The 72,089-nt window shown below is 39.5% G+C and overlaps 2 protein-coding genes across 2 annotated transcripts; one reads left to right on the top strand and one right to left on the bottom strand.

The window, feature by feature from the left end:
* Nucleotides 1–42,267: 42,267 nt before the first annotated feature.
* On the bottom strand, nt 42,268–46,678 carry Dydc2 (DPY30 domain containing 2). Its single transcript, XM_076834335.1, has 3 exons — nt 46,532–46,678; nt 46,098–46,220; nt 42,268–42,441 (listed from the first exon to the last, which is right to left on the bottom strand). The coding sequence occupies exons 1-3, from the start codon at nt 46,676–46,678 to the stop codon at nt 42,268–42,270; spliced, it is 444 nt and encodes a 147-aa protein (XP_076690450.1).
* A 5,038-nt stretch (nt 46,679–51,716) lies between these two features.
* Nucleotides 51,717–69,515, top strand: Dydc1 (DPY30 domain containing 1). The gene is made up of 7 exons (XM_076834334.1): nt 51,717–51,770; nt 54,896–55,063; nt 55,800–55,901; nt 62,433–62,525; nt 66,098–66,154; nt 66,591–66,695; nt 69,477–69,515. Exons 2-7 carry the CDS (start codon nt 54,917–54,919, stop codon nt 69,513–69,515), a joined length of 543 nt encoding a protein of 180 aa, XP_076690449.1. The 5' UTR covers nt 51,717–51,770; nt 54,896–54,916.
* The last annotated feature ends 2,574 nt before the right edge of the window (nt 69,516–72,089 follow it).

Genomic DNA, 72,089 nt, shown 5'->3' with positions numbered 1-72,089 from the left:
GCTCCGCTTCCTTTGCGCAGCTCTCCTCTAGCGGACCGTCTTGAATTTCCGCGCTTCTCCGGTTGCGTTCCCGGCTGTCCTTGGTTCGCACAGCGCTAGTTTGTTCACAACTCCGGAAGTCAGTGAACGCCGGCTCCTGAAGCGTTTTGTGTTGGTTGTTGTTTGGTACTAGGGTTTAAGGTGCTTTATCGCTGAGCTACATCCCAAGCCCTTTTTTATTGTTTAAAGCAGGGTCTCGCTAAATATCCCAGGGCGGCCTCCAAAGTGCGATCCTCCTGCTTCAGCCTCCCCAATGGTTGGGAGGAAAATTCATTACAACAACAACAACAAAAAAGCGTTCAGCTCCTGAAGCGTTTTTTTTAGCGCACTACCCCAATCGGATGTAGAAGCACCTGTCGTGTAGCTAAGGGTGGTCACCTTCCAGTTTTAGGCACTTTCGGGAATAGTCCCGCCCTCTCCCCACACACACACTGCGGTTGGAACCCAGGGGTTCTCATCCACTGAGCTACATCCTCACCCTTTTGTTTTTGAGACAGGGTCTCAGTAAATTGTGGAGGCTGGGCTCGAATTTGTGATCTTCCTGTCGGAGCCTCCCAGGATCCTGGCGTTATAGGCGTGTGCCTCAGCGCTCCGAGATCGAATAGTGTTTTTGTTGTTGTTGTTGTTTTGTTTTAAACTACTACTTTCTCACCCTACTTTTTCTGGTATGGCGATGGAAATATTCAGGACTCATACTAATGAGCATCCCGTCAAGCATTGGGAACAAATTCAGAATTGCCAGCCTCCAACTTATCCTTGAAATGCTGTTTGCAAGGCCGAGTTATCTGTGGCAGCCAAGAACACTGACTCTTGGGATGTTTTTTGCCTGTTTCTCTCAGCCTGAGGAAGATGGGTTAGTTTGGCCCACAGTCTTTAATCCGTTCATTCTTTTACTCATGTATTAAGGACCCACACTGAGTAAGTGGTTTGGGGAACATCCTTTCAGAGATAGGATTAGCTGACTCACAGCAGAAGTCTTAAAAGATCAGAGGAACAATGAGGCCAGTCATTGGGCAGCTCACAAAGAAAAAGCAAAACAGCCTGACACCCCTCTGGTGAGAGGAGGTCTCTGCCTGCAGTGCTCTCCCCCCTTCACCTGGGAAGTACTTACTGTTGTGGTGGTCCAAAAGCTCCCCCATTTACCTCCCTGACTTCCAACTCAGACTCCGTGTTTCAGATGAATTTATGGCAGCTCTTGGACCCATAGAATCTACTCAAGCATTCTTCTTAATCAAATTCTGAGTTTCTTTGCTCCACTTCTGGGACTCCAGAGCCTGGCCTAGGACCAGCATCCAGATGTACTTGGGCAGTGTTGTGAAAGAGGGGTGGGCCTAAGTTGGGGAGTGAGAGGGGTCAATCAACCAGAGGGATCATGCAATTTTCTTGCTAGATGGTGTGTTAGTCAGCTTTTCATTGCTGTGACCAAAATACTTGACAAGAACAATTTAAAGAAGGAAAAGTTTATTTGGGACTTAAAGTTTCAGAGGTTCAGTTCATGGTCAGCTGATTACATTTGCTCTGGGTTTGAGGTGTGGCAGAAAACCCTGGCAGAAATGTGGGATTGGGAGGAAAGCAGAGAGAGAAAGAGAGAGGAACCAGGGACAAAATATAATCCTCAAGAGCACACCCGCAGTGATCTACTTCCTCCATTCATGCCCCCACCTGCCTACAGTTACCACCCAGTAGTCCATTAATCATCAAATGGATTAATCTGCTAATGAAGTTATACCTCTTATCATTGTCTAAAAGTCCTACCTCTGAACCTTGCTGTATTGGGGACTATGCTTCTAAAACATGAGCTTTGTGGGGAGGGGTGGCATTTATAGATCCAAACCATAACAAGTAGCCAACAGATTTGAAGGTCATAAAATATTTGGTATAATTTGCTACAATGTGGATGTACTCATAAAACGGTAATTTTCTACACCTCACCTCCGACCTGCCTGCCTAATTTCTCCCTACTCTGTGAAGAGGGGGGAGAAAAGGCTTACTTTCTTCATTCTGACATAGAAGGTATGGTCAGAGATAAGGAAAGTTTGCAGGGAGGTCTACTTAAGACAAAAGAAGAAGCCATTTCCTTGGGACATGGGCACCCAGAAATTGACCATTAATGACAACTGCATTCAGGAATTAGAGCAGAAGAAAGTGCTCTTAGGCTTCAGCTAGAATATATTTACTAATCAAATGGAAAAAAGCCATGACTCCACTTCTGCAACACCCTCAAGCTCTGGACTTCAGAAACCAGGCCAGATCTGGTAGTGAATTAATATGCTCCTAATGCTCCCAAGTTTCTCTTTGTACAAGAAAGCACAGGCTGAACTCTTTAAACTGCCATCAGACAGAAGAAGAAGTTATGGGCAAGCAGGCACAGGAAAGCTTATTTATAAAACATAAGGATAAAAATTTAAAATAAAAACAAAAACCCTGAAAACCAAACCAAAAAACCTCAACAACATACCAAGTTTTAAAGAGAAAAGTAATTCTGATGTTGTAAAGACTATAGACTAGCTTTAGATTTTGAAGTTAACGTTGATTAGAATCTTCGTGACAACTTAGATAACTTAGATATGTTACCACCCGGCAGGGACTGGGAAACTTACCTGTCCCTCTCAAATCCAATGGGCAGTCAGAAAACATGGCCAGCAGCAGACAGATCTGAGTAGACACTTGTGATTCTTTCAGTGTCCATCACCTTTACATTCAGCTGGATTCATCTGCTTACTCAGCGGTGACCCAAGCCAGCAGCATGGCATGATTTTTTAAGCTGATGACCCTGCAATATCTGGGCTCACTGGGAACAGTTCAGCTAGCATCGAAGTGAAAATGAAGCAAAAATTGGTGCTCAGCTTCATTGTGTTAGGCCCAGATTTCCAGTCTGTGGCTGATAAAAGTCAAATCCAGATCAAGAATTGTTTCTGAATTGCAAAAATATTCTGTGGCTGATAAAAGTCAAGAATTGTTTCTGAACTACAAAAATAGATGTGCATAGATCAGCTTCAAATGCCTTCCCTACTTACCAATTTCTCTTAATTCCACTTTTTCTTATTTTATTTATTTATTTATTAGACATAAAGATGTTCTACTTCCACAGTGTTCCCCATAGCAAAATCTGTAGGACTCTTTCTAGGACCCTCCATAGATGAGACCAGTAGTTTATCATGAGGGCCCAGTCGTGGGATCATTCCTAGGTTAGGGAAGCAGGGCTACTCCAGTGTCCTCACTCACTATTATTTGCACTATCAACTAACATTTACTAAGTATTTATTCAATTAAGGTTTGGTTTGCAAGTAACAGATTGCTTTAAGGTGAACATGCAGTTCCATGATGTCATCAGCAGTCCAGGAACTTTTGCTTCTATAATGTTATTCATGTGTTGGTTTAATGTTAAGGCTGGTTCTCCTTGTGATCATAGCATGGCTTCTCCGATCCAGCACAGGGAGGGGAATGATTAGACAAAGGAATGAACAAAGCTTAGAATCTGACTCTGATTGGCTACTCCTTATAGCCAGGGTACTGCTGACCTTTAATCTAAATCTGGGGTTGTTCCCATCTCATCTATCACTGTGTGTATACTTAAAATTTAAAATAGAAACAAACCAAACATTTGGGAATTCCTTAGATAGCTTCACATTGGAAGTCCCAACTCTACCATTTGTAGACTCAGAGTCACTGATTTCTGGATTTGCACACGATACGCTCATTTGGCCATCAGTTGTACTGGTGATGCGGCATTTTTTTAAAGGGTGCTTTCTCTATAATAGTTTTCTGTTCAAAGTTAGCAAAAATTTTTGATAGTTTTGCTATCTTAATGATGGTCCTTCAAAACACATGAATTGATGACATTGCTTTGGAATTTCTCTTACCCATTTCAAAACATTTGGCAACTTTTCTAGAGCACTGCAACTCTTTTGTGTGTAACTCAATAGGAAAATGTGTATGTGGGTTACTTAGTTCTACATGTCTCTCAAGTGTTGCTTTGTGAGAAAGTGGGAAAACTAAGTCATTTCTGATGACAAAATTTGTTTTATGATTATCCAAGTTATGTTCCTACTCTGATTCCATGAATTTCTGTATGTTTAATAACTTGCTCATTTTGGTGACAAACCATAATGTAATATTTTAGATTTTATACAGCAACTAAACTTAACTCCTCGAGTAAAACCCAATGTACATAACTCAAAGGGTCAATTATCTAACATCTGTGAGCACTTGACATGTGTGCAGGCCCTGGCAACTGTGTCATACCTGCTGTCTAGTCAACAACAAGTGTAGGGTGCCACTGACTGAAATGTATGACCCAATTTCCGAGATGATAAAATGTAAAACTTAGAAATTATGATCTATGCTAACTTACAGCCAAGTTGAGTTTAGTGTAGGAATACAAATGGGTGTCAACATTAGTAAGTCTACTGATCTATATGAGCAAATTAAATGCAACAATACTGCCTGTTATATTTGAAGAGAATGAAAAGGGATTTGGTAAAAATTTCACAGCCCTTCCCAGTAACAATCCTAAGTGAAGTAGAAATAAAAGCACTAGCTACCACTTGCATATAATATTCTTTACTAAGACCTGAAAGAAAATTCCTTAAATGGTAAAATGCTAAATATTTTTTGGTACTGGGGATTGAGCCCAGGGGTGCTTTACCACTGAGCAACATCCCCAGCCACTTAAAAATTTTGTTTTTAAAGTTTTGAAACAGAGTCTCAGTTGCTGAGGTTTTGAACTTGTGATCCTCCTTCCTAAGTCTTCCAGGTAGCTGGGATTAAAGGTATGTACCACCATGCCTGACTCAACCACTAATTTTAATTAAATAAGGAACTATTTATTTACCTCCATAGTAGTAGAGTATTAGAAAGTTCAATAAAAATTCAATACTTAGTACAAACATTGGGAAAGGAGACTATTTGTTTTTGCTAATGATGTGATTCTATCCTTAAGTAACCCAAGATATTTTATTAAAATTATTGAAATTGCCTGGCAGAGTGAGTCAGGGGGTTGAAGCAGATGGATCGTGAGTTGGAGGCCAGCCTTAGCAACATAGTGAAACTCTTAGCAACTTAGAGAGATGCTAGCTCAAGAGAGGGAGAGGGAGAGGGAGAGGGAGAGGGAGAGAGAGAGAGAGAGAGAGAGAGAGAGAGAGAGAGAGAGAATTGGGAATACTGGGGGTGTAACTCAGTGGTAAAGCATCTCAAATTAAAAAAATGGAATTAATAAAATTATATTTTAATATTGAAAATTCTAATACAATTTACTATGTACCAGGGACTATTCTAAATTTTAAATTTTCCTATGTGTTGCTATTACCCATTTTACACATGAAGAAAGTGAGCAGAGAGAGGAAGTTCCCCAGGTCACGCAGGTATAAAGTGGTAGGGTTGAAATAAAGTGTCTGATAATTTGACTTCTTATTATTAAGTGCATGTGATGATATATTACATCTCATGGGATAATTTAGAAGATGGCAAGATTCAAGGGATATGTGCAAATACCTATACATATCTGTAAATAGACATAGCAAAATATTACAGTCACAATAGTGACAAATACTGTAAAATATTTATGTGGGCCTATATTGAAGCAGAGAGCTTCAGGACTTTTATTAAGGGAACTGAAAATATTATTAAATTTCTTAAAATAAGAACAAAATAAATGGAATAGTATAATAGTTCTTGATGAAAAAACTTGAAAACCATGAAATATTAAGTCTAAGTTAATATATAAGCTAAATGTAATTCAACATAAGAGTTTCAAAGTATTCATTAAAAAAATATGGATTATTCTTAAATGTAAAGGTGTGGCAGACACAATTGCCTACCCAACAGTTATTCCCCACTAGTTTCTTTCAAACAGAATTGCAGTTATAAGAAATGGGTAGAGAGGCCTTATTCTCAGAGAATTGGTTCCTACCTCAGACCAGTGAGTTATGATTGATCTCAATCAGTAATTATTTCCTATTCTCTTTGACCAATGATTTGTCCAAGAAAGGATGTATGATTCAGATCTGGCTAATATAGGTACAAGTAGTCTACTGAGGCCTCCTAATAGTTTTTATTCTTAGCAAAAAGACTGTGTCACAAGTAGAAGATTCCTACTTTTTTAAAAAAATATTTTCAGTTATAGATGGACATAATACCTTTATTTATATGTGGTGCTGAGAATCAAACCCAGTACCTCACAGGTGCTAGGCAAGTGTTTTACCACTGAGCTACAAGCCCAGCCCCAATTCTTACTTCTTGCCTTTGGATGTGGTTATAGTGACCAGATCTGTGCAGCCATGGAACGGCCATGAGGCAACAATTATATATATTGTCAGCAAGCTCAGGGTGGTAAAGCAGCTGTAGGCACAAAGTCTACATCACTGATGACATTGTTGGACTATTGGTCTCATTCAGAACAGTCTAAGCATCTTGTTGGTTGAATAGAAAAGGTTTATATTACTTAAACCAACAGAAAATTAGTCAATTTTCTATCACTTGAAGCCAAATGTAACTTTAAACTAACAAAGAATTTAAGTTTTATAAAGAAACATACACATCCAAGAATAGTTATGAATATTATACGAAAGAATGGTCATGTGACATTTACCTAACCACATATCAAAATACTAGAAAGTCACTGTAATTCAAATCCACATGGCATTGTTATAGTCATATAGTAATAATGTGATTTATTGTAAGGGCTTGGAGCTATTCCAACAGAGTGATTTAGGGTAGAGACCAAGCAGTATTAGCTTGACCTCCAGAGAGGTTGGAGACGGTGGGGGACCACATGGTCAGCCAACTAGGTGCCCAGGTTAGCTTCTCTGGTTGCCAGTGCCCTTGTGTGTGTTGTCACACATTGATGTCAGAGAAATAAGACTGTCCATGACTTCATAGGAACAGGACAATTGGAGGCGCTATGTTTGGAACCATCCTAGACTCTGCTGTGCACCTTTTCCCTTGCTTGATTTTAATCTGTCTCCTTTCCCTGTGACAGCTTTCAGTGAGTTCTGGGAATCTCTCTCGTGAAATATCAAAACTAAAAGTGGTCTCAGGGATCCAAAATTCCTCACTGGTCTCAGAAGTGAGGGTTGTTTATGGACCATACTTCCTCTAACTCTTCCTCTAACTCTGTCCTTAATCAGTGTGGTGCCTTTGGGATGCTAGCAAAATAATGCACATTAAGAATTTTCATTCATCCATTCATTCACTTTTTGTGTGTGTGTGGTGCTAGGGATTGAATCCAGGGCCTTGCACGTTCTAGGCAAGTGCTCTATCACTGAGGTACAACACAAACTCTTTTTTACTTCTATTTTGAAGCAGAGTCTTGCTAACTTGCAGAGACTAGCAATGAACTTGCAATTCTCCTGCCTCAGCCTCATGATTTACTGAGATTTTAGGTGTTTATCACCATGCCTGGCCAAGAACTTTGATGTAGGTTCACTTTATTAAATTATGTATTTTTAAACAGTGTTCTTTATAAGTGAAATATCTTATTAAAGTTGTTCACCATAGATTTTTTTAAAAAACTCTATAATTATATTTCATTTTTATTACTGAGAATATTCCATTGTATAGATATGCAAACATTTATCTATCTATCAGTTAATAGATGTAACTGAATTGGTACTAGTTTAGGGCAGTTATGAATAAATTTACTAGGAGCATTTGGGTAGAACTTTCATCTGAACCTATGTTGTCATTTCTCTTGGTTCAATATCTATGAGTGGTCATATGGTAAATGTATGTTTAACTTTGCAAGATACTGTCAAACTGTTTGCAAAAGTAATATATCAACAACTGAGGTTGTTGAAGCAGAAGGAGGCACAAAGTCTATTTCATGGATGACATTCTTGAAATATTGGTCTAATCTTGGACTGTCTACCTCTAAGCATTTTGGTGGGTGAATAGTAAAAGTTTTTATCTCTTAAACCAGCATTAATCAATTTTCTATTACTTACAGCTAAATGTGACTTAAAAGAGAATATAAGTTTCATAGAGAAATACAAATTCCTAAGAGTATCATTTTCATTCCCTTCAGCAATGCATAAGAGATCCAGCAGCCCCGTGTCCTTGCCAGTGCTCAGTGTTGTCCATCTTCCCTGTGTATTCTCCACTGATAGCTACTTGCCCCTAGACCCTCCAAGCCAGTTAATGCTTTACTTCGTGTACTCCTATCTTTACAAAATCCTGCAGTTATACAAGGACAGACAGAATTCAGACTCTCCATCATGTCAGATTCACTCATCCATCTCTTCTGTCAATCTTAGAAATTTCAACATTCCCATAAGCCTCTCCTTGCTTTCAATCACGGTTTCTCTTTCCCTTTGGGGAGGCTCCCATATTACTGCTCTCAGCTGGCTGTAAACAGAAAACTGTACTCCTGTCAGCTCTTTGGATTCTTTGTTTCTGCTGAACAGGAAGGGACAGCTGACATCAGCCATCTCTCCCCCCACTTTCTCTATCCTAGTTCTGTCCTGCCTCTGATGAAGTTTGCATCTAAGTAAGTCCCTACCTATACACTGTGCATGGCATGAGATGTAGAAGAATATGGTGTGCATTGGTAACAGTGGTTTTGGGAGACGGATGTGCAGGGGTAAAAACCCCAAATTTTCATCACAGGGAAAGGCTCTTTTTGTAGTTTACAGACTTGTATGTTGTCGACATTTAAAAGCAAAGTAATTAAAAATAAAATAGATACAATATTTAAAATTAACAATGTCCTCACCCTTCATATCTTGGGTTCCCTTGCTGTAGGAAGAATTCTGTAGCTTTTCTTAGCTCTGTCTCTCATTTAATTATTAACTATTGCTTTAAAAATCATCTACAATTTCATTGAGGCTGGGGAGGCACTCAGAGCTCCCAGACAAAGAGAAACCTGTCCAGCAAAGCCAGCTGCTCCATTCACTAGAGAATCTCCCAAGAGACTCTCAGTTTCCTTCTAAAGATAGTTAGAGGAAAGAGCACCCCAGGGAGAGTCTAGGTTTGCTTAATACAGTCCAATTTTTTGTCTTTTTCCAGTGTCCTGTTCAGTATAGCATGATTCCAGACAGAGGAGTCTTAGTTGTAACAATAAAAAGCATTGTCCCCCAAACCGTGGGTAACCTGCTTTGGACAATACCATGCAACCAGCTGAGAACAGATGGAAGGCTCCTACCTCCCTTCAGACTCCTTGCTGGATATTCTCTCTCCCGTCAATTACCAGCAACAGCCCCTGTTGGCACATTGTGAAGATATCTAAGGAGATCACTGGATCCAGTAGATGGTGTTTTTGCACCTCAGGGATGCTAGTGAACTTCGAGTTAGTAGCGATTGCAGGTATTTCAGCACATGTGCTATTCCTCCCAGCATAGACTGCTCTTTCTTATGTTTCTTTGCCTGTAAAACTCCTTCTCCTTCAATGTCCCCATGAAATGTCAGCTGCGTGATGCTTTCCCTAACACTCTGCCTGAGTTAGCTGCTTTCTGAGATTCCATGGTTAGTGCCTCTCCCTGCCTTCTCCACTGCACTCAGGGGTAGACACTTTGATCATCCTGTTCACATTCCCAGACAAGGACTTGGTGACTCTTATGGAAAGGAATTGTTGGGCTCTCCTCATTCTGAATGGGATAGGTATTCAGATTTTAGAAGTGAACCTAGAAAGTTTCGGTGGATCAAATCGGGTTTTTGTTATAGTTTCCTTTAAAAAGGACTCTACATTGAATGATTAGTTACTTCTGCACCCCTACCAGTAGTCACACCTTTGCTCAAATATTAATCATCTAACAATCATCCAACGCTCCACTGAGTCACCTCGCTGGAGGGGCAGGTTCCAGTGTTTAGGAACATACCTTCAAGCCTGAACCTCTGCCAGATATTTCAACCATGCTACCTAGGAGAGAACATTAGCCTTTATTTTAAAGGAATACATGTTGGATCCTAAATGTTTTTCCCTGGGGGGGACAATATGCATGGCTGAGTTTGGCAGATGTTTTTCTGCATACCTGGCATGTGTTCTCCAACAAGTTAATGCATGGCTTATTCAGCAAGTAATTTATATTAACAGACTCCCATAATCTCCATGGAAAGGGTATCCTAGATACTGTTGAGACCGAAGTCATAACTATACTGCACAATGACAGCACTTCCTCTGCAAGGCCCTGTTCTAGTTCCTTTTGGTGATACAGCTTTAGGAGTTTTTGAGTGCAAAAATCTTAGCTTTGAGTGTCCAAATTTCCTAAAATGAGTGTCTCCTTGTGACATTGGAAGTATTCAATTCGATGACTCCTTGAGAGGCTCTTGGTGGTTTTTATTTTTAACAAAGGAGTAATAAAGCACAAAACTAAACACACTGCATGCACCTTAAACCTGAAGGGCCATGCCAGGTCTTGAAGAGATAGCAGCACACTCATGTTCATAGCAACCAAGAGGTGGAAAGGACCCAAATGTCCATCAGCAAATGAAGAAACAAAATGTGAGGAATCTCTCTAATTAGATAGGACAATATAAGTATGAGGTATCTAGTCTATCTATCTCTCATTCAGTTGTGGAAGTGAATCCAGAAAGTTCTGGTGAATCAGTCCAAGTTTTTGCTACAGTTTTCTCTAAAGTGATTAGTAATTAATTATTTAGCAGGCACACCTATGCTCGAACATTAATTATCTAGCAGTCCCCCTCGCCCTACTGAGTCACTATGCTAGATGGACAAAGTCCAATGTGTGAAATTCCAAGGTGTGTGTGTGCATGTTTGTGCGTGCATGCACGTGTGTGTGTGTGTTTGTGTGTGTAATATTCATCCAGTAGAATATTCCTAAAAAGGAAGGGAATTCTGACATATGCTACAATATCTATGAACCATGTGGACATTACGCCAAGTAAAAAAGCTAGCTACACAAAGACAACACTATATATTCCACTTATGTAAGGTCCTTATAATAGTCAAAGTCTCAGACACAAAAAGTCAAGTGGTGGTTTCCACAGATTGGGGCATGGGACATGGGGAGTTGTTTAACAAGGAATGAGTTCCAACTTTGTAATATGAACAACTTCTGGATGTCTGTTGTAAATCAATGTAAACATACTGAATGTTACTAAACTATACACTTAAATATGAAGATGGTACATTTTACGTTTTATTTTTTAACCACAATAAAAACTTAAACAAACAAACAAAACTCTGAAGGGTCTTCAGGATCATCTGGTACCTCCTGTCATTTTATTGATAGCAAAGAGACTTGTCCCATGCCTCATTTATTTATTCAAGGTGACTTGACTGACACCTAGATACTCATTAAGCTCTAGCAGATGCCCCCTCCAGCAGGTCTGATGGGCTTTCCTTCCTTCTCCATGGGGCACAAGAGAAGTCCTTGGCCTTGTGGTGCTTCTAAGCAAACCAGGGTAGTGGGGAGAAGATCTGTGAAGCTCTAGCATCTCACCAACCTTGCTTTCATCTTCCTTATGCTCTCATCAGCCTCTAAGTTGCTGGATAGAAATCTGTGTAAGCACCACCTTGGGTCCTGCCAGCAAGAGAAGCCTAGAGTGTTGTCAAAGAATGGCAGACTGAGCAGACCAGCACCTGGGGGGAGCTTCAGACCCTGGATCTGGAGTCTTACTCCCAGTATAAATCTATTATCTCAGGTCAGAGTTTTTCTGGCCTCTCAGTTGGGTCATTAGTTGGCCTAGATCTCTTTGCATGCAACTTTCTGCTCAGGGTAAAGGAGTCTCTTCTATAAACTTGGAGGCCTCTAAAATGCTCTTACAGCTGAGCTTTAGTGTCACTGAATGCAGGACTCCGTGAAGCATTCAAGTCCTTTGTGCCCTGACCCTAATCTACTTTTCTGATCATATCTCACTAAAAGCTAACATTGCATGTGTTATGGACCAGGCTATATGGGCAATGACCAAAGAGATTCCATTTTATCCTGAGACTCCATATCATGTAAAAAATGCTTTTCCCATGGGAAAACCCTGCTTCTGTACCCATTAATAGTTACTCAGCATAACATATTTGGCAACACAAAATAGCAATCCTTATATAACATAAAATTGTTCTCTTTGGTTTCCATTTTTCTTGGCCAATGAACCTTGTCAGAGATTGATTGCCTAGACATTTGCAACCATTCTCTAACTTGTACTGAACTAGGGTCATTTTGACCTACTTCCTTTCTGCTTACTTGCTGCTATGCCAACCTGGAAAGTCCTGTGGGAAATACCAATGTACCCTCTGCATTGTCTCACTAACTGCCCAATTCGGCTTCTGTACCTGTTCGCTTGCAGCTCTGTCAACCCGGATGTGGTTTTTGTGGGTTTTGCCTTTAAATATCCTAAAATGCTCAGGCATGGGGCTGTTCCTTGCAGAGACACTTATGGGTCCTGCTGGGAGCAGTCACTGGCCGGCCAGCTAAATAAAGACTCTTCAATTCAGTCAAAACTGGGACTTGGTGTGTTTTCTGAGCTATCTGCCCAATAACACATGGAAGTTAAATTTTGGACTTGGAGTCAGGGTTGAATTCCACATTTAACAGGCTTTATCTCTGTAACCATAGATAGTCATTTATCTCACTTAGCCTCAGCTTTCTCCTAAGAAAAACAAGATAACAGTATCCATTGTTGGAGGGTTTGATGAAACAATGCATTCCAGATCTTAGCCCCAGAAACTGGTGCATTATAAGCACTCTTTAAAGTACTTGGAAATCAGAGCCATTGTCATGGGCAGAGGTGCCCTCTGCTCCACCATGGTGGTCTAATTTACCCAATCTGGACATGATCTGCCATTCCAACCTCTGCCTCTGCCCTGCTCTGCCCCTTCCCCTTCCTAGAACATCTTTCCTAAATCCCACCAAGGCCCAGATCAATGCCACTCTGTTCCTGAAAGCTTAGTTGACCTCCCTGCAGGAGGTATCTGTGTGAGCAGAGGTTTACAGCCTCTAGTGGGTGATTATATCTCTGGGCTATAACATAGCCTTAGGGAGACTGCTACAGTTGGGTTGTGTTGAACGGGCCCTCAGGGCTGGTCATGGAATGCAGGAGGCTTCAGGATCTCAGTAAGTGCTTAGGCTCCCTCTGGGCCTGTTGGAAAGTACTCTGAGCAGGTTCCACAGTTTTTATCTGCATATTAAGACTGTGAGACCCAGTGGTCTTATGGGCCCCTGCAAGCCTTGGGGAAGAAGGGCATGCTATTTATAGAAGGTTCTTGAAGATATTGCAAGGGTCCCCCTGGTGGGCTAAGCTCCCATGTCTATAGTAAATGGAACTCTGGGTGTTGGGGCTGGCTTCCTTCTGCACCATTCTGTCCATCTTATGCCTGTGTTAGATCCCAAAGTCTAAGCCAGTTCTACCATCAATGCTCCTACCATAAAGTTTTAGAAATTGTGGTTCCTCTCTTGAGACATAACACCAGCACACCTTGTGTGATGATTATTTAGTGCATGCTCTGTTCCTCTATCAGATTAGAAACTCTTTTAGGATAGGAATTATATTGGGCCATTTTCTCTTTTGTGTGCAGAACCAGTATGGGACTTGGTTCATGCTTGGTACTCAATAGTTCTGTGTCAACCTACCACCAATTAACATGCTCGTGATCTGACTGGCACAGTACTAAATGCTTTGCATATACTATCTCAGTTAATCCTCACATCAGCTCTGTAAGGAAAACATCAGTGTCTTCTTAAAGGTGAGGACTGGAGGAGGCTTTGAGAAGTTAAGTGAATTGGTTAAGTTCACAGAAAAAGGAAAAGGTAAAGCTGGGGTTTTACCATCTCCACATAAATGGCCAAGAGAAACACAAAGGTAGAGTAGCACTGCACTTGAAAATTTTTCATCTCATATCTGAACTCCCCCAGACAACCTGGTCTGGCATCATTATGGCTTCCTGACTTGTTCTAAACTCTTCATCAGCACTTGAACCAGAGCTGAGTTTCACATAATGATCTCTTCCTTGGATCAGGATGAGATCTCTTCGTACTCTAGACAGCTCAGGGGGGTTGACATTCAATAGAAAATATTTTCATGCTACTCAGAAATTTCTGTGATGGGTTTATGATTTTTCATTTTATGTATGAGAAAGTGAGATTCAGGGAGAACAAGTGATTTCCCCAATGTCACCAATAAGTTCCTGCTAGAACCAGGCTATTGCTCAAGTCTTCTGGCTTCATGATCAGAACTCTAACCACGACCACTGCAGTTGCTTAGTTTTAAATCTGCTATAGTCTTGCTTGCTTAGGGCAAGACTGTTTAAAGGAAGACACAATCTCAAATCTCTGAAAAATATAGAGCATTTCAAAGAAAAAATAACTTCTCCAGTCTCATCTTTGTTGTGCATTTGAGGCTGTTTGGTGGAGTTAAGAGAGGGTGACTTTGTAACTAGATGGGCCCTGGTTTAAAGCCTGGGGCCCTGACCCTTTCTTACCCTGGGAGTGTCACCTGTACAATGGCAATATAATCTACTTGGCAGGGCCATGATGTCCCTCGTACTTTTAAATCTCACTGTGCTGTTACTTTCATCATTCCTATCCCACTATTCAAAGCAGCCTCCCTGGAGGATATCGGTTTCAGTTCTGACATACAAACAACTTAGAAGCCTTCATTCCCACTCTAACAGCAAGAAAAGTACGGAAAAATCGAAGATCCATATTTCTGTAGAACCACAGCAAACTGAGTTGTGGGGCAAGTTCCACCTAAAGAGAAAAGCTCATCCAGAGAGGACCAGCTAAGATCTGCTTATTTGGACACTTCAGTGGTAATTTTGAAGGACTGCTGCAGGCAGAGTGTGGACTAGTGCAAGAGGAATAAACTCCAAGGGCTGTGCCACACTGGGTTCTCCTGGTGAAGATATGGGAAAACTCCCCTCTTGGCTTAGGGGCTCTGTTGGGAAGGAAAAGATTAATCCGCATGAAATATGTTCAGAGAACTTTCAGCCTGCAGTGTAGGGACAAAGACTTTGCTAGAAGCTTATCTCAGCTGGGAAGATGTACATTCCTCTCCAGTTTTCTCTAGCCTTCCTGTCTTGCTAATAAAGGTGTGGGATGGGGGAAAATGGACTAGGAGTACGGCAGCCAGGGAAGGGAGTACAGATGAGGAGGCAAGCATCCACATCACTGGAGAAACACTTGCGAAGCTGATAGCCCCAGGACACAAGCCCACTAAAAGCTGAGGTTTAGTGGAAAGACTTAAGTACTCCCCTCCACTACTTTACCACTGCATCAGCAGGTCTCCAGATAATAACAGTGGATGACAGCTGAAAGGCAAAGGCTGTCTCTGAGGAGGAGCAGGTAGGGAAACCCAGATTCAAAAGGAGAGATGTAAACAAGGGGAACCCAAAGCCTGAACCTGTAGCTGCAGCAAATATTACATGTACCCCAACTTCTACTAAAATTACCTTAAATTCCTACTTTAAATGTCTACTCATTTCAGTTTCTATTGACCTGATGTAACATGTCTGGCTTTCTAAAAAAAAAAAAAAGAAAGAAAGAAAAAAAGATCAATTATGCCAAAAGGCAAGAAAAAGCATGGTCTGAAAAGATGAAGCAATGATCAGACTCAGTTGTGACACAGATATCAGAATTGTAAGAAAGGAATGCAATATAACTACGGTGGATATGTTAATGGAAAAGTGGACAACATATAAGAACTGATGGGTAATGTAAACAGAAAGATGGAAATTCCATAAAGAATTCAAATAAAAATGTACCACCACAGAAAGTCCTATTTAGGACAATACCTGGTAAAGACAGGGGAGTGGGCAACCCCCAAAACTCCAGGACCATAGGGCCATTAGGGTAGAACTGCAGCCTTGGAGAACTGAAGGCTTGAATCTCTAGATTGCGTGAACTTCTGGGTAGACTGAGCCTAGCAAGGATATAAGTGCAAGGTGGCATGAGGCCCTGGGGCCCAAACCCTGGCCCTAGCATGCTTAAATTGCTGCACTTGGACTCAGAAGAGATTATTTTCCTGTTTAGTTTTAAACTTTCTTGGGAACTGTTACCCATTTCTTTTTGCCTGTTTCCTCTTTTTGGAATGGGAATGTCTGTTATATGCCTGTCTTGCCATTTTATCTTTTGGAAGCTTATTAATTTCATAGGCTCAGCCAGGCACAGTGGCAACTTGGGAAGCTGAGACAGGAGGATGGCGAGTTCATAGCCAGAGTGGGTAACCTAGTGAGACCTTGCCTCAAAATAAAAATTAAAAAGGGTTGGAGATACAGCTCAGTGGTAGAGCACCTTTGGGTTCGGTCCCTTGTAACACACACACACACACACACACACACACACACACACAAATAAAAAAATCACAAGCTCTGAGCTAGAGCAGAATTGGATCTTGTCTACATCCAATTCTGGACTTTGAACTTTTGAGTTGGTGCTGGAAGAAGTTAAGACTTTGGGACTATTGGGGTGGAATAAATGTGTTTTGCATGTAAGAAAGACATGAATTTTGGGAGCCAGATGTAGAATGCCATGGCTTGAATACGTACCCCAAAGATAATGTGTTAGAAATTAAGTCCTATGCAACAGTGTCCTGAGGTGGGACCTTTAAGGGATAATGAGATCATGAGGGCAGAGCCCTCATGGATTAATGCTGTTATCATGGGTGGGCTAGATTATTAGAGAAGGTTCCAAATTTAAGCACAGACACATGAAAGTTCTCTTGCCCTTCTGTTTTCCACCAGGGGATAATACAGCAAGAAGGCCCCCATCAGATATAGGCCCCTTGACCTTGAACTCCTTAGCCTCTAGAACCATCAGAAATAAATATCTGCTTTTGTAAGTTACAAAAACTTGTCATGTATTTTGTTACAACACCACAAAAATGAAATAATACACCAACAGATAGACTTGAAAAGAGAAATAGCCAAATCTATTTGGGGTGGAGATTCAGTCTCTCTCTCTCTGTTAGTAATGTATAGTTTAGGTAGGCAAAAACCTAAGCAGCACCTTCAATCAATTGGATTTTATTGAGTTTGTAGAATATTCCACTCAATAATGGCAAAATACATGTCCTTTTCAAATTGTTAAATTAAATTTAACCTAAAGCTGTCTTCATTCATAGTGAACTGTAGACCTACCTATAAGCAATAAACTGCCTGTTCTTATTGCTGGGTAGGGCTATCTGAACTTTCGCTTGTTCAGGGTGCTTCCCAAATCACACATCCTTTTTTTTTTTTTTTCCTCAAAGAAACTCTACTAAATTTAACTTGTCTAAAGTTTTTATTTTAACAAAGCTTGCATGGAAAATTCACTAAGATAGACCATGTTTTGGGCCATAAAACACAGCTTACCAAGCTGAAAACAATAGAAATCATTCCAAATGTGTTCTCAGAAAAAAAAAAAAAAAAACAGAATTAAACAAGAAGTCAATTAAACAGAAAGAGAACTGGCCATCTCCAAATTTTGGAAAGTTACCACACATTTCTAAAGAACCCATAAGCCAAAGAACTAAAATATTTTGAATTAAAGAAATATGAAACTATGATTTACCAAAATTTGTGAGAGCCAGTCAAATTAGGATTTAGAGGACAATTTACAGTATTAAAATGCATATGTTCATAAAGAAGACAATAATCTAAGTTTCTACCTTTGGAAGCCAGAAAAAGAAGAGCAATTTAAGCCTAAAAAGAAGCAGGAGAAAAGAAATGAATAAAAGTAGAGAAAAAAAATCAATGAAACTTATGACAGAAATACCGTAGAAAAATATTTATCTATCAGCTTTCTTCTTTGAAAAGAACAAGGCAATCATAAATCTAGAGCCAGGCTAAGAAAAAAGAAGACACAAATTACTCATATTGGAAATGAAAGAGGGCACCACAAATGAACCATCAGTGGATATTCAAAGGAAAATAAAGAAATACTATGATCAACTCTATGATCCAAAATGCAATACATGAAATGGACCGATAACTTGAAAGATAAAACTACCAAAATTTACACAAGACACAATAGATAACCCAAATAACCCTATATTGATAGAAAATGAATCAATAATTAACAAACTTTAAAAAAAATGACTGTAGGACCAGATGATTTCACGGTGAATTTTTCCAGACATTTGAGGAAGAAAATAGTACCAATTGTCTACAATTTCTTTTCAGGAGTAGAAGCCGAGGGAAGATTTCCTAAATCATTCTATATGGCCAGCATTATCTTAACAACAAAACCAAATAAAGACATTATAAGAAAGGAAAACTGCAGACTAGTATGTATCAAGAACATTACATGACACAAAAGTGCTCAACAACAACAACAAAATAGCAGATAAAATGAATGCTTTTCACCTAAGGTCTGGAACAAGGAAAGGATGGGTCTCTTACCATTGCTTTTCAACAATACACTGAAAGTCTTAGCTCATGTAATTATAAAAGAAACAAAATACAAAAAGTGTCTTTTTTCATAGATAGTATAATTGTTTATGAAAAAACTCAAAGCATTCTCAAAAAAATCCTATAATGCCGGGTGCATTGGTGCATGCCTGTAATCCTAGCTGCTCGGGAGGCTGAGGCAGGAGGATTGTGAGTTCAAAGCCAGCCTCAGCAATTTAGCGAGGCACTGAGCAATTCAGTGAAATCCTGTCTCTAAATAAAACAAAAAGGACTGGGGATGTGGCTCAGTGGTTAAGGGCCCCTGAGTTCAATCCCTGGTACCCACCTCCCACACACACCCCGCCCCTGCCAAATCCTGTAATAAATAAATGAGTACAGCAAGATGAATATACAAAACTCAAGTGCTTTTCTATATATCAGCCATTTAAAAATGGAATTTGAAATTTTAAAATTGCCTTTTATAATAACAGCAAAAGAAAAGTACTTTAAATAAAATATAACAACAAATGTGTAGAATCTATATGTGGAAAACTAACAACAACAGAAACCTGATGAACTAAGTCAAAGACCACTTAAATAAACGGAGTGCTATTCCATGCTCATGGAATGAAAGACTCAATATTGTTCAAATGTCAATTCTTTCCAATTTGAGCTATTTCCAATGTAATCTCTATAAAAATCCCAGCAAGTTATTTTGTAAATATCAACAAATTGATTCTAATGTTTATTTGAAAAGGCAAAAGATTTAGAATAATATAATAATACAATACCAAAGAAGAATAAGATTGACGCACCCTTACTTCCCAATATCAAAACTTACTATAAAGCTATAGCAATTACAACAGCATGATATTGGCACACAGATCTATAGACTAACGGAACAGAAGAGAGAATACAGAAATAGACCCACACAAACACAGTCAAATGATGGTTGACAAATGCAAAGAACTGGAGAAATAACAATCTTTTCAACAAATGGTGCTGGAACAATTGGATGAATGTATGTTAAAAAATGAATCCAGATACACATCTTAACACCTTTCATAAAAATTAACTCAAAATGAATCAGAGACCTTGCTGTGGTTCTGGATACGGTGTGCCTCCCAAAGTTCATGTGCTTTTAGACGTGGTCCTTAGTTTAACAATATTGAGAGGTGGTGGGATTTTAAGAGGTAGGGCCTGGTGGGTGGTGATTAGGTGATGGGGGCACCACCCTCCTAAGGGATTAAGGTCTACCTTGAAGGAATGAGTCAGCTGTCGTAACTGGGTTAGTTACTGGCTGTTCCAAAGTGAGTCAGTATCCTTTGTCCAATCTCTCTAGTGCCTGTTTGCCCTGTTCACATTCTTCTTTCCCTTCTGCTTCTCTGTCATGTTGTGCTGTGGTCTGAAGCCCTCACCAGAAGCCAAGCAGATGCTGACACCGTGCTCTTGAACTTCCTCATCTGATTCCCAAATCATAAATCAAAATAAACCACTTTTCTTTATAAATTACCCAGTCTTCATGTTTTATCATAGGAAAAGAGACTGGACAAGACAGGATTGGCATAAAATAATGGGGCTTTTCCACGTGGCCCTCTATTTTCCTTATTATAGGGCTGGGGACTTCTGGGAAACTGAGGCAGCACAAAGACTCCCCTTCAAACCCCAATTCTTGTGATCAAGTCAGGAAGATTTCAGACATGTTTCTCAGAGTAACAGTTTATAAGAAGGGGTGGGAAAGGGGGAGAGGGGACACTCAAGGGAGAGGGTGAATCCTTTCAGAGAGGAGAGGGAGGGACAGTGTGCCTCTCCTGTACTCTAGAGAACTTTCCAGAGAATCCTGCTCAGTCCACCTCTTGACTTTTGATTGACAGTAGAATGACATCAGACCTTCAAGTCCACACTGCCAGGACAACACTAGATCACTTTGGCCCATGCTGGATTCTTAACCATAAATTCTTACAGATTTTTATGCCTAGTAGAAATTATCCTTATCTCCCTGAGTTCCAGGATCTGATCTGTTAAAAGGGTCACAAAAGTGTTCCCCTTCAGGGTAACTTGAGTTCCTCTTACTGACATTATTTTGGCTCTACTTTTCTCCTGCAGATAATAGGTAGTTTGCTGAGTAATGTGCCATATTCTGTTTCACTTAAGCCAGGCAGGGCTGCAGGTAAACTGCTTCTTGGAAAACAAAGCATACGGTGGTCAGCATAATGGGTCATCTTATAGAATTATTCCCTTAACTTTGTGTTCATATTTGTCTGTCCCCTATCAATAGTACTTACCACACTCTAGACTTATTTTTATATCTTATTTTTTTTTCAGTACTGGAGATTGAATCCAGGGGTTTGTATGTGAAGAGCAAGTTCTCCACCATTGAGCTACACACCAGCCCTTTTTATTTCATTTTGAGATGGGGTCAGGCTGACCTTTAATTTGGGCTCCTCCTGCCTCAGCCTCCAGAATAGATGGGATTGCTCGTGTGTGACACTGTGCCCCGTTACACTTTAGCGTTCCTTGTTCAATTGCCCATTATCCCTATTTCCAGATACTCTGTAGGCTCCAGGGCGTTGACTGTACCTGGCAGGTGCTTAATAAATAATCTTTATTATAAGTTGCTCTTTAGTCTACTTTCATTTCCTGAGCATAATTAGTGAAGAATATGAAGGCCAAAAGAGGAGTAGTCTTACACAATATTAAGTGCTAAATAAACCTCCATGGAAATAAGCACACAAAAAAGACACATTTCTGAAGCTTGTGGGAGATTTGATTGTCTAGGTTGACTCTGTGTAAACAGGTCTGATCTCAGAGTCCCTGTGGAAAGGCCTCTGGAAGTTAAGAACTAGCCATTTCAAATGGTGGTTACCAGGGGCTGGGGATTTGGACAGATGTTAGTCAGAGGATGAAAAATTTCTATTAGATAGAAGAATAAATTCAAGAGATCTATAGTATAACACTGTGGCTATAGTTAATGTGTTGTCTACAAAAATTGCTGAAAATAGATTTAGAGTGTGCTTATCCCCCCCAAAAATGACAAGAATATGAAGTGGTGAATATGCTAATTAGGTCTATTTATCCACTCCCTAATGTATACATATTTCAAAACATTATGCTGTGACTATAAATATATCATTCTTATCTGTCAATTACACAGCCATTTCTGATGAACGTTTGTGACACAATGCTGCCACCCCATGGCTAAAGGAAGGAAAAACAGCTGTGACTTTTGTGTAGAGAGAAAACTAGATAGAGGGAGACATGGGGTACTGAGCTGACTGGCAGTAGCAACTAGTTCTGATTTAAAATCATGAGGGCCCAGCACAACAAGAACAAGGACACAAAAGCACCAGGAGCAGTTGATGTCGCTGGGGAGTCCCTGTGTCTCGGGTACCTACTTCTCTATGCTCTTTGAATTCATTCATTTACGTGTCACGGGGAGTCGGGGAAGGTGGGGCAGATGTTCACGGATGGGATAACTAGAGACTGACTTCTGTAGTTTCAAATGCCCGAAGGACTATGTCTCCTAAAACACAGCAAAAGTATTTAACCAATGACCGTTACATTAGTGATCGTAATGCCAGTGAAGAGCTATGGAAATGTAATTGCAAAGGCAATAATAATAATTATCATCTGGAGAATGATTTCATGACAAAAGAGCAGTTTCAGTGGGTTCTAGTATTTCAATAGAGTAATAATTTGTTTCAGATTATTTTCAGATGGAGAGATAATCCACTGAACTGACAATCGTGGTCTCTCATCTTCCTCCAGGAAAATGGCTTTTCCCAAACTGTAGACAGAAAAACTGAAGATGAGAAAATGTGAGACCAGGGCAACAGTGACTGTTTTCATGGCCAGGTGAAAATGGGTAGTACAAAATGGCAAGACGCTTTTTTTCCTACATCTACCACAATGTCCAGAGCGTCAGGACTCTGCCTTTGTGGAACACAGTGCTATTTGAGTCCTGAGGGCCAAGCAGTAGAGCAGCAGTAGCTGAATTGGGAGCAACCACTTTTCATTGGTCAGTCCTTTCAAACCACTCTTCAGAGAGCAGAGGTCTGAGGAGAAAATTCACTGAGTGGGAGAGGTGCTGCATGGCGTCATGTGTGAGTGTCCATGAAATGTTCACTAGGAACAAGAAAATAATATGGAGAAAAATCAGAATTTATAGATGGAATCTGGGCAATCCCTCAATGTGATCCTGTCTAGCAGTCAGTGTCGAGCTCTGGAAACATGGAAAGGAGATACTGTTTATTGAGCAGTTATATATACATCTGTGTGTTAGTCAGCTTTTCATCACTATGACCAAAATACCTGAGAAAAATCAACTTTAGAAGGAAAGATTTATTTTGATTCTTGGTTTCAGTTCATGCTCTGCCTGCTCCACTGCTATGGGCCTGGGGCAAGGAAGAGCATCATGGCCAAGAGGGTGGGGTGGAGCACAGCTGCTCACATCATGGTAGCCAGGAAGGAGAGAGACAGAGGATGAGAAAGGACAAGATATACCCTTCTAGGGCATGCATGCCTCCGGTGACCTACTCTTCTAAATAAGCCTCACCTCCTACAGTTTCCATCAAATTATGAAGCCACCAGTGGCTTAATCCATCGATGAGGTTGGAGCCCTCATAATCCAGTAACTTCCCAATGCCTCACCTCTGAACATTGATGCGTTGGGATCAAGCCTGCAACACTGGAACCTTTGAGGACACTCCAGATCTAAACTGTACCATATTCCTTCATGCAAACCTCAAAGCAATTGGCCAGGAGCATCCCCACTGTAGGGGAGGGAGATAACTGCATCACAGAAAGGTTAAGCAGCTTGCCCATGGCCGACTAATTACCTGGGCATGGATTTGTACTCTGGTATTTCTGTAGCCAATGTCCTTGCTTTTAAATATTAGGTCATAATACCTGCTGGTTATATAACAATGAACACGAGGGGCAAATCAAATAGGAATCTTATAATCAGTTCTTTATTCTTGTTATGTTGTCTCCATTCTTCATTAAGCTAATTGTTACATCTACCTTGATTATCCATCAGATAACCACATGGACATCTGCTGTTTCTTCTGAAATTTCTGAAGTATTTGGTACACCTTTAGGCCTGCTATTTCAATTAATAATCTGTTGGGATGTAGTTCGTTGATCATTTAACCCTTGTTCTTCATGTGTAAGAAATATCACTTCCCCATAGTAGAAAAATTATAGTTACCTTAAAATAACCACTTTGAAATGTTATGGGCCAGGCTATATGGGCAATGACCAAACAGACTCCATTTTACCTTGAGACTCCATATCATGTAAGAAATGCTTCTCCCGTGGGAAAGCCCCACTTCTGTACCCATTAATAGTTACCTAGCATAATGTACTTGGCAACACAAAATAGTAATTCTTATACAATGTAAAATTGTTATATTTGCTTTCCATTTTTCTTGGGCAATGTACCTTGTCAGAGAGTGATTGTCTAGACGTTAGTAACCATTCTCTAACTTGCACTCAACTAGGGTCATTTTGACCCACTTCTCTTCTGCTTGCTTGCTGCTATGCCAGCCTGGAAAGTCCTGTGGGGAATACCAATGTACCCATTGCATTGTCTCGTTGACTGCCCAATTCAGCCTCTGTACTTGCTTGCTTACATTGGCTAAACCCCCAAACATCGCTTTTGTGTGTGTGTGTGTGTGTGTGTGTATGTGTGTGTGTGTGTGTGTGTGTGTGTTTTTGACTTAAATATGAGGCCATCTGAAGGCGGGCACGCCACATCTGTAGGGATACTTGACCTGGAACTAGTTTATCCTGTTTGTTATGGTTTGGATGTGAGGTGTTCCTCAAAATCATATGTATAAGACAATGCAAGAAAGTTCAGAGGGGAAATGATTGGGTTGTGAGAGTCTTAACTCTCTTTGGAGAGCAGAGTGACCGCCCCTGGCCAGCAATAAAGGCTTAATGGGAATGGCAATGTGTGGTCTGAGAGTTATTTGGGGGTCTCGGTATAAAAGAAAGAGGAATTTGACTCAGATTGGGAGCAGAACAACACAGTTTTGACTAATAGCTTCCCGAGAACTTGTCTCTTATGTTGAAATTTCCTTGGAAAGTGTGGCCAGATTCTTTATCCCTTCTCAGTTGTGTCTGTTCATGGCTTACCTCTAGCATTTATCTTTCCTGGAAACACAGTTTGGTAAACATCCTATATCAGCTGTCATCTTATCTCCAAAGGCAGAGAAGCTTTGGAAACTTTATCACTTTCTAAAGAAAACACTTTGAGGATCATTCTGTGGGTCATGCTGACTGACCCCATTCTCTAATGCTATGATTTCCAGTTTTGTTTTTGAGAGCTATCATCTTTGTTAATCTTAGTCTGGGGTTGTGTTTTGCAAAAGTTTCTAAAAAAAAAGTTAAGGCGTGACAAAATACCTTAGATAAACAATTTATAAGGAGGAAAGGTTTATTTGGGCTTACAAATTTCAGAGATTTTGGTCCATGGTCAGCTGGCTTTCCTGCTTTTAGGCTTGTGATGAGAAGAAAACATCTTGGCAGTGAGCACATGGGAGAGCAAAGCTGCTCTCCTCTTGGCAACAAGGAAGTGAAAAAGTGAAAGGAAGGGGCAAAGGTCTCAATTTCCCCTCCACCAGCATGCCCCCAGTAACCTAGCTTCCTTCCACTAGGCTCCACCTCTTAAAGGTTCCACCGTCTTCCAGTAGTGCCACAGGATGGTGACCAAGCCTTCGACAAATGAGCCTTTAGAGAATACTTAAAATCCAAACCATCACACAAAGTAAACCTGAAGTGGGGAATTTTCATGGCTATCTAATAATGCAGCATAGGATCCTAAAAGAAAACTTCTTTTGAAAGCTTTAGCTGGGGTAGCACTGACCATAAATTCTGAACTTTCAGATAACATCTGTAGGGATACTTGACCTGGAACTAGTTTATCCTGTTTGTTATGGTTTGGATGTGAGGTGTTCCTCAAAATCATATGTATGAGACAGTGCAAGAAAGTTCAGAGGGGAAATGATTGGGTTGTGAGAGTCTTAACCCAATTAGTGAATAATCCCCTGATGGAGATTAACTGAGCAGTAACTGAAGAGGTAGGGTGTGGCTCGAGGAGGTGGGAATTGGGGCATGGCTTTGGGGTATATATTTGCATCTGGCAAGTGGAGTCTCTCTCTGCTTCTTGATCACCATGATGTGAACTCCTTCCCTCCACCACACACTCTACCATGATGTTCAGCCTCATCTAAAGACCCCAGAAATGGAGCCAGCCTTCTATGGATGAAGACCTCTGAAACAGTGAGCCCTCAAATTTTTTCTCCTCTATGGTTGTTCTGGTCAGATCTTTTACTCACAGCAGTGAAAAAGTTGACTGTTTTCTGTTTTTTTTTTTTTTTTTCTTGAAAAGAGATTAAATGAGACAAAAAACTTACCTCAGGAAAGAAAATGCAAAGCACTTCTTCCTGAAGGGCCATAGGCATATGGCACTGTGAGCTCAGTCTCAGCTCTATCTTGTTCCCAACTGCTCCTGATTTTTGAGACATTTTCACTTGTCTATCTATCTCTGAAGATTGTTTTTTTTTTTTTTCCTTTGGATAATGTTTACTAGGGAACTTCATCGAGTTAAACCCCTCCATAGAATTTCTGACAGTATTTTCTGGGAGAATTGCCCTGGATCAAAATTCTTCTCTTGAAGAATTGCTTGTAAGATTTTTATCCTTTTTTTTTGTACCAGGGATTGAACCCAGGGAACTTAACTCTGAGCCACATCCCAGCCCCTTTTATTTTTTATTTTGATATGGGATCTTACTAAGTTGCTTAGGGCCTTGCAAGTTGCTGAGGCTGGCTTTGAAACTTGTGATGATCCTCCTGACTCAGCCTCCCAAGATGCTGGGATTATAAAAGTGTGCCACCACACCCAGCTTCTGACTAATCTCATACCTGAATATTTAAAAAAAAAAAAAAGACCACACACACACACAGGTACTTTTGGTAGCATTCACAGGGGGATTTGTACTGTATTTGAAAGCTTTACCCACAGCAGTGATCATTCTTTTGCTATCTTATTTTGAGGGATCTGGTGATGTGTACTAATGTGACTGATTACCTGTGGAATCTCTTTGGTAGGTGTGGCTACTCCTGAAGAGTAATCCTAAGAAACTATGACCTATTTCAGGATTGACTTAGTTTTATCGTTTCTCATTGAGTCGATGCATCATCTTTTAGATGAGATTGGGCACGTTCAGTGTGGGATGGCTTTAGACTGAATCATCATTTAGAATCTTCTTCATTAGAGGTTTTGTTCTGACCATTTTAACCTTTGGACATAATGTTTCTATATAAATTTTGGAATATCTTCTGTTCTAGTCAATCTTATTGGTGGAAACTTCTCTTTCTGAGGATTTTTTCATAGTACTTATGTTCTACAAATGGCACCGAAAATGCTTCTTCCCAACAGTACTTTTGAGAGAGAGGGCAATTTCCTTCTGGATTTCTGTAAGTTGGACTCAAATGCTCTTGAAAGTACTTGTGAGGATTCATGCCTTGGTTGACCTCCTTTCTACATGGTAACCCCCCTGAAAGAGCTGCTTAGGGAGTTATCCTAGTCACATTTGTACGTTCATGACATCTGCAAAGCTGTCATTTGGGGAAATGTAAATGTACTCAATCTTTTTTTTCCCCTTGCAGTGCTGGGGAGGGAGCCCAGGGCATTGTACATGTTAGGCAAGTGCCCTACCACTGAGGCACATCCTAGCCCTCCAAGACTTTTTTATAGTTATACTTTACTTTGGTTAAACAAGGGATAGTTTTTCAGCCAATGATAGTTTTGGATCCTGTCGTTATGTTCCTGGAAATTATCCTTTTGATAATGGTAACTTAGGATTTTTTTACATTTCTAATAATTCTTTTAGAATCAGTATCTTTTGGCCATCACCCAAGAGGACAATAGACCCAAGAAACACTATCTAGTGCCACCTTGATTTCTCACTATGGCTCCCAAGGGCTGCTTTTTGGGGACAGTTTTGGGGACTCTCTTCCCTCTGTGACACTGGGACTGGCTTTTCATTGAAGGACTTTCAGAGAAGGTTTCCTCTTGACAGATGGAGCTCACACACAAAAGCAGGAAGACCTAGAGCGCCTTTCCTTCACTCATGGTAGGCACGTGATGTGACTCAGTGGCAAGCCAGCCTTGAGGAACTGATGGCTCACGTGTTTAACTATCTTCATCTCAGTCATAAATTTTAATCCTGCCTGAAGAAATCTCTCATTAGCTTTTCTTTGCTGACAAGCATCTTCTGATGGTTACATTTTTAGTTGATTAAAGCTATTTCATTCTCATATTCTGCTAATATCTGATATCACAGCTTTAATATTTGTTTCCCCGTAGTTTTATTCCCTATCTACAGGCAGAGAGGGGAGATTTATTTACCCATTGATATTAATTCAACCTTTTGAAAAAGCATAATATCCATAACAATTAAGAATGACTATTGCTCATTAATTATTCAAAAGGGATGTTTTCACTAGAGGATAATATTCTCTCACTGAGAAGAACTTTGATTTATGGACTTTATCATTTATACAGTTATTTATACAGTTATCATTAAAAAGTGTCTCTAATATGAATTTTTGAAATTTCCTTGAATTTTTGAAGTTTGAGATTGAAATGCTTATAAGGTCAGTTAATTTTGGCTGAAAATCAAGACACCTAAAATATGCACGAACGAGCTTGAGTGCTTCTGAACAACAATGGTCATTTGAAAGTTCTGTGAAAATTTCATTTCATCTAAGAGGTAATAAAAGGACTGTAACCAGCTTGGCTCAAAAAGTCTGTGAGCAGGGAAATTAGACTTTCTTTAATAGAACTTGTTACTCAGCACAGCTCAGCAGTCAAGTGCAGGGGCTCCTGACAGAGACCTGAGTACCACCTCTCAGCCAGCCACTGACCCCTCTGAACCTTAGCTGTTTCCTTACCCATAATGGGAGAATTATAAGAGTCCCCAGCTCGTTGTCAGAAGTAACTAAGATGATGCAATTAGGCACTTAGCACAGTGCTGGGCACATGGTCCACATCCCGCAAAAGTCAGATATTATTATGGGAAACTAAGATATAGTGCTTTTAAACGATGTCTGTTCCTTCCTTTAAACACATATGGAGGAATAAAGTTAAGCAGTAAGAGGAGGATCCACACATTTCCTTTGGAACATCTGATGGACATGTGCCCTTTTGGGGGAAGATGCATTCCATCCTTGACTCTTACTCTTTTAAAATCTCTTTAAAAGCAGGAATTATTTTGGGGTAAATTTACTTGAACATTTAATTTGATCCTAAACAAATGAAAACTGGAAACCTTCCTTCTCACTGTGGCTTCTTCCTTCCCAGCATCCCTAAGATTTGCCCTTCCTCTACATCTTCAGCCTCTGTGGCAATTCTTTCACATCCACAGAACTCACACTCTAGTTAGTACTCACTCCTGCCCCCATGCCTTTGCACATGCCCTGCCCTTGGGTCAGAAACGCTCATTTGTGGTCTCTCAACCTGCCTTGTTTATGGCATCATTTCTTTCTATACTGGGGATCTTGATGTAGTCATTGAACATCTCCTGTGCACTCCGCACTGAATCCCTCACCTCTCCTGCTCATCACAGCTGCCCTCAAAGGTGGACAGGTAGGTGAAAAGAGCTGCCAATCACAAGAACAAGGAGGCGGGGAAAACAAGACAGTCTGCCTTCAGTTTACCTGGTGGAGCTCTGCCAGCTTGGGCAGGACTGAGATGTGTCATGGCACCTTACAGAGAGAGGCAAGAAGGACTGAACCCTGAGTGAATGTGTTGAGCTTCCTTTAGAGAGGAAGTGTCAATCAGAAGGGGCAGTGCAAGCATGCACAGTGACCTCAAAGCACTGCCCTGAGGGGATTGGAAACTTGGCCATTTACTTTACAACTTTCTGACCCTGAGCAAGGCTGGCTGTCAGAGAAGCTCTGTTGCCATCATCCTGATATTCTGGTATTCTTTTTTCTTCAGTCATGGGTATTGAGCCCAGGGATGCTCTATCACTGACATACAGCCCCAGCCCTTTTTTATTTTTTATTTTGAATCAGCATCTTACTAAGTTGACCAGGTTGGGCTCTAACTTGTGATCTCGTCCTGCCTTGGCCTCCTGAGGAGCTAGCATTATAGGCAAGTGCCACCGTGACCACATCATCCTGTTATTCTTAATACATTTTGAACACAAGGATTCTGCATTTTTATATGACCTTGGGCCCTACAAATTAGGAAGCCGTCCTGTCCAGCACGTGTAAGTGCTCAATACATGGTTGCTAACAAGATTGACAGAAGACGACGCACATTAGCCTAGCCCAACACGGGGTTGGCATCATCAGTATCACTGTCTCCACCTCCACGTCTTGTTGCAAGGTTTTCAGGGGCAATAGTGCACTGAAACCCTCCTTCTAGAACCTTCTACCCTCTTCAGAATTAAGTCTCTGATGGTTTCCTTGGCTTATTTCTTTTTTAGTCTTATTTCTTTTCTTTCTTTTTAATTTTTTTTTTTTAATTGCAGATTTGCTTGAATGCAGTACTGAAGGAGGTACTAGATAAGAAACCAAGGAATGTAAACACTCAGTTTCTGGCCTCTAGTTGGAAGATAATAAGCCGCTGTGGCATTCAAGCTCTTGGAGGCTTTAAGTGGAAAGACAAGTCATGTGTTCCTTGATGAAGGGGATAAGATCTGAATAATGTGTCTTTGGGCAATTTTGTCATTGTGCAAACATCTGAGGGTGTACACACATAAACCAAAAAGTATGACCTTTTAAAAGGTTACAGACCTGCACAGGATGTAACTGTACTGAATATAGCAGGCAGAGTTAACACATGGTTTTTGTGTGTCTCAGCATAAACAAACATAGAAAAAGTACAGTAACAATGTAGTATGAAAGATAAAAGATAGTACATCTGGTATTTGCCAGGAATGAAGCCTGTGGGCCTGGAAGTTACTCTGAGTGACTCCGTGAATAAGTGGTGAGTGACATGGAGGCCCAGGATGTCACTGTCTCTTTGAACACTATACTCTTGGGCTACACTAAATTTACAAAGCATATTTTTCTTTCTTTGACAATAAATTAACCTTATCTTACCATAACTTGTTTATACTTTAGACTTTTCATTTTTTAAAATTTTCCCTCTTTTGTAATAACTTAGTTTAAAACACAAACACATTGTACAGCCATACAAAAATATTTCCTTTTAATATATCCTTGTTCTATATCTTTCCTATTTTTAAAATATTTTGCTTCATTTTATTTTTCACTTTTTAAACTTTTGTTGTTGTTGTTAAAAACTGAGACACAGACACACATTAGCCTAGCCCAGCATGGGGTTGGCACCATCCATCTCACTGTCTTCATCTCCACATCTTGTCCCTGCAAGGTCTTCAGGGGCAATAGTGCACTGGAACCCTCCTTCTGGAACCTTCAACCCTTTTCAGAATTAAGTCTCTGATGGTTTCTTAGCTTATTTCTTTGGTGTTTTTCTTTTTTATCAAAGATTTGCTTGAAAGCAGGTAATGCACTGTGAACATTCCTGTCTGTGAAAACTTTTCTGTTAGGATTCCTGTTTTCAATCCTTTCAAGGAGCTTTTTGAAGTCTACAAAAACTGTTGCTAAGCTTTTCGCTGTTAATTTTTTGCAAGCTCTTCTTTCTCTTTTACATTTTTGTTTTTCTAGCCCCTTTTCAGCAGTAGGACTTTTTCAGCTCCACTGTGGCGTTAAAGGAAACACTGTCAGATATGTGTCGGTCACTAACCGAAGCACTGCATGCAACTGCAGCCTAGAGACCAGCCTTCACTGAGGTATGCCTTCCTTTTTTCTAATAATAGTTGGAGTTTATTAGAAAAGGTGAATTATTACAGAAACATATAACTCAAAGCCACTATCTCCTGTAATCCCTACCACTGTGATAATACTATTAAGTTTGGTGTTTATTCTTGCTAATATTTGTCATGGCTTCTACTCATATATCACCAGTATTATTTGTTATCAGACTGTGGATATAGTTCAGTGGTTGAGAATTTGCCTGTGTGAGGCCCTGGGTTCAACACCACAAAATATTATTCATTATTAATATTTCCATTATATTTGAAAATGGAATCTCTTTCTTTCCCTCCTTTCCTCCCTCTTTCTTTCATATTGGGGTTTGAATTCAGGGGTGCTCTACCACTGAGTTAAATCCCCAGCCCTTTTTTATTTTTATTTTGAGATAGGGTCTAAGTTGCCAAGGCTGCTCTTAAATTTGTGCTTCTCCTGTCTCAGCCTCCCAAGCAGCTTGAAAATGGAATATTTCTTTGTATTCTATAAATGGGTCCCTTTTAAAATTAAGATATAATTCACATGTAATAAAATGTTCTCTATTTAAAGTATCATTCATCAATTTTAGTGTATTTTCACAGTTGTACTACTACTATAATCTAAGATTGTTTTTATCATCCAAAAAGGAAAGTTCATACCCACTAGCAGTTATTCTATATATTTTCCTTCTCCCAACCCCTGGCAAGCAGTGATCTATTTTTCGTCTCTATAGATTTGCTTATTGTGAATAAGTTTTATAAATATAGTTATGTAATATGTGACCTTTTGCGTTTGGCTCGTTTTATTAGTGTAATGTTTTAGATTCACTCACGATGTGGCATGACATTACATACTTCTATTTAGTGGCTGAATAATATTCCATTGCATGAACATTATGCATTTTGTTTATCTATTCATCAGTTGATACATATTTGTGTTTATATATCTTTTGGATATTATGAATAATGCTGCTATGAATATTCATGTTCAAGTTTTTCCAGGAATATATATTTTTACTTCCTTTGGATATATACCTAGGCATGAAATGACTTGGTCATACAATAATCATGTTCAACCTTTTGGGTAATTGCTAAACTGTTTTCTAAAGTGGGTACCACAATCAACATTACTACCAGCAAAGTGTGAGTGCTCCAATTTCTCCATATATTCATAAATTCTTTAAAAAATTATTGTAGCATTATAATGATACATAGTAGTTGGGGTTCATCCCAATAAAGTCATATATGCATGGAATTCAGTTTCAGTTCTCATTCCCCCACTTTTCCATTCCCTCCTCTTTTCCTGTTCTCCTTCCTCTACTTGTCTTCCTTTTGCTCATCTGTTTATTTATTTTTGATTGGTTCTTTCTATTTATACATAAAGGTGAAGTTCCCTATGGTATAGTTGTATATGCACATAACATGATTTTTTAAAAAAAAAATGATTTCTGCATTTCCTCTCCTTTCCCGTCCTTCCTCTCTCCTTCTCAATCTCCTTCTACATTATTGATCTTCTCTGTATCTTATGATATCTACTCCTCCCCTCCTTTCCTTTATTTTATTGTAGCTTCCACATATGAGAGAAAACATTCAATCCTTGACTTCCTGAGTCTGGCTTACTTCACTTAACATGGTGTTTTCCAGTTCCATTCATTTACCAGCAAATGCCATAATTTTGTTCTTTATGGATGAGTAAAACTCCATCATGTGTATATACCACAGTTCCTTAATCCATTAATCTATTGACAGGCATCTGGGTTGATTCCATAACTTAGTAATCACTTTACAAATGATTTTTACTATCTTTTTGTTACAAAGATTTTAGTGGGTACAGTGGTGGCATCTCATGAAGTTTTGATTTACATTTCCTTGTTGATCAAGGATTTTGAGCATCATTTCACATATGTATTTGCCATTTGTATGTGTTCTTCACAGAAATGCCTATTCAAATTCTTTGCTCATTTAGAATTTGGTTTTCTTTTCATCAGAGTTGTAGGAGTTCTTTATATACGTTCTGGACACCAAAACTTATCAGCTGTTTTGCAAATACTTTCTCCTAATCTGTGAACTTTATTTTGACTGTTTAAATAGGTGTGTGTACAGTTGTGTTGCAGAGTTGTTTTAATTTGTATTTCCCTGGTGACATATGAAATGAGCCTCTTTTCACATGCTGCCATCTGCATATCTTCTTTGGTGAGGCTTCTGTTCAGGTCTATGGCTCATTTTTAATTGGGTTGTTGTTTTTCTTATTATTGAGTTTTAAGACATCTTCAATATTTGCTTAACAATCCCTATTGTCTGTCTGGTTATGCATATGTTAATTGGCTTTACTTGGTTATTCCATATGTTTATGTATTTCAGAATATCACATCTACATCATAAGTACATACAATTTTTATTGTCAATTAAAATTTTAATTAATTAATTAAAAATCTTTGATGTACATGAGATCACTTACATTTTCTTTTATAGGAATCTTACAGTTTTGAGTTTTACATTTGAGATCCCATTTGAGTTAATTTTTTTATTTCATTTGAGTTAATTTTTGTGAGAGTTTCTCAATTATTTTTGCATGTGGATGCTGTTGTTATTTAGATATATTAAGTGTCCCCCAAAAGCTCATGTGTGAGACTATATAAGAACATTCAGAGGTGAAATGATTAGGTTATGAGACCCTTAACCTAATTGGTGGATTAATCCACTGATATGGATTATCCAGGTAGTAGCTATAGGTAGGTAGGGCGTGACTGGAAGAAGTAGATCACTGGGGGCCTGCCTTTGGAGTTTGTATTTTGTTCTTCATGAGTGGAACTCTGTCTCTGCTTCCTGGTTACCATGGTCTGAGTTGCTTTTGTGGACCAAGTGCTTTTGCCGTGATAGTATTCTTTGCCTTAGGTACAATCAGCAGGTCATGAACTAGACCTCTGAAACTGTCAAGCAAAATAAACTTTTCCCAGATTTTTTTGGTAACAGCCACACCAAAGCTGACTAAAACAGATGCCCAATTGTTTCAGCACCATTTGTTGAAAAGACTATTTTTGCTGCATTGTATTGCCTTTGCTTTTTTGTCAAAGATAATTAATCGACTATGTTTATGTGAGTTTATTTCAGAACTCTCTACTATGTTCTAATGATTTATTCATCTGTTTTTCCACCAGTGCTATATTGTCTTGATTACTGTGCTTTATCATAAGACTTGAACTTGGGTAGTGCCAGTTTTAACTTTGTTCTTCTTCAGTATTGTGTAGGCTATTTGGGGACTTTTACCTTTTCATATAAACTTATAATCAATTTGTTGATATCCACAAAATAATTTGCTACAATTCTGATTAGAATTGCCTTGAATCTAGATAGTTGAGTATAACTAGCATCCTGACAATATTGAGTCTTCCTATACATGAAAATGAAATGTTTCCTCATTTGTTTAGTTCTTTGATTTCATTCCTTAGAGACTTGTACTAATCTTCATATAGATCATATATATGATGTTACATTATTATTTCAAGTGTTTATTGCTGGAATACAGGAAAATGATGGACTTTTGTTGATTGAACTTATATTCTTTATCCCTGATGTCATTGCTTATTTGTTTCAAGAGTTGTTTTGTTTGTTTGTTCATTTTTCCTATATCATCATGACATTGAGCAAAGAACGATTTTATTTCTTCCTTTCCAATCTATATACCTTTTATATATTATTTGGTCTTATTGTGTTAGCTGTGATTTCCACAATGATATTGAAAATGAGAGGTGAGGATTACTTTCTTGCCTACTTCATGATGTTAGTGGAAAACTTCTAGTTTCTAATCACTAAGAATAAAATTAGCTGTATGTTTTTGATAGTTATTCTTTATCAAGCTAAGAAAATTACCCACCAATGAAATTTTATCATGCATGGGTTTTGAATTTATCAAAAACTCTTTCTGCATCTATTTATATGATCATATAGTTTTTCTTTTTCAGTTAGTTGATTTGATGGGTAATATTAATTCATTTTCAAATGTTAAACAAGCCTTGCACACCTAGGATAAATCTTAATTGAATAATTTATGTGTGAGGTCCTGGGTTCAATCCCCAGTACTGGAAAAAAAAAGACTTCCATCTGTTCAATGTATAATTCTTTTTATACATTTAGGAAAAAATCCTCTAGTCTTTGCCAGATACCCTGGAAAGTCTGGCCGAATGCTTACCTACAGGTACAAATTCTATGTGATGATCTCAGCACATCCCTGAGTGCTTTACTGAAAGATTGAATGGATCGAGGCCAGTTTCCTAGATTTACTCTTCCATCATAAATCAGCTTCCTGTGCACAAGACCTCCTATTGGGCTTAACTCCTAATCAAATACAAACTCAAGCTAGTCTCCAAGCTATGTTCTCTCAAGGCTTGATTATATCCTGCTCTTCCCTCAAAACTCTTAGGTAATAATGAACTTTGTTCCCTTTTGATATATGGACACAACATCCTCCCTAGCAAAGACCACTCCTGAGGCCCATTAGGACCTAGTTCTGCAAGCCATTCCTGTCCTAAGATTTGACAATTTTCCACTAGTAACCTGGTAGGTAAAATTTTTTGAATAAGATATAAGAATATCTTATTCTTCAGGCACCATCTTACACCTCAGGCAGCAAATAAACAAACCATCTTTCCATTACCATAGTAACTACCTCAAGTAAGTATAGACGGAATTAATTATGCAAGTTACAGCATTTCACATATCTTCCCCAACAAATGATTTATTTTCTCCCAACCACACACGCAAAAAGAAGTGACTACTTGGGCTGAGGTTGTGGCTCAGTGTAGACCACCTGCCTAGCACATACGAGGCACTGGGTTCAATCCTTAGCACCACATAAAAATAAAATAAAGGTATTGTGTCCACCTCCAACTAAAGAGTATGTATTTTTTAAAAAAAGAAGTGACTACTTTAAAAAGGGCTACTACTAGTTATGCCATTTTAGAAAATCCGGCTTTTCTCTAGCATAGTAGCTCTCAAAGTGGGGTAATTTTTCCTTACCCCCAACTAGGGCGACTAATTGTTCCAATTTGTCCAGAACTTCCCTGGTTTTAGGACTGAAAGTCTGTGTCCTGGGATTCCCTCAGTCTCAGGTAAACTGGGGTGGTTAGTCACCCTACCCAGAGGGGACATGTTTGGTTCTTATCATCCAATGTTTTTAGTTAGCTTTGCATCACTGTGACCAATATACCTGACAAGAACAACTTAGAGAAGAAAAAGTTTATTTATCTCACAGTTTCAGAAATTCAGGCATGGTTGGCTGACTCCATTGCTCTGGGCCCAAGATCAGGCAGAATATCATGATGGATGTGGCAGAGGAAAGCCATTCGGGCCATGGAAGCCAGGAAGCAGAGACCTTTAGTACAAGGAGTTATGGATGTTATAATGCCCAAGGGTCTACCCCCAATCACTTTTTTTCTCCAGCCATTCCTTACCTGCCTACAGTTACCACACACTAATCCATCTGAATTATTAATCCATCAAATGCATTAATCCACTAATTCAATTACAGCTCTCATAATCTGATAATTTCACCTCTGAATATTCTTGCATTGTCTCATACAAGAGCTTTGGGGAGGACACCTCATATCCAAATTCTAACATCTAGGTAAGTTATGTATTACTGGCATCCAGTGTGCAGACTGAATTCTACTGAGCATCTTTTAAATATGCAATATGAAAGCCCACCACAACAAAGAATGTCTAAAACATTACTAGTACCAAGGTCCAGAAATTCCCCTCTAGCATTTTGCTACTCAAAATGTGGTTTTTGGATTGGCAGTTTAAGTATTACCTAGAATATTTGTTGAGATGCAGACTCTCTGGCTCTACCCCAAATCAAGGGAATGAGAACTGACCTGCTGATTAACAGGAAAGCTGCATGGAAAGCTCTCCAGGAAAGTTGCATGAACATTGCAACTAGGAAGTACTCTTCTGGTGCTCTTATTGTTGATTCTCTTTCAGCGTCAGCATGGATTTAAATGGTTCCAACTAATTATAAACATAGGTTTATCATTGAAAGTTGGCGTCACCACAGGTCTACCAAGGCCCAGATTGATCCTTCTCCCATGAAAGCATTCTTAATCTCTGATAATAACTACATAATGTCCCAGAGTCATTTTTGCTCTCCTGGACCCTAGAAAGAATCTTCTTTCTGAAGAGACCTGGTGCATTTAATGGAGAATAGAATCGAGATACCTGAACTAAGCTATAGGGGGTTGTACATCCAAGCATTTGAGGCAGAGAAATCAGAGAACTAGGAAATTAGGCAAGAGGTTAAAGAAATCTGTCTTTCCCTAAAACAAATAAACACACACACACACACACACACACACACCCTCAGTGTAAGTATAGGCTCCTCTAGAATCAGGAATGAAAGCAATGAAAGGAATAATTGAAGAAAAACACAAGTTCTTGCATTTTACCCTAATATGCTTTGTTTTGTTTTGTTTTGAGATGGGATCTTTATATGTTGCTGAAGAGGTCCCCCTGTCTCAGCCTCCTGTGTAGTCAGCACTACAGATACAAGCCACCACATCGGGCCTGACACTAGTCCTTCATTTTCATAGGCACTGATGACATTTATCATGCAGTTTTTGTTTCAAACTTCATTGTTTTAAAAGCCTGCACACAAATTCATAATAACTCTCTCAGCAATATGTAAATATATCTAAGATTCACAAAGTCAATGAAATATGTAAGAAAATACAACTTCATTAAGAATTATCAGAGGAAGAGAGTTTCTTGGATAGATGACATTTGTTCCAGTGGAAGCATGTGAAAATGAGGGTGGGGAGTAATGCTTTGAGAGCAGGAGTTGAAGGAGACCAGAATAATTCTGGCTGTCTGGAAGGGAGAATGTGGGGAAGGTAAAAGCAAAGGGGGAAATAGCAGGCTTCTGTGATGGCAGGAAGCAGAGGGAACAGCAGAAAAGAGGCTGAGGGTGTAAATATGTTAGAGAGTCTGTGTCTCAGGATGTGGGGCCCAAGGGAGCAGAGGTCAGGCTGGGAAGAAGGGCTGTTGCTGCCACAGGGGCTGCCCCTTGGGGTGGGAGAGGAGCCAAAGCACCCTGTGCTCGTCTTCCCTCTGCTGTAATGCCTGGTCCTCCCCTGCCTCCGGCCTTTCCCTCTGTCAAGGCAGGGAAAGGGAGTCGGGGCAGGCCAAAGGAAAACCTGGAGCAGGAAGCCTGTGGTGCCTGTTAACAAATGCCCAGGTAAGTGACACATCCCATGAAAACAGGAACCAGAATGTGGGAGAGGAAATGGCCTGGGAAAAGGCACGGTGCCTTTGGGCATTTGCAGGTTATTCTGTGTGGCTGGCTGGAGGGCCCCTCAGGGAATGGGGTGGGCACTGGCATTGAAAAGGTTGGCAGGTGTCAAAATACATCCTACTGTCATGTATAACTAGAAAGAAAAAATATTTTTAAAAAGAAAAGAAAAGGTTGGCAGGACCCCCATCCCCCCTCCCATCATGAATAGCTTTTTATGCTGTTCCAAGGAACTCAGACTTCATTCTGAGTGAACGGAGACATGCAGAAGGACGGGTACCACATGCCAGACAAGAGACCTTCACTTTCTTTGACATGAAGAGATTGGATTGTGGTCTTCAAACTTTTACTAAACTGGGAATCATAAAGGTGTTATCTCACTTATAGCGCTGGGTAAAAGAAGTATTTGGGCATTTAGTTTGAGACATTAGTACTTATTCTAGAAGCCCACAAGATGGGGATGTTTCTCAATGAAAATATTCTTCCATTTCTCATCTGTATTTCTTTCCTCCTCTGTCTTCACTCTCCTTATTTCCATTTCCCATTGCCTGGCCAAGCAGCCAGGTATTTGGTGAACTCCAGTTTCCTTCAGTGACAATCCCTCTCCTCCATTCATGTTCTCGCCCACCGGGGTTTCCTCTCATTCATGATGGTTTGGGGGCTTTCTCCACTGCTTGAACCTCATTGACTCTGGGTGGCTGAATGCCTTTGAATTCATCATGAACTATTTTGCATTATTTCTGTAATGTGGCCCTCTTCTTTCTGAAGAGATGTGTGTTGCAGGAAGAGTTGTTAGAGGACCCTCACCTCCTGTGCATAATTCCCCACCTTGAGTGTGTATAGAACTGGTGACTAGGATGGGATATCATGGCTATGGTTGGGAGATGACCAAGTTCATCAATAGAGAGATCCATGTGGATGAGCCCTTAAAAGAGGTCAGAGAGATTCAAAGCAGAGATTTTTTTTCCCTTGGCTTTGAATGTGCAAACAACATGTTGTGGATAGGGTCACAGTCCTACAATTGCAAGGAACTAAATTCTACCAACAACCAATGAGCTATGGCCAACATTTTGATTTTTACCTGGAGACTGAACAGAATACTCTGTGAATCATGCCTGAATCTCTGGCCTATGTAACTGTGACAGATAGGTGTTGTTATAAACTGCCAGTTTGTGGTAATTTGTTTCAGCAATAGAAAACTAATAAATTCAGTCTTCCATGTTAAGATGTAGGACAGAGGACCCTTACTCTTTTCTCTGTTGCTATATCCAGAAGGAACTGGATAAGAAACTATTAGGAGAAGAGGGTCCCCATGTGATGGGAGGGGTATCTGAAGGGACCTCCATTGACCCTATTCACTTTTTTGGTGGAGCACTAATGCAAATGACTCAGGCATTTTCTCTCCTATTCCCTAAGCACAAAACACAAAATTAAGGTGATTTTACCCTAATGACCCTCAATTTTTATTCCCATATCACTTGGATATGGATCTTGAATAATGAAGTTTTCCTATATAGCCTGTATGCTGTTTGCCTCAGCTCCCCATTGAGTTGGCTGGTTTATGTCCCTCATAGGAATTAACTTGATATAGCTGAGCTCATCAATACCACACAACAGCTAAATAAACTTATGCCAGGATCATTGGAAAAATTGAAGAGAAAAACAGTGTCACAATGATTTTTAGTTGTTTTTAAAACACTCCACATTTTCATTTACATTACCATATCGTTGGGATTCCAAGCTCTTTTTGTATTTCATATGCAGTTTTACAATCTTTAAAGAAATCATGATGATCATGTTTCACAATTTCAGCTAAAGCATTCTTAGAAAGTCAGAAGGGATTCTAAGTTCAGGGGTCTGTCCTAGGTAGGTCCTGGACACACTGAAGCATTCTGGGTTCTTGGAGAACAGGAGGAATGAACACATTCACAGCGAACCTGCTGTCTTGTGGGAATTAAAGCCTGAAAATAATTCTACGAAATATTTGTAATAGTATTCTAACTCCAAGTGCTACCACCAAGCATCACCCAATTTATGATGAGTTTTAAAACATAGCTAAGAAGGTAAACTTGCTTCTGGAGTAGAAGAAATCTATAAAGACACACGTCTAAGTCAAGCATTATTATCTCCTAATGTCAGGAGAATATCTCTTATAGGATCTCAGGTATTTAAAATTGTTACACTTGGAAATGAACATTGTCATTCACAGAGTTGAAATGAAGAACTTCTGAGGCCCCTTCAGTTCATGAACAGTAAATCCAGCCTCTGCTCTGGGATCTTACAGAAAAGCCACAGCTGGGCTGGGGGCTTTGGTCTTTCCTGAAGCTTGGGTGGGGACAATAACTCAAAGATGCTTCCTTTTGTGGCATCCCCTGCCTGTCCCCTTCATAGGTATGATATACCCAGCATGCCCTTACTTGCTCTTTCTCTTGTGTCCTTTATTGCAAGAAGAGTCACCACTATCCACCCCTGGGACTCAAGCCAGAAGCCTGGCAGCTGTCTTGGATTTCCCACACCTATTCTTTACCTTTTTGGGGACCAAATGCCCTTTGGTTTCCTTCTTAATTCTTACATCACATGAGACACCATAGTGTGGTGGTTAAGTGCAGAAACACCGGCATTTTATGTGTTCCACAAATGGGGTGGAATCATTCAGCCTTAAAAAGGAAGGAAATTCTGATGATATTTGAATCAACCTTGAGGACAGTATGCTAAATGAACCAAGCCTGCCACAAAAAGACAAATGCTGTGTGAGTCAGATGAGGCATGTAGAATAGTCAAAATCGTAGATACACAAAGTGGAACGGTGGCTTCTGGGGGCTGGAGGGGATGGGAGTTTTCATTCAATGGGCATAGAGTCTTAGGTTTGCATTATGAAAAGAGTCTCAGTGCTGATTGGTGATGTTTGCCTACCAATATTAACATACTTAATACACTTAGTCTACTCAGGATTGGTTATGATAGTAAATTTTATGTTGTGTTTGATTACAATAAAAAATTGGAAAACATGAGACAAACTGGCATATACAGTGAGGGAAAATACCTGTTATTAATGACAGATAGACTCCAGGGTATGTGTAAATATTCTGGGAGTCCTGACTGCAAAGTACAGCTAAAGTTAAGACATGTGCATAAGAGATGATGTGCTTTCACTGGGCAGTCTCCAAATAAATGATAAAACAAGAGGTAAGACTCAGTTCCATTCCTTATTTTAAAATCTTTATTTTCTGAGTTGATTTACACATGATGAGGGGTCTTATGGCTAGCTGCTTGACAATGATAGAGAGGCCCTGCAGATCCTGCCTTTCAGAGTCCTGCCAACCTTGGTAGGCAAGAGCTCTCCCTCCAGGGCTATTTTCTTGGATTGCAGTGTTGAGGGAAAGCTCACTCAAATTCTTCCCATTCTGATAATTAAAGAAGGAGATTTGGAGCCAGGAGGCATTTCTTTCTTTTCTTTTCTCTCTCTCTCTCTCTCTCTCTCTTTCTTTTGTTGTAGGTGGACACAATGCCTTTTTTTTTTTTAAAGAGAGAGAGAGAGAGAGAGAGAGAGAGAGAGAGAAGAGAGAATTTTTTAATATGTATTTTTCAGTTTTCTGTGGACACAACATCTTTTATTTTATTTATTTTATGTGATCTTGAAGATGGAACCCAGCGCCCTGCGCATGCCAGGTGAGCGCGTTACCGCTTGAGCTACATCCCCAGCCCATGCCTTTATTTTTATTTATTTATTTTTATGTGGTGCTGAGGATTGAACCCAGTGCCTCACTCGTGCTAGTAAAATGCTCTACCATTGAGTCACAACCCCAGCCTCCAGAAGGCATTTTAATCATCAACTTCACAGGGAAAAGCCTCCTGGTGATTTGATCTTATGGGGATTGCAAGTTCTGCTCAATCTCCTCAGCTAGCTCTGAAGGAGGAAATTGTTGAGGCATTGCTGGAATCCTACTGGCAGTACCGGGCAGGGGTTCCTGCTCCAAGGCCTCCTCCTCAAAGGGTTCTGTTCGTTCCTGATTGAAAGCAACAGTCGGGGAAATCACTTTCTAAATAGAAGACAAAAAAAAGCAAAAAAGGTATTAGTTATCATGGCTTGAACTAGGAATGTCCCCCGCAAAGCTCATGTTAAAGCATGGTCCCCAATGTGGCAAGGTTCAGAGGTGTCTCTTTTAAGAGGTGGTTGGATCATGAGGGCTGTGACCTCATCAGTGCATTAATCCATTTGATGGATTAATCATTTGAATGGACTGCTTGGTGGATGGTAACTGGTAGGCAGGTGGGGCATGGCTAGAGAAGGTGGGTTACTGAGGACATGCCTCGGGGATTCTATATTTTGTCTCTGGTTCTTCATACTCTCTCTGCTTTCTAGCTGTCATGAGTCCAGTTAGTTTTCCCTATCACACCCTTCTGCCATGATGTTCTGCTTAACCTCATGCCCACAACTATAACCTGAGCAGACCATAGATTGAGGTCTCTGAAACCATGAGCCCAAAATAATTTTTTCCTCCCCTTAGTTGGGTATTTTGGTCACAGTGACAAAAATCAGACTAATACATTAGTAGAGGCTAACCACACTCTGGAAACATTCTCAAGAATGGCAGGAACACAATGTTGCTATTTTCATGCCAAAGACTAAGTATAAAACTGAAATACAGCTGCCATAGCAAAGCAGATCATCAAATCTGCTAGGATCAAGTGACTCACCAATGATCTAACTGCCTCTGGAACAAAACTCAACACCTTTGAAAGGAAATGCAACATGGTCTAGGCTCCGTAGAAAATACCACCTACAATGTTCAGCATAGGAGTAAAAATTACTAGACATAAGAGGAAGTAGGAAAATGTGAACCATAATCTAGTGAAAAAGTATTCAATTAAAAGAGACCCCAAAAGGACACAGATGCCAGAATTAGTTGACAAGGACTTAAAACGATGCTTAAAACTTTTCAAAATTTTAAGGGGAAAAAATGGACATATTGTTTGAAAGAGTATATCAGCAAAGAAAATGGAAATTATTTTAAAAAAGAGTGCTAAGCTGGGTGTAGTAGCACATATCTGTAATCCCAACCACTCAGGAGGTGGAAGTAGGAGGATTGCAAGTTTGAGACCAACTTGGGCAACTTAGTGAGACTCTTAAAATAAAATTTCAAAAAGGCGTGGGGGTGTAGCTCAGAGGTAGAGCATTTGCCTAGCATGTGTGAGGTCCTGGGTTCAATCCCCAGCCAGTACCACAAATGAGAAAGGGGAAAAAAAAAAAAAAAAAAAAAAAAAAAGGGCATGGGCCAGTTAGAAGTTCTAGAACTGAAAAGTATAATATCTGAATTTTTTTTTTTTTTTTTTAAATCCTAACATAGGGTATTGGACATTGCAAAAGAGAGTGTTTACAAACTTGAAGCCAGATCAATAGAAATTGTCCAAACTGAAGCATAGAGGGGAAAAGATGAGCAGTGCCCTCAGGGACCCATGAAAAAATTTCAGGTGATTGTAGTCTCTGGCTGAGGTAGGAGTCCTTGGAACCTAAGCCCTACGGGCTACTTCCACTCCATCTTTGCCTAGAAGTCTCAGAGTTTCATTCCATACTGAACCTTAAGGGATCGGGCAGAGAGCTCTGGGTGAAGCACTTGGTCACATGATCTCTGAGACCCTTCTATATGCAAAGTATTGAGACTGTGCAGCAAATACCTGTATTGATTTTTATGAAAATGTATTCCTAAAACATGAATGGTTTGGAGCTTTATAAACAATAGGAATTGCTTTCTGACTGAGATACAATATTATGGTTTATATTGTCAAAGCTCCTCTACTTAGTGAAGAGAAACCCACACAAGTCAAGCCTCGCTGGCTCTCTTTGCCTGGACTCTACTGTTACCCACTCTATGGAGCTCTTCTTGATTCCTGAAATTGGAATGACCTCTGCCACACTGAGAACTCTGTTTCTATTCTTCTTTTGACACTTCTACTAGACTAGTATTCAATCTGGGGTACTCAAGAAACAAAGTTTTGCTAAGGTAGTTTTAAAGGATTAAGGGGAAAAAAAATCTGGCAAAGCTTTGAGTTTGCGCATATAAGCCAATCAGGTGAACCAGCAGGACTGCTGAAATTTCATGAAACCCCTCCTGGGCCTGTTTGAAACTAGATTTACCAGCACTAGTGATGCAAAATTTGCAGGTAGCCAATAGCAAGGGATAGTCCATAATCCACCTTGAGCCCACTTGGAACCAGATCTTGGTTCCCGCTACCTCTTTGCCTTTTATCTTGCTCTTTCAACTTCTACTTGGAAATTAACTCAGAACTGAATGATGTGCTTCTCCCCTGCCAGGCAGGTGATCCTTTCAGCTCTATTTTAAATCCCTGTTGAGTTCTCTTTGTTTATTCCCCTCTAACAAGTGGAATCAATTTTCATAACCACAACTTGCACATGAACTCTTTCCTAAAAGTGAGAACTTGCACACAGCCCAGGCATTATCTCTCAGTTCCCATCTTCCCTTACAATTTCCTTGTCTCACACTTGGTAAAAGAAGGGAGAACCTGTTGCTTTTCAAAATCTTGCTGAGGAATATTGCTGCAGGGTGCAAAACATCCTCAGTGTGACTCAAAATACCGGAGTGCACAAAGTTTTCTTCAATAAAGCTACCACAAAACTAGGGTGGAGACTTGGGAGTTCATCATCTTGTATTTTTATTTCTTTTACCAGTGAAACATGGTGTTAGAAAATGATTGGGTTGTCAGTAAGGTGATGGTGACTTCTGCTTACTGAGCCTCATTTCTTCCATCCCCCCAAAACTACTCCAAGTATGAACCCTTCCTGAGGGAGAGCTCCTTAGATCACCTCAAAAAATAGCATAAAACCATCTTTCTTTTAATTTATTTACATATGTTTAGCCTTTAAAATAAATTTACTTATTGTTTATGAGGATGCTGAGCATTTTATTATAAATGAAAATAAGTTTAATATATGCATATTTTCAAAGTCGGCATTGGAAACCAGCAAAAGTTAGTGACTTATACCGGACTGCACTAAAGACTCAAATGCACAGGATGTAGTGATAGTTGAATAAGATTTCAGATCTCCAGCCTGACATCCCCATTAAGTGAGTTATCTGTTCCGGCATAATGTGATTTGTGGAAAGCATAAAATGGCAGGGACATCTTTTAGGAAATTGCAGAAAAGATTGTGGGAGATAAAAGATTTGCTTGTCAGAGTGATGAATGTACAGTTTTTTCCAACTATTCTGAACTACGAATTTATGTTCATTATTATAGCTTCAAAGAGGAGGCACCAGAGGCTTGACACCTAAACAGAATATAATAATAATATACCAAATAGTTAATGTAATCATATGCATTAAGTATGCACTGATAACAATCATGTTTGGTTTCTGAAAAATACTGAATAATTTTTGAAAAAGGGCTCAAGGATTTCATGAAAAAAAATTTGTTCCAGGTGAATAGATTGTTTTAAAAAAATCTAGATGTGTAAGTCAGTAACATCAGTGGCATTTCCTGAATCTAACATGAATTTGCCTTTGAACCTTCCCTATTTCATTGACAAGACCTGGTTCAGACATGAATGTGGGACAGGGAGGGAAAGTTGACTAAGGGGGCCTCAGTGTGCTCAGCACAGTGGTGGCGGCTGCCCTGGGGATTTCCTGGAGTCCATCCCTGGGATGGGAATGGGCCTTGGTGAGTTCCTCCTTCCTACCTTGCGACACTCTTCACACTTCTGTTGCATCTGAAGCTCTTCTTGTTTCAACATTGCTGCCATTTCCTTTTCCCTGAGGCTGTTCTCATATTCCTCCTTCAGCTGGATCTGTTCTCGCATATTCTGGGGGAATGTCACAGGCTCAAGTCAGGTCAGCACCAGGAGGTCTTCTAAGGGGGCCCGCCCTCCCTGGGGATAGTCCTGGACCGGGGTCCTTCAAGCCTGTGGAGTTTCTTCCTGTAACTAGCTTTAGCCTGCTGGCAGCTCCAAACCCACCAACTCCACACCCCTGAGTTGGATTCCAGCTGCAGACTAAGTCATCCTGGGAAGGTGGATGAACCAAACCCCTGGCCAACTCCAGGACTCTGCCTCGGATCCCAGTCCCTCCCGGGAAGCTGAGCCCTCCCTAGACACACCTGCACACACACACGCACCTTTTCATTTGCTAGAGCTATTTTCCTGTAATGGTAAAGCCAGTGAGCCAGGTACTCTATTGGGTCACTGGGCCGAACCTTTGCCACTTCTGCCAGTGCCTGGGACAAGGAATTTCCAAAGCACTTCTTCAGGTATTCCGTTTCCATCCTGGGGACCTGGGAAGCATTCAAACAGACACATTCTTGTACACAGGTAACCATATTTTAAAAACAGATTCATTCTAACCAACTCAGATTTATTTTAGGATAAATATGAGATGTTACGTGGTCTCACCCATGTTCATCAGCTTCCCATGGCTGTGACAAAATACCTAAGGTAATCAACACATAAAGATGAATTTATATTTGCCAGTAGTTTCAGTCTATGGGTGCTCAGCAGAACATCATGGCAGGGAGCATCAGGTGGAGCAGAGAAGCTCTTGTTATGGTGGCCAAAAACAAACAGAAAAAGAGGAAGCAGTCAGGGTCTCACAGTCCCCTTTCAAGGGCTTCCACTGGGCCTCACCCCTGTAGAGTTGCACCATCTCCCTATAGCACCTCAGGCTAGAGACTGAAATGGCAGCATCTGGCTTTTTGGGACATCTAAAATCCAAACCATAGAGTCACTCTTCTCAAAAGAACCAACAAGTGTATACTTGCCGGTAGGCCTTATGTTCAAGAAGACTTTTGTTCTAAAGCTCTCCAGCACCTGGCTCCCTGACAATCTCCATGTTCCTGAAAGTTACAGATTTAAACTCCAGAAGAATCCAGGGAATAACAGAGGGTCAGATCTAGCCTTCACATTTTCTGGAGGCGTTTTTTAGTTCATTCCTCCCTGGAACTCTTTCCCTCCATTTTTCAGTTTAAGGAAGGAAGGAGAGAAAGAGAGATGTGAAGCTAAAAAGGAAAAACCAGTGTTTCCCAGCTCTGGGGGCTGCAGGGCCTAGAAGCCAAGTGCTTGAGCAGCAAGGAGAGCCCTGAGCACTGGGAAAGTGTTTTCAAACATCCCTCATCATGAAAAGGGCGTTGGAGCTCCTCAAGAAACAGCTGGCTCCAAGCCAGGTACAGGAAAAGCCTAAAGTGCCTGATCACTCACTGTGCCAGAAAGTAAAGGAGTTCTAAAGAACCGAAAGGTTGAGAACCCTGGAGCCATGTTCAAGTGGCTACTACCATCCAAATATGGGACAAGTTGATCACTAAAATAAATAATGAGTGTAATAGATTTGTTAACCTAAATAACAAACAGATTCTCCAAAAATTAAGTTTATACAGGAGTAGCACTGCAACAGGAAAACATACGCTACCTGCAAACTGTGCATTCACAGAGGCTGAGGCCAGGGAGCGGATGGCTGCTGGTGGTGGGACTAGGGATTGAACCCAGGGGTGCTCTACCACCGAGCTGCAACCCATTTTACTTTCACTTTGAGACAGGGTCTCTGATTGACCCACCTGGCCTTGAACTTTCTATTCTTCTGTATTGGTCTCCCAAACTGCTGGGCACAACAGTGCCCAGGTCCAGGGGAGGTTTACAAACGCAAAAAGAGGAGGATTTTATCAATATTTTGAACAATAATCCTTGACCATGAAGAATCCATAGCAAGGGTGACATCAGTGCAAGATTAGACTGTTGCTGGGCAAATGTCCCCGCAGAGGTATTGTCTGTATCAGTTTGCACTGGTGTTTGTGCAAGGCTGTGGCTCTGGCAGTCTTTTGCCATAGTTCCTATTATCAGGCACATGTGTGTGAGATCCTGTCCTTCATGGCTTGAGAGCCTGACTTATTATTTGTTTCTTTGGACTTAGCACAGTGGCAGTATTTTTATTCTGATAAGTTTCACATATAACTCAGAATAAAAAAAGTATCCATAAGTCCATCCAAAAACAAATGTAGATGAACAGGGAAAAAACTAAGTTCCTTCCCAGAGTAGAATGCTGATTAATATATGTGGAAAGAATAATGGAAGTTTCAAAATTGCTATTTTATAACCATTGTAGTATAACTGAATCAAGCTGGAGTGCTAAAACACATCATGAATGGGTGAATGACTATTAGTTTATTTTATTTAAAATTGTTTTTTTGTATTGAGGGATTGAACCCAGGAGTACTCTACCACGGAGCTACATTTCCATCCCTTTTTATTTTAAGACAGGGTCTCCCTATATTGCTAAGGGGCTCGCTAAGTTGCTGAGGATTGCCTCAGACTTGTAACCCTCCTGCCTCAGCCTCCGGAGTCACTGAGAAAATGGCCATGCCCCATCCTGCCTGAGCAGGTAAATAATATTTGATAAGGATCAGGATATTTACATGGCCTCAAAGTTTCTCTCCAAAAATATGCATTAATTTTTCAAAAGGGAAATATAGAAGTTTTATAGTGGTGCAATCTGGCCAACACAACCTTAACCAAGTGATCAAACTGAGTATCACCAGTGAAGGAACAAAGACATCCCATACTTCCTGCTGGGATGCCCTTCCTAAGGCACATTATACATTTCTGTGAAGTCCTGTCCAAATGTAAAATTAAATCCAAATGAGAAAAACATCAAGCAAAGTAAATTGAGAAACAGTCTACAACTACAACTCTTCAAAATATTATGGGCCAGGGCTGGGGATGTGGCTCAAGTGGTAGTGCGCTCGCCTGGCATGCGTGCGGCCCGGGTTCGATCCTCAGCACCACATACAAAGAAAGATGTTGTGTCCGCCGAAAACTAAAAAATAAATATTAAAATTCTCTCTGTCTTTTAAAAAAAAATTATGGGCCAGGCTGTATGAGCAATGACTAGACTCATGTAAGAAATGCTTCTCCCATGGGAAAGCCCCACCTCTGTACCCATTACTAATTGCCTAGCATAATATACTTAGCAACACAAATAGCATATCTTATACAATGTAAAATTGTTCTCTTTGGTCTCCGTTTTTCTTGAGCAATGTGCCTTATCTGGGAATAATTGATTAGATGTTAGTTGATATTCTTTAACTTATACTTGACTAGGGTCACTTTGATCCATTTCTCTTTTGATTATGATTATGGAAAATCCCACAAGAAATACTGAATGAGAATGAAAATATGATTAAGGACATTGCATTCTTTCGCTAATGGCTTTATTCAGCTTCTGTACTCCTGCTTGCTTGCTTGCTGGTTGCTGTCAACCTGGATGTGGTTTTTGCCTTTAAATATCCTAAAATGTTTTGGCTGTAGGCTTTTTCCTGCAGAGACAACTTGGTCCTGCAGGGAGCAGTCCTGGTTGGTCAGAATAAAGACTCTTCAATTTGGGTAAAACTGGGACTTGATGTGTTTTCTAAGCGACCTGCCCCACAATGTAAAGGTCATAAAAAAAGATAGGGAACGAATAAAGAGAAAAGCAGACTAAACACATGATACTAGGTTTTTTTTTTTTACAGAAAAAAAAAATTCTGTAAAAGATATTGTTGGGAAAATTGTATAAATAAAATGCAAACTGTAGATTATACAGTAGAACTTATTAACTTTATTGTGAATAATTGAAATTTGAGTGAAATTTAATGTCTCCCAAAGGTCTCTGTGTCCTAATACTTGAAACCTATAAATATGTTAGCTTATATGGCAAAAGGGACTTTGTAAATGTGATTAAATTAAGCATCTTGAGATGGGAAGTAGATTATCCAAGTAAGTATAATGTAATCACAAGGTTCATTCTAAGACAGATCAGCAAGGTCAGACAGGGAGGGTAACATGGTGAGAGAGTAGAGGGACAAGAGGTGATGTTGTCAGGAATGGATTCTCCCCCAGATCCCCCAAAAGGCTGCTGACACTTTGCTTTTAGCCCTGAAGACTCATTTTGGACTTCTGACCTCAGTAACTAAAAGAAAAAATGTGTGTTTAGAGTCACTGAGTTTGGTGTAGGGGTGGAGGGTGGGAAGGAGGGTGGATGGTGTCTCTTTCTGCCAATCTGTGGCCCAACTAAATAATGAATGAGGATTAACAATCTTCTGCACCCCTTTCACTCAGTGTGGTCTGATGACAAAAGACCATCAGGATTCTATCACCTGAGGGCTTGTGGAAATGCAGATTCTCAGGTCCCACTCAGAGCTACAGATTCAGAATCTTTACTTTAACAGAATCCCCAAGTGATTTGTATCTAGAAATCCACCTTGTCATTGCAGAACTGTCAATACCACGAGGAAGAGCCATCAACTCTGCATTCCCAGGGTGACTCTCCATTCCCTGTTCATTGGGTAGCTGCCACACTGCTTAGGTGTGACAAACCCTACTGGGAGAACTTATCCCTTTTGCTTGGCACACAGTGGGTGCTCAGTAAATACATCTTCTGATGTGTGTGGGCCCAGATTAGAGCTTCTGTTTCCTTGATCCATCAGTGCCCACTCTGGCAATTACTACTCAACCAGCTTTTATTGATGCCTCTCCTACCAGGTAATGCTACACCCATAAATTAAAACAGAACCCGGGAAGGTGGCCTGGTCATGCATGCCTGTAAACTCAGACACTACAGAGGAGGCTGAGGCAGGAGGATCACAAGGTGGAGGTAAGTTTGGGCAAATTAGTCAGGTTCCCTCTCAAAATAAAAAATAAAAAGGGTTGGAGATGTAGCTCAGTGGTAAAGCGCCCCTGGATTCAATCCCTAATACCGCAAAAACAGACATAACAAAGAAACAAACAAACAAACAACAACATAGGAAACGTTAGCAGAGTATTTTGCACACACGCCTGGGCCTGGTTAGAGTGCAATCCTGAGAGTCCAGAGGTCACCAGGAAGTACCAAAGTGCGGAGGCGTGACACTGCCAGACCACGCAGCATGCAGGGAGTCTCCCAGGGGCTGTGGTCTCCTGCTTTCTAGGTCTGGCAGTCCCTCAAGGCTCCTTCCCGAAAGTCCGCTGCCCCTTCACCTCTCCCACGCAGAGCCGGTCCACCCGCCAGGTCTGAGGGTTCTTTTCAGCAAGTGCCTGCTCCCAGCTTCTGGGTGGCAAGCCTTCTCATCTCTCCCCCAGTCCTTCGCGCGAGTGCCCTCCCCTCGGGCGCGCGATTCCGCTCCATCCCCCACGACGCTCGCTCAGCTCACCGTTCCGCGCGCGCCCCTGCCGGGAGGTCGCCCGCTCTGGCCCTGGAGGGGAGCGCTCGTTGCCTAGCATCGGGACGCGATTAGCAGATTGGGATGGGCGCATGCGCCGGGTGCGCGCACCAAGAAAGGAGGAGCCCTTATTCTCAGAACGGTTCCTCTCGCCTAGCAGGGCGGTTCTCACCGTTGGACCTTGAGAGCGGCACAGGTCTCTCCCCCCAAGGCCGAGGGAGAGTTGGTTCACTCCTGGGAGCTCCATGGGTCGCCACTTTGTGGATCCGCTCCCCCTCCTCCCCATCTCTGCCTTCCTTTCCGTCCTCTTCCCCACCCCAGTCTCCTCCCTCTAGGCCCCCTTTCCGGCTCCTTCTCCTTTTGCCCTCTAGTTCTTTTTCTCCTCCTCCTCCTCTTCCCTTTCTCCCTACCTACCTCCCCGCTTCCTAGCAGGATCCCTGGGTCCCGGGAAAGGAAGAGTCTCTTCTGCAGACCCGAATAGGAAAAGTGACCTAAAAGCCCCAGGTTGATGGTTGCCAGATAAAATACTGATAAAATACTGCAAGGCTATGTACATTTCAATTTCAGATAGACGGATTACTTTCTAGTAGGAAAATGGTCTAAAAGTTATTTATTGTTTCTCTGAAGTTCAAATTTAACTGAACCAGCTCTTTTTAAATTTAACTTTGGTACCTCTGCCTGAGTACTTTCCCTTCTTATTCAGCTGCGGGTTCTCCCCCAGGCTGGTTCTCCCACCTTTTAATGGCTGCAGAAGCTTCTTCAGGCCAGAATTAGCTCTTTCTGTAGAAGGGGCTTTAGTGGCCTAGGTCCCTAGTGGTGCATATAAAAACAACATTACTTAATGCAGGAAAGAAGGGCACTATTGTAGGTTCATGGACAGGGACCAGATGTTAAATGAGAGGCCCAAGAAGACATTTTTTCTACTGTCATTACCAAGGCTCTTCCTTCTCTTTGTTGCCTTGTGAATTTTATTGTCCCTTTAGGAAAGGTTCTCCTAGGGTGACATCTCAGTTAACTTCAAATTTAGCTGAGATATCACCCTTAGGTCCCACTGATAAGGCTATGCAACTTCCAGCGATTCCAGACACACACTGAACTTGTCTTACTCTAAGGCCAGAGGTTCTCCCCTTCCCACGTGTTATCCTTCTGAAACAGCAGCAGGACTCCCTTCCCTTTTTCATGTTACTCACTTCAAATGACCTGAGACATCTGTGTAGCACTGTTTTTTGAGTGGATCCCACTGAAGAAGCACAGTGAAGACTGTTCCAAGTCAGTAGCAATAATGCTTTTCTCTGTGTTATTAGGACACTAATACCAACTTGATAGGAAATTAGGTTCATTTTTGAGTCACTTTTCTGTTTTCAATTTTGAGTTTTTAGGACTATGTTTATGCATACACACATACTCGTTCTTTTCCTACTGCTGTTGCGAATGCAAAAGATAACATATGTCATTTCTGGACCTTGTTTTTTTTCACTTCATTTTGGGTCCTAGAGAACATTTCTTGTTTTAGAGAGCATTGTCCTTCTTTTTTATGCCTGCACAAGAATCCAGGGTGCTGTATCTCATTGATCCCTATTATATGAACATCTGAGTGGTATTCCAGTTTGACTATGGTAAATAAAAGTGCAAGTAACTATGCACTTGCATGTACTATATGCCATTTATATTTTGCTAGTATATCATTGAGATAGTATTCAAGAAGTGAGATTGGTGGATCAAACGTATGATTTTCTAGATTTTTGCCAATTCCCCTCTGTAGGATTGTATTTTGCTCTTGGACCAACATCTCATGACAGAAGAAAAGCCTTGAGGCCTATAGATGGACCTCAAGATGTCAGTGTTTCTGAAATTTTATGCAAAATGCTAGGTGCAGTTGTCCAGGGATGGATCCAGACACATTGGCATTTTGTCTACTGTCATTACCAAGGCTCTTCCTTCTCTTTGTTGCCTTGTGAATTTTATTGTCCCTTTAGGAAAGGTTCTCCTAGGGTGACATCTCAATTAACTTCAAATTTAGCTAAGATGTCACCCCTAAGAGAACCTCTCCTTCTCTGACTGTGTGAGCTGCTTGGAGAAGGAGCAACTGCCTTGAGTTGCATGGGAAAGCTCAGGGAATGAGAAATGATCTCTGTCCTGCAGGTGAGGAGATACTTTTTCCTGTTGAGAGGAAGGGATCATCTTCATGTACAAAAATCACAATGATGGAAAGGCACAAAGTGTTATCAGCAGAGTGGCAGGATGTTCAATGGAGCAAAAGCCCAGGGTGTGTTGTGGGCACGAGAGTTGCCTGGAAGCAAACCTGAAAAGAAATTTGGGGCCAGGTTGTAAGGAGCCTTTTTTTTTTTTTTTTTTTTTTTTTGGTCAGCTTTGTGTTGCTGTGACTAAAGGACCTGACAAGAACAAAGTAGAGGATGAAAGTTTATTTGGGCTCAGGGTTTCAAGGTTTAATCTGTGGTTAGCCTACTCTGTAGCTCTGAGGTGAGGCAGAACATCATGGCAGAAAGGTGTGGTTAAAAAGGAAAAGGAAAGCAGTTCAAGACATGGCAACCAGGAAGTAGAGAGACAGCTCCGCTCACCAACGACAAAATATATACCACAAAAGCACACCCCCAGTGACCTACCGGCCTACAGTTACCACCCAGTTAATCAGCATCCATGGATTAATCCACTGATTAGCTTAAGTCTCTCATAATGTAGTAATTTTGCCATTGATTATTCTTGCCTTTTCTCACAAACACCAGCTTTTGGGGACATCTCTTATCTAAACCATAACAGAGCCTCGTATTCTATTCTTTTATACTCCTAACCTTGGGAATACACGGAATTTTAATGTTGAGACTTTTTGTAAAGATGGCATACATGGTGTAGGAGGAACATCTTAGTAGACTGTAGGGTGAAGCCCTAGAATCGAGAGGTGGGTACCAACTCTTCAATCTGAACTGTCCACTTATGCTCTTTTTGCCTGGACTTCCTCAATCTGCTCAGTGGGGAATCATGATACCCAAAGTTTTAGGTGTGTTGTGAGGATTAAATGAATCAGGTATTGCTTGGCATAAAGTCAACTTGAAGTCAATAATCCCTTTCTGTCTCATGCACTGGACTGAAAAGCCCTTCAGGATTTTTAACTATTTTAGCTGTAATGATTTTAGAACAACCCTTTTGGAAGCTGTTAGAAGTTTCCTCGGGGCAGTTTGCTTATGCTACCCATACAGGGAAGTACCCATGATAAGGTAGAGTGCTTTGTTGGCGTATTTTACTTTACTCCTGTTGCATTGTAACTGAAAGGCTGCACTAATGCAAAATGTTTATTTTTCACAGGTTTTTATTTAGGAGTTAGAAATGGAGTCGTCATATCTTCAAAAGCACCTTGGAATGTGTCTAACTCTAGGTCTTGCAGAAGTAGCAAGAGTTCGCCCAGCGGATCCAATAGAATATTTAGCATTGTGGATTTACAAGTATAAGGAAAATTTAACCATGGAACAACTGGTAAGTATGAATCTCCTTTTAGGAATTAAGAAATGTAAAATAATTGGTTCTTTTCTTTTTTTAAAGATTCCATGTGTTAGCAATAAGAAATCAAATATATGCTCAAAATGGGTGGGAAAGGCAAACCTTTATTTCTGCCAAAAGGGCTTGCTGCAGGAACCTGGCTAGCAAGAGCACCTGCGCTGGCTCTGCAGGTTTATATATCTAATGCAGCACTTCCCTTCACCCTGATTGGAGGACTCCAGGGTACAACCTATGCTATTGGCTAATTTTAAAATTCAGGTGGGCAAAAGGGAAGGACTATAATTTGATCCAATTAAGACTGAATACTTTATTCTGAAAATGGACTACCAGACTATTTCTCATACATGTTATTTCTATTGTAAAAAATAGTATGTATTATAAAAAAATAACATGTGAAAACATAGGAGAAAAAATACCCAAAAAAGATTTCTGTTTACATTTTTTAGGTATTTTCTTCTATAGGTAGTCTTTTTTCCACATGTTTGCCTATAGATTTTCTTTTTACATACCTATGGTCATTCTCAATGTATAATTTTAATTTTGTGCTCTTTGTTCAGATAAAACACACATCTCCCCAAATTACTATATCGTTTCTAAATGGATGGACTATAATTTGCTTGCCTGTTTTCCTATTGTTGGTGAAGTTTTCAAGATCATTTTTGAATTGTTTGGTCTCTAATGAGTCATGTACTATTGCTTTTAACCATGCTAGAGGCAACAAGAAATGGTGGACTTGGAGCATGAAAGAGAATTGGCTCGGAGGGAGCAGGAAATTATGGAGCGGCTCAAGGCAGAGGAGCTCTTGTTGCAGCAGGTGAGCAAGAAAGGGAGCTTGGTGGTGACAGGAATTAGTGATGTCAACTTCAGTTCCTCTGCCACAACACAAACACTGGCAAACTCCTCAGCTCTGGCCACATGGATGTGGCTTCCTGATAGCTCCATCTTGCTGCCCCTGTGCATCCTCTTTGCTGCAGAAACAGCAGCAGTGCAGCTGGGAAAACCCAGAGAGCTTGATGTCGTGGAAGACCAGGGGAGAGAGCAGGACCTAAATGGTCTACCATGTCTCTGCTGAACTGAAGAGTGTTCATTCAGGGTGGAGTAAAGTAGGAGATGGTGAGTGAACACAATATTTTCAAGGAGATTTTTCAGGGGAGATGAGTTTTTTGTTTTGATTTAGGAACACAGTAGGGGGAATAGGTGACATTAGGAAACTGGATGATTCAGAGTCAGCTTCCCTTGGAAACAAGGAGATGAGGTGTGGAAGATGGTGAGGCAAGTGGAAGGCACTTCTTTGATTACAATGGAAGGACAGAAGAGAGGAGAGGCACATGTGGTTTTCCATGGCACATGTTGGAAGCAGTTTCTGTGTGGCTGTTTCCATCTCTGTGAAGTAGGGACCATGACCATCTGCCAAGAATGAATTGGCAAGTGGGAATGTGAAGGGTTGCAGGTGGCTTTGGGTAATGGAATAGAGAGTTGACCAAGGAAACTTAGCATTACAGATGGAGTATTCCTAAATTCCTAACCAAAAAAAAAAAAAATCCTAAGTCTGAAATTCTCCAAACCTGAAAGATTTTTAAGTGGCAACATGATACCACATCATGAAATTTTGTTTCTTGTCCAATATTATATGAAATTACTTGGGTGTATATGAAACATACATGAATTTTGTGTTAAGATTTAGGATCTGTCCCCAAAATATATTATTATACATATGCAAATATGTCAAAATTGAAAAAAAAACCCTCTGAAATTTGATATAATCCTGGTCCCAAGCATTTCTGATAAGGGATACTCAGCTGGTACTTGATAGCAGTTGATGGATGATCACACATTCATAGTGGTGCCCTTTGGTTTGGTTGTATCATTATGTGATTTCCCTACTTAGTGCAAGTGTAGAGTAGGCAGACTCCTTGACTACAGTTGGCATAGCAGGACTGGGGGCTGAACATGCTGGTAAGGGAATGAGTGGTGGGAGAGGTCAAGGAGTCTCAAATGGACAGCTCTAGGGTGACCTCTGAACTAACAATTTATAGAGAACTTCTGAACTAAATGTAAGCCACCTCTGTAGTTCCACCACAGAAGACTTCACTTTAGAGTCTCAGATCTACACACCTAAAAAAGGGAAAGAAGCTCGCTACTTGGATGTGTGGATAAAAAGAAAAATACAGACTAACAAACAGCTTTTCTGCCGGACTCTCCCTTGACGCTGAGAAGTGTCCGGGTGCCAAGGTGTCTAGATGAATAGGGCTGTTGAGAACATTGCTGCTCTGAGTCTTCACCCTCAGTTACTTGGCTTATTCTTGAGGGGAAGTGGCAGCATGTTGAGCTGGATGTCAAACCATTCATCCAAACAGGCCAGCCATCTCTCCAGCAGCCGCAACTTTGGGGATCTGTCCTCCTCTGACTGCTCCTATGCCTAGCATCTGCCCCCTGTCAGAATGACAGGGATTCTGTCTCTGTCTTTTGTTCTTTACTAATGATTTCAGATTTTAAGTTCTTTGGAGGCTTATCCCTCTGAGCAGGCAAAAGTTCCCTGGTGAAGTGCTGGCCACCCTGGGATATTATATGAATTTCTTTATCCAGCCATCTAGCGGTAGACATTTGCTTCCACATTTTGCCTATTCTAAATAATGCTGCAATGATCATGGGAGTTCAGGTCATCTCTTTGAGATGCTGATTTCATTTCCTTTGGATATTTACCCAGAAGAGGGATTGTTAGATTCATATTTTAATTTTTTTGAAGAATGTCCATACTCTTCAAAAAAATACTCTTTTTCCATATTGACTCTACTAATTTATACTCTCACAAGCAGTGTCCAAAATGGTTCCTTTTTCCATTTCCCTGATGCTAGTGATGTTGAACAGCTTTCATATTCCTCTTCAACATTTTTATGGCTTCCTTGGAGAAACGTCTGTTTTTACACTGTGGCCAACTCTTTCAGGACCGTGGCACATTTTTAAATTCAGCTACTTTTTTTTTTTTTTTTTTTTTGCTATTGAGTTAAGCTTCCTATATATTTTGGTTATGAACTATTTATCAGCTATATAATTCAATATTTTCTCAGAGTCCTCAGGCTGCCTTTTCTCTTGTTGACTGTTTCCCTCACTATGAAGAAAGAAGAATTTTAATTTGATCTAGTTCCACTTGTTTATTTTTGCTTTTGTTACCTGTGCCTTCAGTGCTGTATCCAAAATGTCATAGCCAGACGCATTTTAAAGAGATTTTCTTGTACTATGTTTTCTGAGTTTTATGGTTTTGGTCTTAAGTTCAGATCTTTAATCCATTTTTAGTTGAGTTTCGTGTATTGTGCAAGAAAAGGAAGGGTCCAGCTTCATTCTTCTGCATGTTGGACTCTAGTGATTATCCCTCCCCTGTGTGTATCTTGCAGGACTTGTTGACCATATATACTTGGGCTTATCTGGGGGCCATCTATTCCATTCCATTGGTCATCTATGTGTCTGTTTTTACACTGTTAATTACCATAACTTTGTAACATAATTTGGAATCAAGGAGTATAATGTCTTCAACTTTGTTGTCTTTCTCAGGATTTCTTAGACTATTTGGGATCTTTTATGATTCCACAGGAATTTTAGTACATTTTGTTTCTAGTTCTGTAAATGGTTTTTTTTTGAATTTTGATAGGTTCCAAATATGTATTAAGTTTAAACTATAGATTACTTTAGGTAGTATGGACATTTTAATATTATTAATTGTTCCAATCCATGAACACAGGGTTATCTTTCCATTTATTTGTGCCATCCTCATTTTTTTTTATAGGAGTTTTACAATTTTCAGTGTATGGTCTTGTATTTCCTTGGTTAAATTTATTCCTAAGTACTTTGTCCTTTTTGATGCTATCATAAATGACATTTCTTTTGTAGATAGGTTATTGGCATACAAGTTGTAAATTTTTGGAATAAGAAGAATCACACTCAACCCTTACTTCAAATGTTAAATGATTTTGAATTTCTTGATTATGTTTCTTAATTCAACCTAAGAATTATAAAACAAACAACACTTATATATGAATCTTACACTGCAGTAATATCATTTCAACAACTCATGTTGTGTGAATCATAAGAAATGTCAACCAGCATTATGTACTTCCCAGTGCCTCCAGAAACTGAAATGAGAAATCACATCTTCATCCCCAGATAATTGGCTTAGATGTATTTTCCAGCCTCAAATTATAGTTTCAGAGTGTTCATTAGACCACATTGTAGGTACAAAGAAAATTCTCATATTTCAAAATTTACTTAACTGTGCCATTAAGAAGCTTCTACCAGACTTCAGCTGGCAAATATCAGGAGAAAAATCTAATAGGATTCTGTAAATGCCTTCTAAGAGATAAATATGCTCAATTAAAACTACAGGCACACAGGATTATATCACTATTTGACAGTAACTATCTGTGTGAAAAGACAGTTTGAAAGATGAAAGATTAGCATTAACATTTTCAATTTTGATGATAAGGAACACTAAGTTTTAAATCCAACTAAGTGGAATGTTATCTTTAAATTTTTTAAATTCTTAATAGTAAGCTGGTATTATAAAAAAATCTATTCAAGAATTATTATTACTTAAATTTCATCAATAAAATATTGTGGAATTTTTTTCTCTCTTTCTATAACTGTGTAAGATACTATAATATCCTCAATTTTGCCTCTAGGCCTGTGAAGCATAAACTACTATCTGACCCTTTACAAAATAAGTTTACCCATTCCTAAGCCAGAAAGTAACTTCTCACCACCAGCCCAGCACTGTCTAGTAAAAAGTTAAGCTCCTCACATTCAGAAAATTTTACAGATACATTTTAATAACATATTTAGCAAAACAACATGTTTACAAAGGTAACAAATAGTAATATTTTATTTACAAAAGACTTTTAAAGGCAATTCCTTGATATTCCTATATTATACCCACTAAAAGAACAGCCCTGGGGTAGGTGGCTTATTTATGGAATCTTTTTTTTTTTTTTAAATGAAAAAGTGGTTACCAGAGGTGGGATACATGAGATGGGAGGGGAAAAGGGGGGATGTAGGTTAAAGAATCCAAAACTGAAGTCAGGTAAGATTAATTTAGGGATCTAAGGTCCTGGATGAGGACTGTAGTTAATGATATTGTATTGTATATGGAAAATTTTCTAAGATGGTAGATTTCAAGTACTCTTATCTCCCTCCCACACACAAACAGCAACCAGATGGATATATTAAGTTCTCTACCATTAGTAATCACTTCTGTATGCATATGTATATGAAAACATCATGTTGTATACCTTAAATTTATATAGTAAAACATTTAAATCTTGGCTCCAAACTAAAAATTCACAATAAGATGTTAGCACTGTTAAGCTGCAGAACTGCTCTGTCGTGGAACAAATCAAGATATATTTAGCTTTATTTCTGACAAAAATTATAGAACCCATGATGGTTAAGTATATAAGATTAGGCCCATCACTGTGGCATATGCCTATAATCCAGGGTACTCAGGAGGCTGAAGCAGAGGATCACAAGTTTGAGGCCAGCTTCAGCAATTTAGCAAGACCCTGTTAAAAAATCAAAAGTCAGAAAAAAACAAAAAAAGGCTAGGGATGTAACTAAGTGATAAACAGTCCCTGGGTCAATCTCTAGTAGTAAAGAAAAAAAAAAAGTTTATAGGAACGGATGAAAGTCACCATTATCAATGCTGGCTCAATTACACATGAGAGATACAAGTATTTTCTGTAGTAGCTTTACACACCTATGTGTCTAACCAGCGTTTTCAACTAAGCCTTTTTCTATACAACACTTATTTTAATCATTGTCAGTTGTAACACATCAGACTTCACTTCAGGTTGTATATGTGTTTATGTTTCTCAACTTTTTTGGAAATATTCTTACCTATAATTGTTCCATGATTACTGTTCATGGAGACCAATTTGTTCCAAACCCAGAATTGACTCTTAGAATAACAACTGGGCAGCCTTAGGAACATGTGACTATCATCAAGCGCCAAGGAAAAACAAAGTCATTTGCCTGTTTTTTAATTGACTGTGGATGTTGTTCCCAACATCAACTCTTTGCACAACTGTCCTCACCAAAAGACTAATAATCCAACAAGTTTTTTTTTTTTTTTTTCCTGGACACATCTTTTGGTCACTGAAATGAAATGAGTTTTAATAACTCATTGCTGGCTAATGTCATTCCTTGCTTTTATAAGATATGAACTAGTTGGGAACTTACATTTGTTGTAGTCTTGCTTTCATTTATAATTTTGGTGAAAAAATTCTGCTGTGATAATTCTGTTTTAAATTTTCTATTTTATTTTATCTGAACTTTGCTTTCATGTGAGTCAAGAATATCATGGTGAAGGCTTAGAGTGGTAATGTTGATGCTTAAGTGTATTTTTTTTAGCATAATGTCATTGTATAATACAAACCATATTTTGCCATTCAATTTGATAACAAAATAATCCACAGTCCATTGTACCTTAAAAGCACAACATCTGAAGTTCATTTCTTCTTTTGTTTTGACATGATAGATGAAATAATTTTTTTTAAATGTTATGTTACTATGATACCGTGATACTCCAAACCCTGTTAAGTTATAACATTGTCACTGTGATTCATAGCACTCTGAGCAGCAGTATAAAGTTGTGAGAGGCCCATACATGGTCTCTGTTGCAGCTACTCTGCTTTGCTGTTGCAGGGCAAAATCAGTCACAGTACATAAGTGAATGAGCACAGCTGTGTTTCAATAAAACTTTATTTATGGATGCTGAGATTTGAATTGAATATAACTTTCAGGTGTGATGAAATTTCATTTTTTGATTTCTTTACCAATTATTTAAAGATGTAAAAAGCATTCTTACCTCTCAAGCTATAAAAAAAAATGAGTGGCATCAGATTAGCCCACCATCCTTATAGCCCACCCAGATTCTAGTATATACCTGTTGAGTTGGCAACAAATATACTGATGATTATCAGTATAATCTTAAGATTTTTCTCACCCATTGTTTTGCACCCAAGTTTTGACAACTTGAAGATCCATTTATGCTTAAAGAGGTTTTATCTTAAAAAATTATCACAATTGCATTTGTAGCTCCAAGATAAACAGAAAATTACTTGATTTTTGTACAAACTGTTCTTCCTACAACCAGCAATTAGAAATCTTCCCCCTTTTTTGTGCTTCAGGAAATATTTGTAGAAACTAAATATTATGTGGCTGTGATAATTTATTTCTATAATTTTCTAAAATTCAGGTAGGTATAAATGAAATTAACCTGGGGCATTTAAGAGTGATAGAGTATTTTCCTGGTGATTAATCAGACTGTAATATGACTTACATATTTCTGAATATTCAGCAACAACTGGCATTACAAATGGAGTTGGAAATGCAAAAAAAAGAGAAAGAGAGACTAGAAGAACTTCAGAGAACTCAAGAACAATTAGAGAAGGTAATTTTAAGTTTTATGAATATGTTTATTTTAAATCTTCTAGAATCCTTAAACTGATATCATAGCAAAAAGATCAAGGGATTGTCTAAAGACCTGTCAGACTTTAGCTGGGTGACTTAAGTATATCATCACCTTTTCCATCTCAGTTTACCTGTTTCAAAATATATGGATAGAAACATAATATTATGGGTAATATCTCACTAGATTATTGTGAGGATCAAGTACAGTCATGTATGTGAAAATGCTTTGTGAGCAGCAAGTTTCTCTGTCAACATTTTTGTCAAGAGCTAGCTAATCCCAATGGAGTCTTACTGAGGCATAAAGAAGAAAGAAATATGGCATTTGCTGGTAAGTGAATGGAAATGGAGAAAATCATGCTATGTGAAATATGTCAGACTCAAAAAATTAAGGGTCAGATGTTTTCTCTCACGCGGAGGCTAAAGCAAAATAAGGGAAAGAAGGTGGTGTGGAAGGGTATCGAATATCATGAAGATAAAGGGAAGATCAGTGGAGTAGAAGCAGAGAATGAGAGGAAGGAAGGAGGGAGGGAAAGGGGAAGAAATATGGAAGGAGTCTAACAGAATCATGTTATATACATATAAAAACACACCAAAGGGAATTTTACCTTTATATGTGTGTAGAAAGTACCAATCAAAAATAAATAAATAAAGGAGTGAAAGGACAATCAGTAGAGAAGGGAAAAGAGGAGGAGGGAGGAAGGGAGGAAAAGAGGGGATGGGGATTGAAATCGAATTCCTTGTATATAATTTGTTAAAAGGAACCCAAATACTGTGTATAATTACAGTGCTCTAAAAAAATAAAAAAAAGAAGAAAGAGAGATGAGAGGAATGATGGAATGAAATTGTCAAAACTTTCCTCTGTATACATATGAATATGTGACAGTTATTTTCACCCTTATGTATATTAAGCACTAATTTTAAACAAACTATCAATAAATTGTAGGAAGACAGTAGTGGAAAAGAAACAGGTAGGGAAGAGCAGAGGGGAAAGGGAAATACTGGGGACTGAATTGAAGCAAATTGTATTCTATGAAAAAAATTATATTCCATGCTTCCATAATTATATCAAAATTAAACCCAATATTATTAACTGTAATGCACTAATAAACATGTGGATTATGATCCTAAAAAAAGAACCCCAATACTGTGTATAATTACAATGCTCTAAAAACAAACAAACCTAAATGTAGGAAAAGAGGAAAAAAGCTTACCATTTCTGATGGTGGTAGCTACTGTTGGAAGTTAAGTTTGTTGAAGAAAATAGCATGTCTATTTTCTTCAGGTTAAATGGATTAACAGTAATTTGCATTTTGAAATACATTTATATAGATTTTCATGTCTTTTACTAACATAAATTGTGCACAATTGATTTTTTAAAAGCCTGTCTTCAATGATTGTGTCTATAGAATGTCAAATGTCCAGTTTACTAATATTTCCTGGTATCAGAAAAGTATGTATCATACAGACTAAACTTAATTGTGGCTACTATCTCACACTCCCATGTTGATTCCATAATTAAAAATAAGATCAGAAGGAGGTTTTATAGAATATGTCCAATATGTTTATTAATGGCTCAGATGAGAGCATCGCTATTTAAAGGGTATTTTTAAAAGTGTCAAGAATGAATTGAATCAAAAAGATGAGATTTTGATGTATAAATTTAAACCCCTCTATGTAATTTTATAAAATATAGATGCAGGTGTTAAGTTAGTCTATGTAGGAGGAGCGCCTGGATATGCACATACATGCAAGCACAGCCTTTCTCTTTAGTTGATTAGTGACCCAGAATGAAAGGAGAAAAACAGAATCATATCAAGAAGATAACAATCAAAATCAGGGATTTAAAGTATCTTTTACTGAGGTGAAATGATGGTTCTGTTTGAGTGCCTAAAAATCGGAGGTATCATTTTATGGCTCCAAAGCCTCACACCCATGTTATTTCACTCTGTTCTGGTATCAGCAGTCTGTGTGACCAGAGTGATGGTAATTTTAATAATTCGTCTCTCCTCTGGTTTATCATCCTTTATCTCTCCCCTGCAAAGTACCTCTGCCTCTCCCATTGCTCAGAGACCAGTCCGTTCATGTTCTTTATTCTGGCCTTATTGTGGCTGCAGACACACAATTTAAACTATTATTCTCAAAATAAGTTTATAGGAAGGATTGCCAGTTGGAGAAAGTATTGAACACTTAAACTGTGAAGAACTCTGGTACATTTGGGCTTTCCAGACTGTCCAGAGCAAGAGAATCAAATGCTGCCAAGGCTCTCACCTCTGCTGTTCTCTGGTTGCTATTTCCAGTCTCTCTTATGATGGTCTGGTTTGCAGCACTTGAGTGAGAAATGTGGTCTTTAATGGTTCCTGGGTTTATGTGTGTGTAGCTGACACCATTGGTGAGGAATGGATTTCTCTTTTGGTTCAGTTAAGAAAAGAATTTGGGGGAAAGATTCTGACTGTTTTTGTTTGTTTCAAATATCTATTTCTGTGGTTGGGGGCTATAGTCCTATAAGAACATAGGAAAATGGAGTTGTCTTTGGAAAATAGTATCATGTATGTTCCTATAATTAGGATGACCATATGTATGAGTACAAGGTTATTGCCTTCCAACAGCAAATGATCTGTCAGGTCACCCTGCTGCTTTAGAATGAAAAGGTAGATAGTAAGCAAGGTTTGGCTTGGTTGGGAGAACACTTTGTCATTCATGAATAGGCCTCCCCTGTTAGGCAATACATTTCTACTGTAGACTTATGGAGAGTGTTGCCTACACACTACACGTCCTTGTTTTGTTTCTGATTTGAGGGACTTAATAGAAAAAGCTTTAAGTCTTTGATCATTTAGTGTGATATTACTATTTTTTTAATGGATGCTTTTAAGCAAATTGAGATAGTTGGTTTGTATACATAATTCATTTTTGTTTGTGTGTGTGCACGTGCACTGGGGATGGAACCCAGGGCCCCACACTTGCTAGGCATGTGCTCTACCAGTGAGCTGCATTCCCAGTCCAGATGTTGCATTTTGATAAAATCCATTTTCTGTATCTACTGAGATGATCATTTTTCTTAGTGTGTGTGATGCTATGGATCACACCCAAGGCCTCACACCTGCCAGGAAAGCACTAAGTCACATCCCCAGCCCTAAGAAGATTATTAGGAATTAATAGGAATTTGGGGAAAACACACTTATTTCTTTCATACTATGTGTAAAACTCTATTTATACCTGCAAATTCTCTTTAAAATTTCTTAAGATTTTATTAGAACTTTTATTTTGTCACTCTTTACATTTGCTAATAACTTGGCTTCAGATTTAATGTTTTAACTCATTTAGTTTTTAAAAAGTCTTACTTAATTATAAATAAAGCATAGCTGTCTTCTGCTAGTATTTCAGTTAAACTGTGATCTGCAGTTGTGTGTGAAGTGTGTATAGACCACACCTTAAAGAGTGATGGGTTTTTACTCTTAGTTTGATTAGAGCATTATGTAAAAATAAAAATGTTTGAAAATTAAACATGAAATAAAATGGGCTGTATTTAAAGTATTTTATTTTATTTTATTCTAGGAGATGAGAACGAGTGTGGAAAGTATGCCTAAGAGTGAGGATACTTTTTATTCAGAGGTGAGAAGAAAAAGTTATCTATGTTATGTGAAATGAATGACTATGCTAGGACGTAAATCTTAATTTTGATGCATCAGTAGCTAAAGGGGTATTATCAAAACTAATAGTATAAATATATGTTCTTGTGATAGATCACAAGCGTGATGTGCTTTGAAGCTAAATCTCAAAGCAAACAAAAACTGTGCATTCAGAGTGTGTTTATATACTTAAAAACTAGAATATTTTGAAATATTGGCCATAGAATTATTTACAAATTATGTATTTTAAGTTTCTGAATGTAGTTTTTCTAATTTTTTTCTTGTCCTTAGCAGATATTAGCTAATTCCACTAATTAACAATGTTGACTTTTTCTGATGTTATTGAGAAATTTCACATTAAATCTGAAAGATATTAGTTTCAAGTCACTTAAAAGTAAAAGTGAGTTTTGTGATTGTAGGAAGGATTTCTAGATACAAGCAAAACACTTGCTGAAATTAGTGATAGATATGGAGCACCTAACTTGAGCAGAGTAGAAGAACTTGATGAATCAATGTTTTCTGATGTAAGTATCAAAAATTTTTAATTATATTTATACACATACATTTTAGTTGTTGATGGACCTTTATTCTATTTATTTATTTATTTATATGTGGTGCTGAGAATCAAATCCAGTGCCTCACACATGGTAGGCAAGTGCTGTACCACTGAGCCACAACCCCAACCCCCAAATATTTTTTTAAAAAGCAGATTATTTCATCTTTTTCTTTACTTTGATAAAGCCTAATACATATAAGGCCAGAATTGGTTGGCAAATAGGCTATTTTTCTTCATAGAAAGTCAGTTCCCTGGTTACTGACCATTAGCATAATTGGCACTATGTTATTTAATGAAGTGTGTCATTGGAAAATCCATACTTATATCTGTATCTGCCTATGCCTATTATCTGCCTATGCCTATCTATATATGTCACCTTATCTGTCTATTTTGGGGTTAGACTTTGAAAATAACAAAATCTCTTCAAAAGGTGTGTGTATGTATGTGTGTGTGTGTGTATGTGTGTGTGCATGCACATGGGTAATATATAATCTTTGGATTTGGGAAGGCACACCATTTTGCTTCTCTTTAACAAGCCCTGGAACCACATACACATCCTAATGAGAGTGCATATTTTTTCAGTATATAAATACATTTGTTTGTTTAGCAAACATATCGTGTCTTCTGTGTGCCAGGCTCTGTGCCAGATGCACTTGTGAATAAGAGTTTTGACCTTGTCCACAAGGTTACTCTCTAGAGGGAAAATAGGCCAGAATTTGGTAGAATGACCAGGTAAATTATTGTCCAAACTAGTACGCTTTTGAGAATGAAAGGAGGAGCTTTCAATAACTGAGCTAGATTAGCAGGTGTGGACCTGGAAGGTACTGGTAGAAGGGCACATTGGAGCACTTTAGTTTGATGAGATGGAACTGCCAGCACAGATTGGGAACCTTGGTCAGGGAAGGAAGTCACCTACTTGTTACTCAGTGGTAAGGTGGAGGATGAGGAGTTCCAGATAGCACAATAAGTGTGAAGATCCAGGCAGGAGAGAGTATGGAGCGGAGTGATTTAGTGGGGGCGGGTAAGGGATGAGGCAAGGGACAAAGCAGGGGCCAGGCCCTGAAAGGACTATAATAGCTGCCCAGAGAATCATATTTCCTTACAGGCAGTAGAGTTTGATGTAGTGGAGGCTGACATATCCAGAGCTTGCATTTCAGAAAGACCAGGCTGGCTATTTTGTGGGAAGAGAATGTGTGATACCTGTTAGGAGCTTTGGGAGTAGTCTAGAGACAGGCAGCTGTGGCTGGACATGAATGTTGTTTTCAAGAGCTGTTCAAAAAGTTAGACTAGAAGGACTCAGTGCTTGTCAGTTTATGGCTATATTTTTATTGGATATCTGCTGTTATTTGACACTATGGTGGGAGCTATAAAACACCATTGAACAATGCACCTGCCTTTTGTGAGCCTTGGGCCAGTGAGTAAGGTGCTCTGAGGGACTAGGCAGAGATTTTTAAATTTTTTTATTGTTATTTTTTGGTACTAGGAATTGAACCCAGGATGTTTTGCCACTGAGAGACATCCCCAGCCCTTTTTATTTTTTATTTTTGAGACAGGGTCTCCCTAAGTTGCCTAGGCTCTCACTAAGTTGCCAATGCTGGCCTTGAACTTGCAATCCTCCTGCCTCGGCTTCCTGAGTTGTTGGGATTATAGGCATGTGCCACAAGACCTGGCTGGATGAGTCTTCTTGAGGAAATGAAGATCAAGCCTCAGCCTGAGATGAGCCCAGAGGATGGAGAGAGAGAGAGAGAGAGAGAGAGAGAGAGAGAGAGAGAGAGAGAGAGAGAGAGAGAGAGAGAGAGAGAGAAAGATGTTGAGAATGGACTGAAACAGTCCAGCACTGTGGCTGAGTTGCATGAAGCTAAGAGGATGGGAAGATTTAAAGCTGGAGAGGTGGTAAAGGTCAAATGGTACTGGGTTCCGCGTATTCATGTAAGGGATTTTGATCTTAAATGCAGTGGGAGTTATTCAAAGGATTTAGGGATTAGATCTGTCTTTTTATAAGCTGCAGAGAGGTTTGCAATGGGCAGCAGTGGATAAGGGTGACCTTTAGGAGGCTATTATGGTTATCCAGATGCGAAGCAACCAGGATTAGGTAGAGATGAGTCCTGATAGAATTTGAGATTGGCTGAGTGGACAAGGGAAGAGGGATCCCAGAAGAAAGCCAAACTCTTGTCCTCAGGCAACTGAGCTGAGTGTTACCATCTGATAAGTTGATGAATATAAGAAAAGGAAGGTTTTTGAACAAGAGGGCTTCAGTGTGGAGAGGTTGACTTTCTGGCAGCTCTGAGATATGCAGGTAAAAATGGCCACTTGGTGTGATGTAGGGTATGGGTCTGAAGAACAGGGAAGAGTCCAGGCAGGAGATTCAAATTCAACAGCCATGGGCAGAGGTGCCAAGTGAGTAAGGAGAGTGAGCAAGGCACCTGGGAGAGCGTGCTGTGAGTGTTTGTAAGCCTGTGGGCTCAGGGGAAAAGCTCGGAAAATTCCAGAATTTTAGGGGTGGGCCATAAAAAGAGGACCTCACAAAGAGAGTGAGAAAGGAAGCAAAAAAAGTTGAAGAAAGGAAGGGAGATGACCACCTGGAGAACACATTCATTATCATGTTCTATTTGGATATTCTTCTAAATCATCTGAAATTCGCAAAAAAAGCTTCATTTACATAGCAATTATGTAAGCTCTATTTTCTTGTCTTGTACCTTTTCACAATTCTCATTGTATTGAAGTCTTTTTGCTTTTATTTTGCTTCTAGGTCGCATTAAACATTGATCAAGATTTGCAGGATCAATAAATCTAAGAACAATAAAAATTGTCTGCTTATTTTAAGTTCCAAATCATGAGCTCTTGATTTGTAAGAATTTTTTTTTTTACCTCCAATCTTGAACTCTACATTTTTTTTCCAAGGACAACTTTACAAATGGGCTTCAAAGGGGTACCTTAAAATATTGTTTGGATATTCCAATGCATTTGGTTATTTGTGTGATTACTTTGGGAGAACAGGATGGATGGAGTTTGCTGAAGCAACCAAAAACAGGCAAAAGATGAGCTGTCTGCAGGAAATGAAGGAGGAAGCCACTGAGGAGAGCTCAGCACCGTTCAGCATGCTTAGATATGGCTTTCTTCCTGGGAGGGAACTACAGGGCTTTCTCCAGTTTGCTGGGAGCTGGGAATTCTGAATCCCCACTTCCATGTTGTGACTGGTCTGGGGAAGGAACATTCTCCACTGTCCTGCTGGAAAATTTTCTCAAGCTTAGCTTGCTCAGCCTCCTCAAGAACAGGCATAGGAACTTCTCCTTCCTCACTTCTCTGCCCAGTGGGATGTCCAGGATCCTGCCTTCCTCTTGGGGTTTATGAAGTCCAGGGACCTTGTATAGAATGTCTGTATGGAAAGAATTGAGTGGGGTCCAGGCAAAGTCTTAGGGTGCTAAAAGGTATCATTGCTTCTGAACTCATCAGTAGGCTCAGGTATGGGGGCAACTGCTGAAGGGCGGGTCTCACTGGGTTCAGACTATGCACTGCCCTCTTGGCTCCTTCAACTTCAGGCCTAGTTTGAGACTCTGGAGAGAACTTTACTTCCTTTACAAAATTCTTCCAAATTCAAGTCTATGGGATGAGTGTTTTCTCAAGGACACTGGTTTGAAAACACCCATTTCAGAGATTTTTTTTTTTCAATTGTGTTTTTTTCCTTGTAATTTGCTTTTCCTGAGTCAATGACAACTGAACAGCCCACTGCTTAAATGGAAAAACTAAAAGAAAATAGGAGAAATGTTCGTTTTTTGTTAAAAATACATGTTATTCTGTATCAGTTCCATGTACATTTTTCAGAATAAAGTCCCATGGACCTTGGAGAAATGACTTCTATGACAGTCTGGCTGCAAGGCACTGTGACCCATGGATGACCTACATTCATATCTGCTCAGGCATGAGAGTCTGAGGGCATCTTTTCCTTCCAGACCTCAGCCTCAGCCTACAAGGGGCCCATTATGAAAGGCTGGGAGGGGGGTGCAGTCTTGAGAGGGTCATCCTTGCGGTATGGGTGAGGGTCTGGGATGTGGCAGCAAAGGAATCTGAGCTTGGTTTGGGTATTTATTATAGTCTTATTTAAAGCCCTCCTGGCCAGAGGCAAAAGGTGGAAGAGACTCCTGTCTCTGAAGGAGATGAGTCACAGATTGGCTACCCTGAGCTGTCTTTCAGTATCCGAGGATTTATTGCTGATGTCAGGAAGATTCATTGTGGACCCACCCAAGGGTACAGAGGGATATGGCTTTTATCCTGATAGACTTTCTGTTAAGTGGTATCTCTTTGTGGTTTGATTCTTATTTCCCTAATGACTAATGACTAAGCATATTTTCATGTTCTTTTTGCCATTTCTGTATCTTCTTGGAGAGCCAGCTTATTGTTTATTTTTTAATTTGTTTCTCTTTTTGTTTTTGAATTATAAGAATTATTCAGTTATGCATTCTGATAATAGACCATCATCAGTTACATGATTTACAAATATTTTCCCCTGTTCTATGATCTGTCATTTCACACTCTGGATAGTGATCTTTCACGGCTCAATGGTTTTGATTTTGATCAATTTCAACTTATCTACATTTTTTTTTTTTTTGCTGCTTATGTTTTTGACATGATCTCTAAGAAAGCATTGCCAAATCCAAAGTCATAAAGATTTACATTATGGTTTCTTTTAAGTGTTTTATACATCTTAGCTTTTATTTAGCTCTTTGATTACTTTTAGTTAATTTCTATATATAGCAGAAAGTAATTGAACATATTATGTGAGGTAATCAAATGACTATCTAGTTTTCCCAGCATCATTTGTTAGAAGAGATTATCCTTCCTCCATTGAATAACCTTGGCATTCTAACTGAAAATCATTTGACCATAGACAAATGAATTTATTTTAGGATTTTCAGTTCCATTCATCGACCTGTGAGTCCTCCAATTGTGTTCTTCCAACAATAGAAAGTTGTTTTAGCTATTGGGCCTCACTTGCCATTACACATAAATCTTAGAATTGCTTTTTTGTTTTCATTTCTGTAAAAAAAGTGATTGGAATTTTTATGGGCTTACATTGAATCTCTAGACTGCTTTGAGTAGTGGGTAGTTGCACAATATTAAGTTTTTCCAATCCATGAACATAGGATGTTTTTCCATTTATTTAGATTTTTTTCCCATTTCTGTCAGCAATATTTGTAGTTTTTAGTGTACAAATTTGGGCTTCTCTTTGGTTATTTTTTTCCCCTAAATTATTGGTATTTTTTATGCTTTTATAAATGAAACTTTTTAAAATTTCCTTTTCAGATCATTCATTGTTAGTGTGTATAAATTATACTAGTTTTGTATTCTGCAATTTTGTTGAATT

Source organism: Callospermophilus lateralis, chromosome 15 (assembly GCF_048772815.1).
Source record: "Callospermophilus lateralis isolate mCalLat2 chromosome 15, mCalLat2.hap1, whole genome shotgun sequence".
Lineage (NCBI taxonomy): Eukaryota > Metazoa > Chordata > Mammalia > Rodentia > Sciuridae > Callospermophilus > Callospermophilus lateralis.
Note: the sequence above shows the minus strand (reverse complement) of the source record. Positions and strands in the feature narration are given on the sequence as shown.

Bases quoted from the DNA above. Each gene is read 5' to 3' on its own strand.
- Dydc2 (XM_076834335.1), bottom strand. From the start codon at position 46,678: ATGGAAACGGAATACCTGAAGAAGTGCTTTGGAAATTCCTTGTCCCAG. The intron at 46,221-46,531 runs GTGCGTGTGTGT...ACATTCCCCCAG, and splicing joins TAGCTCTAGCAAATGAAAAG to AATATGCGAGAACAGATCCA. The intron at 42,442-46,097 runs GTAGGAAGGAGG...TCTTCTATTTAG, and splicing joins AGTGTGAAGAGTGTCGCAAG to AAAGTGATTTCCCCGACTGT.
- Dydc1 (XM_076834334.1), top strand. From the start codon at position 54,917: ATGGAGTCGTCATATCTTCAAAAGCACCTTGGAATGTGTCTAACTCTA. The intron at 55,064-55,799 runs GTAAGTATGAAT...TAACCATGCTAG, and splicing joins ATTTAACCATGGAACAACTG to AGGCAACAAGAAATGGTGGA. The intron at 66,696-69,476 runs GTAAGTATCAAA...TTTTGCTTCTAG, and splicing joins ATGAATCAATGTTTTCTGAT to GTCGCATTAAACATTGATCA.